This window comes from Diospyros lotus, chromosome 7 (assembly GCF_014633365.1).
Source record: "Diospyros lotus cultivar Yz01 chromosome 7, ASM1463336v1, whole genome shotgun sequence".
In the NCBI taxonomy this organism is placed as follows: Eukaryota; Viridiplantae; Streptophyta; class Magnoliopsida; order Ericales; family Ebenaceae; genus Diospyros; species Diospyros lotus.
The window spans coordinates 14,814,732-14,886,820 of record NC_068344.1 but is presented as its reverse complement, the minus strand read 5'-3'; the positions used below and the strand labels follow the sequence as shown (position 1 = coordinate 14,886,820).

Here is a 72,089-nt window from a genome sequence, read left to right as displayed (position 1 = left end):
TTTTATTAATTTATGGTGTTAATTTAAAGGAAATGTTAAATTATTTTATTCTAAAAAATGGGTAATTATTTGGAAAGAATTGGTGTATAAGTGTTATTATTAAAGTAGGGTGTAGGTGTTAAATTTTGGAAACAATGGAGTCTAGGTGTAATTTTTGAAAGTGGCTGTAGAATCTCTTTAAAATTAATTGGGTGTGTATATTAGTTGAATGAGCATGTAGGTTAGGTGGCACAGGCTTGCAAGGTTGATGCAGGAGGTCGCGCAGGTGAAGAAGAGAATGCTTGATTTTTCTAGCATAAGCCAGCTAGAAATGACGTCGTTTTGGGCTAAGACGGTGGCACCGTTGGCTGCCATGCGGCCAGTGCTCAACTGCTCAACTTTTTTGTGTGTTTAAAGCTTTAAATTCTAGTGTAATCTAGTAGCAGAAATAGAGGATAAATAGGAAGGAAACTGGGGAGAAGAAGGAGCCACGAACAAAGAGTAATAATGGGAAAATCCAAGGAAAAATTGAAGAAAAATTAGGCAATTGAAGTTTAAATTAGCTAGGTAAGCGAGAAAATATATATTAGAAATTCCTTACGATTAGATTATTTAAATGTTTAGATCGGGATATTGTTAATTTTGGTAAAAATATTATTTTGCAGCACGTGACCAGAACAATTGGAATATTTTATTAAAAGGCAAGTTTCTATTCGCTTTATGCGTTTTATTTTCTCTTTTACCCTGATTTGGTTTCGAATTTTATTGTTGTGGGTGCACTTTATCCCTTTTTAATAAATCCTTGTGGTTGACTCCTTTTATGGTGGATTTGAGATAAATATAGGATTCCTGGGGATTTTTATTCTAAACGCTTATGGGGTGTTGTATCGTCTCTATTCCCTTGGGAATGATGCTGAACCAATGTGGGACTAGATTTTTAGAGGATTGATGGGGTTTGGTTGTGGTTATGGTTCCCAGCAGGTGTGAGTTGTTGTGACATGGTGTAGGAGCTATCGATTGGTGAGGTAAAGTGTTGACCATTTGGTGATGAAGGAGTGCATTGCTGGTCAGCCCGAGGATGGCTGCTGATCGATTGCTCTTAGTCACGGATTGTCAACCCATACCTACTCATTGTCGACCGACTCTGCCATTAAGTGTCTTATTGCATGGCATTGTTGTGCATGGGACTGAGCTTGCATTATCGAGGGAAACATAAGCTATGAATGGTTGGACATGTGCATTTTAGAATAACTAGGTGCATGAGCATTGCAGTAGATGTGTATTCCTATGTGGCAGAAGCATGGCCTGATGCCTAGCTTATGGGGGCCAATGTATCACGTTGATGTTTACCACGCCATTACATCTATTATTTGTTACATTGCATGGTTCGTATGATATGGCATGGAATTGACCCTCGATAGCTATGAGTGGAGCACGACTTCGGGTAGCTATGACTCGGGAACTTTGGTGTAATATCCCAAGTCAAAAGAAATAAGTATATTGTTAATACGTGAAATACTGCATATTTTGTGATGTTAAGAAGAGTCCAAAAGACAATTTAAAGATCTTAAACGGCCGAATTAATGGAAGGGAATACTCCAGAACGTAAATGTCTAAAGAGAAAGGTATATCATTGACAAGCATCTCGAGAAAAGATTTATGACGCTAAAAAAAAAAAAATCAAATCAGAGACTATTTTCATTACAGTTGTGATGCAATCTAAAAAATCGAATCATCATAAGGGACTTCCAAAAAGGCAACAGAATCCTGAGAGGATTTAAGTTTTGCACAAGGAACAACCCTGAAGTAGTTTCGAGGTAAAACAAAAGGATTCATGATCAAAAAGACATTTTTGCATATTTTTAGGCCTAAGTGTAATTTTTGAATCTTGGCCAAAATAGGTAAAATGAAACTTAGGGGATAAAATGTGAAAGAGAAAATTCTAAGGTTCATTGTGGAATTTTCAGGAACTCAAGGGGTTGCATGGAAAATGCCTGAATGAAATCTAGAGATGAATGAAATCTAGAAATCAAAGAATTTTTAGGAACTCTAGCCACCACTACCACCATCGGCCAGGCTCCTGCCATCGTCGGGAAGGTTGTTTTAGGGTCCAGAATGGGCCTCAGGGCATGGTGGATTGATTGCGGTGTGTATGGGCCGAGTATGGCTATAATTTGATGGAGGGATGGTGGGGTATGACTGTGAGTCGTTGAAAAATTAGGAGAGGGGTGTTCGAGGCAAATCACAACAATTTGAGGTGATTAAAGGGAATATCAGAGCATTAAAGGCTCGGATTTGACAAGGAATGGCTTGACATGGCTGGAAATCGGGTATAAATAGGGGTCAAAGGTGGCTAAAAATTAAACTTGAGAATCCCAGAGTTTGAGAAAAAATTGAAGGAGAAGGATAATGGGCTTTTGTTCCCCAAGCCTAGAGGGTCATTTCTGAAGAATTTGAGAGGTTTTTGAGTTCATTTAAATAGGTTTCGAGCTTGGCCAGAATTTCAAGTGGGTTGCTAGAAATGGTTCGAAATTAGCCAAATTGAGGCAGATTCGGTGATGTTTTTAGGCCAAGGGTTGTGCCATTGAGATTGACTTGAAGAGTACTTCAAGATAGTGGGATCAGATCTTGATCGGACCTCGTCGGTGATCAAAAAAAGGTTGAAGACGACCGGAAAGTTGGGCGCATGCAATACACGCGTAGGCAAGCCACGCGTGGGTGCTTGAGGACGCGTGAGAGCTAGGTAATTTTTGATTTTTTTTATTATTTTTGGAAAAATATTTTATGATTTATGGTGGAGAAAAATTTAGGGAAATGTTTGAGAAAATATTTATTTTGGAATTATGGAGAGAAAAATAGGAGAAAATTATGGAAAATTTGGAAAATAGGATATTGAAATTCTTGAATAAATGTGATAGCCATGGATCATTAAGGTATCAAGATTTGAGGAAGAGTGTGATTATTAGGTCCCAGTACGACAATCGAGGTCAACACGTGTAACACCCTGCTTTTTCCTTACCGAGCGTGTCACTATGCTGGGTCTCAACATAAATACATAAATGCATAAATCCCTTTTTTACGGTACATATCTTAAAATCTCAAGTACTGAACTCTAAACAAAACCCTTCCCAGCATATCATTTACAATTGCGAAAGCAATAATCGAAACCTGATATGGTACATAACCGAATTCACTTCCACTATTCACTATAAATAGTAACCGTATACAGAAATAATGTGTGTACGTGAATAGTACACCAGGTAAGTTTCCAGGAAAGAGAGGTGGGTCACAAAGGGACACACTTAAATACCAAGTATTTCCTTAACCAGAACTTTCCTAGACATGCACTCCCACTACACCATACTTATATCAATAATGTAAAAATCCGTACCATAGAATCTTCAAATACAAAATACATGGAGAAACTTACCTGGGTTGATGGGAAGGTACAGACCCACCTTAGTTAGTGGGTCTGCGACATTCTCCAATGACGCTAGCTTTTGTAGTTGCACCTCTTCACGTGCTATAATTTCTCGAATGGGATGGAATCGGTGCTCAATGTGTTTAGACTTTTGGTGAGACCTAGGTTCCTTGGCTTGTACAATCACGTCGTTGTTGTCATAATATAAAGGTTTCAGTAACTCAACGGATAGAACCACTTTAAGCTTAGAAATGAATTTCCTCATCCATACAACTTCTTTTGCAGCATCACATGTAGCAACATATTCTATTTCCATGGTGGAATCCGTAGTTATATCTGGCTTGGAACTCTTTTAGCTAACTGTTCCACCATTAAAGACAGATACAAACATCAATGTAGACTTTCTATCATTAATATCAAACCAAAAGTCTAAATCTATAAACCCATCAACACGGAGATCACCTCTTCCATAGAGCATAACCATATCTTTAGTCCTTTTCAAGTACTTGAAGATATGTTTTACGGCCACCCAATGTTCCTCTCTTGGGTCAGATTAATATCTTGTAGTAACACTTACTGCATAGGTGATATTAGGCCTTGTACATAGTATAGTATATATGAGACTCCCCACTATCGAAGCATAAGGAATCATTTCCATGTGTTGTCTCTCTTCAGGAGTCTTAGGGGACATCCCTTTAAAGAGTGGAACTCCATGCTAAACTTCTTTAGTATTTTTTCTATATATAAGCTTTGGGATAGACCTATTCATCTCTTTACTCTATATTTATAGATGTGGATTCTCAAGATGTAGGTTACCTCTCCCAAAGCTTTCATGGAGAATTTATTGGATAACTAAATTTTAATTGGCATCAACATGCCAATATCATTCTTCATAAGGAGAATGTTATCCACATACAAAATAAGATAGACTCTTGCACTCCCACTTACCTTCTTGTATATACAAGGCTCATCCAGATTCTTTATGAAACAAACTCTTTGATCTTAGAATCAAAATGGATATTCCAAGAATGCAAAACCTACTTAAGACCATAAATGGATCTCTTAAACTGGCACAAGTTATTAGGATTGGCAAATTCAAATCCCTGAAGTTGATCTATGAATATATCTTCCTCAAGATAACCATTCAGGAATGCGATCTTGACATCTATCTGCCAGATCTCATAATCAAAGTGTGCGGTAATAGTTAGCATAATTCTAATGGATTTAAGGATAGAAACCGGTGAGAAGGTATCTTCATAGTCAACTCCTTGCCTCTAGCGATACCCCTTCGCCGCTAATCAAACTTTGAAGGTTTGTACCTTCCCATCAACCCCGATTTTCCTCTTATAGATCCATTTGCATCCTATAGGAACAATTCCTTTAAGCGAATCCCCAGAGTCCAATCCTAGTTAGAATACATAGATTCCATTTTTGATTGCATATCCTCATGCCATTTCTTGGAATTAATATCAAATATCGCTTCCTCATAGGTAGTAGGATCAACTAATTGATTATTATATCCATACATGAACACTTCCTACATCTCCTCCATAATAAATCCATATCTATCCAGAGGATGAGATACTCTACTCAACCTACAAGGTGCCTCGGGGATGACATTTGATGGACTGATTGGCTCAATATCCTGACTAAGCTGGATCTATTATTTGAAAGACACCTCTTCCAAATCTATTTTACTCTCGACACCACCTTCTTGAAAAAACTCTTTCTCTAGGAATACAACATATTTGCTAATCAAGACTCTTTGATTGTTAGGAATGTAGAAATAATACCCTAAACAATCTTTAAGATATCCCACAAATCTAACTTGTCTGTTTTAAACTTTTTGATAAAAGCTGGATAATCCCAAATCTTAACATGCTTAAGATTGGGTGGTTTCCCATACCGTATCTCATATGGTGTCATCACTATGGATTTAGTCAGAACCCTATTTAGGAGATCAATTGCAGTCGAAAGCATATAACCTCACAAATAAATAGGCAGATCTATATAAGTGATCATCGAGCGCACCATGTTTAACAGGGTATGATTTCTACACTTAGAAATCCCATTCAATTGCGGTGTAGCATGAGGTGTTAACTGAGAGATAATACCACAAGCCTTGATGTAGTCATTGAACTCAGTACTCAAGTATTCTCCATCCCGATCTGATCGAAGTATTATAATACTATTTCCTTTCTAGTTCTCCACTTCTGCCTTGAATTTTTCAAGGGCCTCAGACTTGTACTTCATTAAGTATACATAACCATACCTTGAATGGTCATCAGTAAAGGTTTTGAAGTAAGAGTAACCACCTCTTGCCATAATCAAGAACGGTCCACATACATTAGTTTGGATTAACCCTAGTAATTCATCAGCCCTCCCACTTTGTCCAACAAAGGGTTACTTAGCCATTTCCCAAGAAAGAAAGACTCGCAAGTTAGCTTGGGTTTAGAACCCACTAGATCAATAAATCCACATTTAGCCAACTCATTTATCCATATCTCATTAATATGACCAAGTTTGAGGTGTCATAAATGTTTGGGATTAACACCATTATGGCAAGAACGTTTCCCACCGCTAGTGGTTGTAACATTTACATTTCTTTCCCTTACTCATTTCAAAAAAAATTGATTTTTTGCGACGATTTTTTTACGGCAGTTTTGAAAACTGTTGCTAAACATGGCAAAATATATTTTTTGCTACAGTTTTTTTAACATTTTGTGGCGATTTTTCAAAACCACTACAAAATTTATTAAAACATTTAATTTGCGGCAGTTTTATTAAAACATTTTAAAATAGTTAAAACATTTTAAGAAAATACTTAAAACATTTTGCGATAATTTTCAAAGAACCGTTGCTAAATTAAGAAAAAATTAAAAAATTAAATTAAATTTCGCTGCGATTTTTGAAATCGCCGCTAAATTTAAAAATAGTTAAATAATTAAAATTAAAATAACATTTGCGGCGATTTTTCAAAACCATCGCAAAATTCGTTAAAAAATTGAATTTAGCGGCCATTTTTTAGAAACCGTCGCTAAATTCAAAAAATAATTAAGTAATTCAAAATTAAGATTAAATTAACATTTACGACAGTTTTGAAACATTGCCCACAAAATTTATTAAAAATTGAATTTAGCGGCGGTTTCTCAAAAATCGTCGCTAAATTTAAAAAATAATTAAATAATTTAAAATTAAAATTAAATTAACATTCGCTGCAAAATTTATTAAAAAATTAAATTTTTCTTAAGAGAATAATTAAAATTAAATTAATAAAAAAATATAAAATCTTAAAAAGAAAATTAAAATTTAATTTAAATTAATAGAAAAATTCATTAAAAAATTAATTTAAAAAAAGAAAAAGAAATTTATCAAAATTTTAATAATTTTTAAAAAATTTATAAAATCTTTTTTTTATTTTTTAATCAATTAATTTGTTTAATTTAACTCAATTCAAAAGTATAGCAATTCTTATAACTTACCCGGAGATCAGAAGCTTGAACGGGACGTGGTGGATTTTCATGTTTCCTTAAAAGTATTTCCTTAAAAATTTTACTAAAAGCAAAAAAAATAAAATAAAATTTTCTTTAAAAACAATTTGAGTCTACAGGAAAGTAAACTTTACTCTGATATCCACTGTGACACCCGTAACTTACTTACATGCTTAATGATAATAATATTCATATAAAAATGTCCGGAGCTTAAAATCAAAATCATACTTCCTTTAAATCAAATAAAATTCCAAGACATGCTTTATGGCATACATATAGGAAAATATCAGAGTTCAACCCTATAAAACATTGTTTCAAAAGGAAACTAAACTTAAATTCTTGAAAATCCTTTTTAAACAAGCCACCACGCTCCACGTCCATGTCCTGGTCTCCTCATTCATGCTCACCCGAGGGAGGGGGAAACATAAGGGGGGTGAGATTACGCAAATCTCAATAAGTACAAGAGAACCATCATATGTATTTAAACAAGTCATGACATAACATAACATATCGTATGGAGACACGAGAGGTTCCATCAACTTGCAGGGGTAAGAACCCTCGTGCGTAGCGCTACCGAGCTCCGGTCCCGAAACTTGCGTGAACATAACATAACATGAGGGACCACATAACATAGTTCATAGTCATGCTTAAACATCATAAATAGTTCATAATGTACTTACCTTAACTTGGTTTGATGAGATTTGAATGCTGAAGGCTTCACCTTTACAAAAAGCTCGAAGCACTCTCGTCTAGCATGAATTTATCCCAACTTAGAATGAGGAAACTCTTGGCCATGAGCCCTATTTATAGGCTTGGAAACTTGGTCACCAAGTAAGTCACAATCATTTCAAATCTTTTCTAAATCTTTCAAGATATTCCAATCATTTCAAATCTTCTAAAATATTCTCTAATCATTCCATATCTTCTAAGATATTCTGCAATCATTCTTATCAAATCTTATCCAAATAAGATCTTATCAAATCTTATCCAAATCATATCAAATCTTATCCTTAAAGTCATCATGAGGCTTAATCTTTATCTCTAAAGTCATCATGAATACTTATCTTATCTCTAAAGTCATCATGAGCCTTCATCTTATCTCTAATATCATCACGAGGCTTCATCCTTATCTCTAATATCATCATGAGGCTTCATCCTTATCTCTAAAATCATTTATAAGGCTTTTCTTGAATCTCCCAAATGCCCTTAGGAAAAATATTTCAAGAATTACACTTTGGCCCAAACTTTTCAGGTAATTGCACTTAGACCCTTTTCAACTTGGTTCCTAGGCTAATTTTTAATTGCATTTTAGTCCCCGAAGAAAGGACTAATTACTCGAATACCCCTGATTTTTAGGTAAATTACACTTTTACCCGAACCTCAATATTTACGATTTTGCCACTGGCTCAAAAACTGAACCTTTGTCTCAAGGCTTCTATAATCCCTTGAAAGGACATATTTCCTCAAGTATTAGAAGCTAAAATAAAATTCCAAGTATTACATTATATTTTAGTTTAAAAATCTTGGGCGTTACACCCACATTCTAATTTCATTTCTCGTAGTGGAATTTCCATAACAACTTTTACAAAATTAGGTTTTCCCAATATTGGCTCTATGGCCATATAAAACAATTATGAGGCTCTAATGTAAATGAACCAAATAAAATCTCATCAAATCAAGGCTTACCAAATCCCTATCTAGGATCTTCAAGTCAAGGGCGCCTTTGTACACCACTACCCTGAGGTTGTAGTCCCACTGGATTCGCCCCCAATAATCGTTTTGCCCCTACTTGGAATGGCATAAGAAGATCAAGTGAACTACAAGACTCAGCAAGTTCAAGTACAAGGAACAATTTACAAAATTGCGAAATCATAGTGACAACGAAATGGAGTGGTAGCAACTCAAATATTAAAACAGATATAAATATATATATATATTAGGGAAATCACATCTCATGATTTTATCAACCAAAATTTGTCATTCATGCCACCATGTATAATTATGCAAGTGTGCATATCCATCACGCGTGCATACATCGTAAGTGAAGATCTTACCAATCCCATAAGCTCATACCATGCAAAGTATGCAAAAATGCATCATGTGAACAAGTCAACACGTTTAACTATGAGCACTACTTGCCGGCTTATAGCCACCTCGACTAGCGCTAGGCACTCCTAGGGTACCCTCTCTCCTAGGGCAAAATAGTAGGTGCGCTAGATTTATAATAATATGATGCATCAAAACACAATCATGTGACAAATGCAAGGTTTCCGAAACTATTACCACGCACATACTACAAATATATATAGATCCACATCATTTGAACTCACATATTGGTAACAAAGTGTTACTAGCAAGCACAATCTTTATAATTGAGTCTCCATTTACTTCAGTGCTCATATTACTCAGGTTAGCCCATTAGTAGGATTATTTTGATTTGATCATAGAGTATAGGCAATGCAGCACAAGTTACTTGAATATGGCATTTGGATGTAATATATACATATATTTAAGGGGTGTGATAATCGAATGACTTAACAACGTTTGGATATGGCGTATAGATTTTCAAGAGTGGCATTTGAATGGATTCAATGGCATTTGGATATGTCATTTAGGTTTCTGATGAGATGGATTCAGATGGCCTCAATGGCATTCGTATATGACATATAAGTTGGTGAGAGATGCATTCGGATGGCTACTGCATATTCAGATATGGTAAACAAATATTGAGAGAGGCATCCGGATGGGTCGTTACACATACGAATATGGTATATTCTTTTGAGAGAGAATATCTGGATGATTCATGGAATATCCAGATGTGTCAAACAATTATTGAGAGAGGCACTCGGATGACTCATGGCATATCTGGATGGGTTAACAAATATTGGGAGAGGCATTCAGATGATCTCAATGGCATTTAGATGGGGGCTATTAGCTTCTGTAAGTGGCATTCGGATGCTATAATGCCTATCAGGATGTGCCAACAAATATTGAGAGTGACATTCGAATGGCTCATGGCCTATTCGAATGTGTCCTATAGGTTTGTGAGAGATGCATTTGAATGTGAGCTATTGGCTTTGTGTCTTATATTCGGATGCTACAATGCCTATTTGGATGTATTTAGACAAATAATGAGAGTGACATTCGGATGGCACATGGTACATTCAAATGTGTTTGAATAATAATGAGAGTGACATTTGGATGGTACAATGCCTATTCGGATGGATCCGGGTGTGGTTTGTGTCTTGCATCTGGATATCGTTTGGTGCATTCGGATGTTTATGCTATATTTGGCTATGGATAAACAACTAAGCTCAAGAAGATACAGAATGAACAAAGCTTTGTATCTACATTTAGATAAAATTCCATTCATTAAAGGAAACTTAGGGTGAAAAACAAACCGCATTTGAGACAGCAATGAGACCCCAAAGAGATACATAATATTGCACAAAACTCAACTAATGGGAGTCACAGACAACGCTAACAGAAGTTAAGCACAGTAAGCTGAAATGACGAGGACAACAACATACTACATACTCATATTAGTAGAACAAAAATATAGGCGAACTTGCCTGATGACTTTGTGATGTAGAAGAATCACCTCTCTTCTTGAAGCTCTTATTAGCTAAGATGAAGACACCAAGACGAGAAGTTTGAAGGAAGGAGAAATGTAGGAGAAAAAGTTGAAGGAAAGGATCATACGTAAAAGAGTTGTTGTAGATGGAGTACGAAGGGGGAAATGCAATCAGAGATGTAGGTCTGTGCTTGAAATTTGATGAAATGACCTGACTGCCCCTCTTCTTTAACTACGGTCAAAGGAAGACCAATGGTATTATTGACGTTGGCTGGCCATTTTAATTTATTAAGATTTTCTTTACAAAATTCAAATGTCATTCCTCAATTGGGCTCAGCCCGTGCCGTGGCCCATTTCCATGGCCCAACACACTGACCAAATAAATCTCAATTGCATCTAGGTGCATTCATAATATAAGCCCATGAACTCATTCTCACTCTTAAAATTAATACTATTAAGATTTTATCATGCTCAAAATTCAAATAGAAATACAACTTGAAACATCACATATCCTAGACCCATTAATGGGATGTTACAGATATGCAATATGTGCAATGGAATATGTTACAAACGAGTTTGGGGGTATTTTTAAAAAATCACTCTTCACAATGTTTCAATTACTATTCACAACGGTCTAACCACTATTCACTATTCACTATAGCATTTAAAAATATATATTTTTATAATTTTTTTATGCATTTTAAAATTACTTGAAAAATAATTTTAATGTAAAATAATAGTTTTGGTAAAACATATATTATGAAAAAATATTTTATAAATTAATCAAAAGTAATTCAGTACTACAATTAGTATTTTTATTCAAGATAATATTTTCGTTAATCATTAAAACTTAATTAGAAATTAAATAGAGCAAGTCAGCTTAACACTTTAGTTTTCTTCTTCTTTTTTCTCCAAGAAGTTGACCAGTTCTCATCTCCCTTTATTGATCCTAGTTGTGAGACAGCCACAAGCAACCCGAAAGGAACCTTCATAGCTCTAGTTCACCTTTATCGAGAGGGTCCTAGCACGACTCTGGTGAAAGGTTTCGAGGCGGCTCAAGTGTGGATGAAGTAGGTCCTTCTTGGTTGAGGAGGTAGTTGGTCACCCAAGCATTGCAACAATACGTAAAAGAGTTGTTGCAGATGGAGTACGAAGGGGGAAATGCAATCAGAGATGTAGGTTTGCGCTTGAAATTTGATGAAATGACCTGACTGCCCCTCTTCTTTAACAACGGTCAAAGGAAGACCAAGGATAGTATTGACATTTGCTAGCCATTTTAATTTATTAAGATTTTCTTTACAAAATTCAAATGTCATTCCTCAATTAGGCTCAGCCTATGCCGTGGCCCATTTCCATGGCCCAACACACTGACCAAATAAATCTCAATTGCATCTAGGTCCATTCATAATATAAGCCCATGAACTCATTCTCACTCTTAAAATTAATGCTATTAAGATTTTATCATGCTCAAAATTCAAATAGAAATACAACTTGAAACATCACATATCCTAGACCCATTAATGGGATGTTACAGATATGCAATATGTGCAATGGAATATGTTACAAACGAGTTTGGGGGTATTTTTAAAAAATCACTCTTCACAATGTTTCAATTACTATTCACAACGGTCTGACCACTATTCACTATTCACTATAGCATTTAAAAATATATATTTTTATAATTTTTTTATGCATTTTAAAATTACTTGAAAAATAATTTTAATGTAAAATAATAGTTTTGGTAATACATATATTATGAAAAAATATTTTATAAATTAATCAAAAGTAATTCAGTACTACAATTAGTATTTTTATTCAAAATAATATTTTTGTTAATCATTAAAACTTAATTAGAAATTAAGTAGAGCAAGTCAGCTTAACACTTTAGTTTTCTTCTTCTTTTTTCTCCAAGAAGTTGACCAGTTCTCATCTCCCTTTGTTGATCCTAGTTGTGAGACAGCCACAAGCAACCCGAAAGGAACCTTCATAGCTCTAGTTCACCTTCATCGAGAGAGTCCTAGCACGACTCTGGTGAAAGGTTTCGAGGCAGCTCAAGTGTGGATGAAGTAGGTCCTTCTCGGTTGAGGAGGTAGTTGGTCACCCGAGCATTGCAACAATACGTAAAAGAGTTGTTGCAGATGGAGTACGAAGGGGGAAATGCAATCAGAGATGTAGGTCTGCGCTTGAAATTTGATGAAATGACCTGACTGCCCCTCTTCTTTAACAACGGTCAAAGGAAGACCAAGGATAGTATTGACATTTGCTAGCCATTTTAATTTATTAAGATTTTCTTTACAAAATTCAAATGTCATTCCTCAATTGGGCTCAGCCTATGCCGTGGCCCATTTCCATGGCCCAACACACTGACCAAATAAATCTCAATTGCATCTAGGTCCATTCATAATATAAGCCCATGAACTCATTCTCACTCTTAAAATTAATGCTATTAAGATTTTATCATGCTCAAAATTCAAATAGAAATAGAACTTGAAACATCACATATCCTAGACCCATTAATAGGACGTTACAGATATGCAATATGTGCAATGGAATATGTTACAAACGAGTTTGGGGGTATTTTTAGGTATTTTTAAAAAATCACTCTTCACAATGTTTCAATTACTGTTCACAACGGTCTGACCACTGTTCACTGTTCACTATTCACTATTCACTATTCACTATAGTATTTAAAAATATATATTTTTATAATTTTTTTATGCATTTTAAAGTTACTTGAAAAATAATTTTAATGTAAAATAATAGTTTTGGTAATACATATATTATGAAAAAATATTTTATAAATTAATCAAAAGTAATTAAGTACTACAATTAGTATTTTTATTCAAAATAATATTTTTGTTAATCATTAAAACTTAATTAGAAATTAAGTAGAGCAAGTCAGCTTAACACTTTAGTTTTCTTCTTCTTTTTTCTCCAAGAAGTTGACCAGTTCTCATCTCCCTTTGTTGATCCTAGTTGTGAGACAGCCACAAGCAACCCGAAAGGAACCTTCATAGCTCTAGTTCACCTTCATCGAGAGAGTCCTAGCACGACTCTGGTGAAAGGTTTCGAGGCGGCTCAAGTGTGGATGAAGTAGGTCCTTCTCGGTTGAGGAAGTAGTTGGTCACCCGAGCATTGCAACAATAGGAGCAGATTCGGGTAGCTAAAAGCTTGAGGTGCATTAGACTGTCGGCGAAGGACATCATTCGTAGAGGTATATCCCTAAACACCCTATACATGGTTTTTCATATTGATACATATGAATGTTTAATACTGAGTCTTTGATAGAGCGCATATTTTCATATTATTTAGCCCTCATATTTAGTCTTTTTGTACGTTCATTGTGTCATTTTATTCATCTTGATTTTGTTTTATAGGAATTGAGCTTCACACTATTTTATTTTATTTTGGGCAGAAGAGAAACAAGGAGATTGGAGACAATGTGCTGACAGATTTGACCTTCTGTGCTTCTTTAAAATATTTGGCCAAGTTATAATCCCAGAACGTGAATTATGTCTTCAGAGATATTGCAGAGGACTTCTTGGAATTTCTTTAATGATATGGTTTGTCCAAATCCGAGTTCGTTTGGGCCTCCAAACATCGCTTCAAAGTCGGGACCAGATAGCTGGGTTAAATTAGGAAAGCTACACAGACACTGATTTTTTAAAAGGCCATAACTTGGGCATCCGATATCCAAATCAAGTGATTAAAAATCTAAAATTCATCTACTCTTCCTGATCTACAATTTTTATGAAGGGGCCGAAGCCCAGAACGCACGTTATCCTATTCGAAATCAGTTGTGAAGTTTCGGTAACCTAGGGTTTCCTCCCTAATCTCTATTTAAGCACATTACGAGGCCATTAGGGCGAACAATTCTTTTCTCACGTGAATAGTAGCCGATTTTCCTTTTTCTCCATTGTTCTTGTCAAGATGGAAGGCTAAGGATTTTGTAACCGGTTGCATGCCATACTCCTTACCTGGTTTGAATCTTTGGATGTTTTTTGTATATCTGTTTTCATCTTTAATCTTATGGTTTTGTTTCTTTGCTTCTTCTCAAGTGTGTATGTATTTTATGCGATCGTATGAATGCATGCATGATGCTTGGGTAGATTTGATTAATAGGCTCGATTGGGGTATTGGTTGCAAGAAATAAAATAAACTTAGTGGGCAATTGTTAATGTCGGTTTTAGATCCGTGTGCTAAAAGAAATTGAAACTTGTATATTGATCAAGAAGATCTTCTGTGATTTTTATATTAGTTTCGATTTAGTCTTCGGCGATTATCAAGCATTTTTGTTTGATCTGGGGATTAAAGATAAATAGGTTCTTTATATGGTGGATGATGATACCCGGGTAGGGAGGAAAGGTTACAACCGGTTGCATCTCGGTTTACTGTCTTCGTGTTTATTTTGTTTTCTGTTTTTTCACCAAACCCCCCCCCCCCCCGTTTAGTCTTGTTTTGACAGATCAGTTTGAGGTTCGTTGGGAGATGAATTTGGGTTGCACCCTTGCTGCAAATCAAAATCATTATTCATCTAATCTATCGGTGTTCGACAGCCCGATCAGTCTTGCAAGGTTTTTTTTTCATTTCTGCTGTGCAATTGTTTTGGTTTTGAAAATGTTTTAAAGCTAGGATCCCCTTAGATGGATCCACCAAGAGTTGGGCTTTTGGAATCAACCCCTGCATTCCCTTTCAAGATAAAATTCCACTTGCACTAATGCTAATTTACAAATAATCATTGTGTTATCGCAATGTATCTAATACCCATCTTCTTAAGATGGTGATCCACTTGTGCCTGTGTTAAAGCCTTAGTTAGTGGGTCTGCGACATTCTCCAATGACGCTAGCTTTTGTAGTTGCACGTCTTCACGTGCTATAATTTCTCGAATGGGATGGAAGCGGTGCTCAATGTGTTTGGACTTTTGGTGAGACCTAAGTTCCTTGGCTTGTACAATCACGTCGTTGTTGTCATAATATAAAGGTTTCAGTAACTCAACGGATAGAACCACTTTAAGCTTAGAAATGAATTTCCTCATCCATACAACTTCTTTTGCAGCATCACATGTAGCAACATATTCTATTTCCATGGTGGAATTTGTAGTTATATCTGGCTTGGAACTCTTTTAGCTAACTGTTCCACCATTAAAGACAGATACAAACATCAATGTAGACTTTCTATCATTAATATCAAACCAAAAGTCTAAATCTATAAACCCATCAACACGGAGATCACCTCTTCCATAGAGCATAACCATATCTTTAGTCCTTTTCAAGTACTTGAAGATATGTTTTACGGCCACCCAATGTTCCTCTCTTGGGTCAGATTAATATCTTGTAGTAACACTTACTGCATAGGTGATATTAGGCCTTGTACATAGTATAGTATATATGAGACTCCCCACTATCGAAGCATAAGGAATCATTTCCATGTGTTGTCTCTCTTCAGGAGTCTTAGGGGACATCCCTTTAAAGAGTGGAACTCCATGCTAAACTTCTTTAGTATTTTTTCTATATATAAGCTTTGGGATAGACCTATTCATCTCTTTACTCTATATTTATAGATGTGGATTCTCAAGATGTAGGTTACCTCTCCCAAAGCTTTCATGGAGAATTTATTGGATAACTAAATTTTAATTGGCATCAACATGCCAATATCATTCTTCATAAGGAGAATGTTATCCACATACAAAATAAGATAGACTCTTGCACTCCCACTTACCTTCTTGTATATACAAGGCTCATCCAGATTCTTTATGAAACAAACTCTTTGATCTTAGAATCAAAATGGATATTCCAAGAATGCAAAACCTACTTAAGACCATAAATGGATCTCTTAAACTGGCACAAGTTATTAGGATTGGCAAATTCAAATCCCTGAAGTTGATCTATGAATATATCTTCCTCAAGATAACCATTCAGGAATGCGATCTTGACATCTATCTGCCAGATCTCATAATCAAAGTGTGCGGTAATAGTTAGCATAATTCTAATGGATTTAAGGATAGAAACCGGTGAGAAGGTATCTTCATAGTCAACTCCTTGCCTCTAGCGATACCCCTTCGCCGCTAATCAAACTTTGAAGGTTTGTACCTTCCCATCAACCCCGATTTTCCTCTTATAGATCCATTTGCATCCTATAGGAACAATTCCTTTAAGCGAATCCCCAGAGTCCAATCCTAGTTAGAATACATAGATTCCATTTTTGATTGCATATCCTCATGCCATTTCTTGGAATTAATATCAAATATCGCTTCCTCATAGGTAGTAGGATCAACTAATTGATTATTATATCCATACATGAACACTTCCTACATCTCCTCCATAATAAATCCATATCTATCCAGAGGATGAGATACTCTACTCAACCTACAAGGTGCCTCGGGGATGACATTTGATGGACTGATTGGCTCAATATCCTGACTAAGCTGGATCTATTATTTGAAAGACACCTCTTCCAAATCTATTTTACTCTCGACACCACCTTCTTGGAAAAACTCTTTCTCCAAGAATACAACATATTTGCTAATCAAGACTCTTTGATTGTTAGGAATGTAGAAATAATACCCTAAATAATCTTTAAGATATCCCACAAATCTAACTTATCTGTTTTAAACTTTTTGATAAAAGCTGGACAATCCCAAATCTTAACATGCTTAAGATTGGGTGGTTTCCCATACCGTATCTCATATGGTGTCATCACTATGGATTTAGTCGGAACCCTATTTAGGAGATCAATTGCAGTCGAAAGCACATAACCTCACAAATAAATAGGCAGATCTATATAAGTGATCATCGAGCGCACCATGTTTAACAGGGTACGATTTCTACACTTATAAATCCCATTCAATTGCAGTATAGCATGAGGTGTTAACTGAGAGATAATACCACAAGCCTTGATGTAGTCATTGAACTCAGTACTCAAGTATTCTCCATCCCGATTTGATCGAAGTATTATAATACTATTTCGTTTCTAGTTCTCCACTTCTGCCTTAAATTTTTCAAGGGCCTCGGACTTGTACTTCATTAAGTATACATAACCATACCTTGAATGGTCATTAGTAAAGGTTTTGAAGTAGGAGTAACCACCTCTTGCCATAATCAAGAACGGTCCACATACATTAGTTTGGATTAACCCTAGTAATTCATCAGCCCTCCCACTTTGTCCAACAAAGGGTTACTTAGCCATTTCCCAAGAAAGAAAGACTCGCAAGTTGGCTTGGGTTTAGAACCCACTAGATCAATAAATCCACATTTGGCTAACTCATTTATCCATCTCTCATTAATATGACCAAGTCTGAGGTGTCATAAATGTTTGGGATTAACACCATTATGGCAAGAACGTTTCCCACCGCTAGTGGTTGTAACATTTACATTTCTTTCCCTCACTCATTACAAAAAAAAGTTGATTTTTTGCGACGATTTTTTTACGGCGATTTTGAAAACCGCCACTAAACATGGCAAAATATATGTTTTGCTACAGTTTTTTTAACATTTTGTGGCGATTTTTCAAAACCACTGCAAAATTTATTAAAACATTTAATTTGCGGCAGTTTTATTAAAACATTTTAAAATAGTTAAAACATTTTAAGAAAATAATTAAGAAAATACTTAAAACATTTTGCGACAGTTTTCAAAGAACCGTTGCTAAATTAAAAAAAAATTAAAAAATTAAAAAATTAAATTAAATTTCGCTGTGGTTTCTGAAATCGCCGCTAAATTTAAAAATAGTTAAATAATTAAAATTAAAATAACATTTACGACGATTTTTCAAAATCATCGCAAAATTCGTTAAAAAATTGAATTTTGGGGCGATTTTTTGGAAACCGTGGCTAAATTCAAAAAATAATTAAGTAATTCAAAATTAAAATTAAATTAACATTTGCGACAGTTTTGAAAAACTGCCACAAAATTTATTAAAAATTGAATTTAGCGGCGGTTTCTCAAAAATTATCGCTAAATTTAGAAAAAATTAAATAATTTAAAATTAAAATTAAATTAACATTTGCGGCGGTTTTGAAAAATTGTCACAAAATTTTAAAAATAATTAAATAATTTAAAATTAAAATTAAATTAACATTCGCTGCAAAATTCATTAATAAATTAAATTTTTCTTAAGAGAATAATTAAAATTACATTAATAAAAAAAATATAAAATCTTAAAAAGAAAATTAAAATTTAATTTAAATTAATAGAAAAATTCATTAAAAAAATTAATTTGAAAAAACAAAAAGAAATTTATCAAAATTTTAATAATTTTTAAAAAATTTATAAAATCTTTTTTTTTATTTTTTAATCAATTAATTTGTTTAATTTAACTCAATTCATTTATTTTTAATTTATTCCTTTATTCTTTTAAAAAATAATCAATTAATGTTTTTTAATTTATATTAAAAAATATAAAATATAATTATGAAAAATAGTTATTGGATTAGTATTTAATTTATATGCACGCATATATTACAAGGAGGCTTTGCATATTAGATGGTTCGTGCGTGCGCCCATAAGTGAGGTCCCAAGTTCGAAATTGGGGGAGGGGAATGTTGGGAATTAATTTATAGCATCACCACGTGGCGCGCAAATATGCGGTCACGTGGTGTGCAAAAGGCTAGGTGCGTGCGCGAGCCCGCGCCCACGTGTAGGCATGAGCAGGGCTAGGCCAAGGCAACCAGGCGCGCGGCTTGGCCGCCCACACTTGCGCGGGGTGCGGCATTTAAAAATTCAATTTTTTTTAATTTTTGCGGTGATTTTGAAACCATCACTAAAATTAAAATTTTTTTTTTTTTTTAATTTTTATGCATTTTTCTATGTCAGGTTCGAAATTTGGGTACAAAACATTAAATGCTATCTATGTTTGAGCATTTGTTAGATGCCACAAATTATACCCCTTGTGTGGCTACTCTCGTGCCAAAGCATAAGGAGACTGTCTTCGATGACGCATACAACCTTTTCAACGTAGATAAAAGATGAAAATAACACAACAGCCATTTTGGTATTTTTATTGATGTTACAACTTCCTTTTCAAACATTTGATCATTAATGGTATTGTCCCTTTCAGTCTAACGTGAAGTTTGACACCCATGACACAAGCTTATCATCCACCCTATCACCCAAAGACAACATACAAACATTCGGACAAGAATGAATATTTTTATAATCCAAACCCAACTCTTTTATTAATTTCTTTACTTCATAACAAGAAGATGACAAAGAAGCTGTCTTTAACTGGGGGATCTATGGCCACCATGAAGTAATCCCCTAATATCATCTTGTTCCATGACATGCTAACTAACATCAATATAACCCTGACTAATAATTAAAGAGCCCTATAGGGGAGATCAACTGCCATTGCTAATTCACCATGTAAGACCCAATTATCATAAGTTGACAAAACTTGTTCCACACTAGATGAACTTGTACTTTTTTTAGTCATATAAAAGTTTCCCCTTGCATTTGCATTTATGACATGGAAAAATTATTTTCTCGTCTAATAATGTGCTCCCAACTACAAATTTGGTGAAACTAAACACACCAATATGTAGGTTTTCGAAGTCCTTGGCTTATGAATCCAACTTTTTCCATTATCAAAGACTAGGTAGAATTGATTGTATGTTTCAAGAGACCTGACAAGTGGAATGCAATGTGATAAGGAACAACACCCATTATTAAATGCAAACCCTAATTTGTTAAAAGGTAAGCATTAATCCATAATAAATATTATACTAACATATATACAATTATGATGGTCTTGTGGTGTGCTTGGGAGTAAAAGAAGTCGGCGGAAATTGTGATGTTGTTCCACTTTTTGTGGCTAAAAGGCCAACTAAGAACAAGGCGAAAATAGTTGGTCATATATTCAGTTATTGAAGGTTTTGCTAGAAGAAAGAGGGAGAAATCTATTTTATAGCTTTAGTGAACATTATATATCCTACGACTAGGTTCTTATTTATGAACTATAACTCAAGTGGAATTCTTAACTATTTTTGTGTCTAGTCTCTAGTGTTGTTGTACTTTTTGTACATTAGTTTTAATGTTGAAAAATATATATTGGTTTAATCCCTAAGTCATGTGTCAAGTGTGTGGTTTTCAATATATATCAATTTCAATATCATGTATCACTTTGTGAAAATGAAAACCCTATTTTGACTAAGTCTGGAAGGTTAACACTTTATAAGAAGACATATAAGAAAGAGTTTTCTTTTTGGAAAACTATCTCCCGGTAATTTGATATCTAATATTCATTGGTGCTAAAATGATTTTTAATGAATTTTTCATTAAATAGAAAGTATATATTTTAGAGGTAGTTAAATCGTAAAATCGTAAGTTTGTACTAAAACCCAAAATCTACTTTCTTATTTTTTTGGATTTTGATTTTTTAGATATTTTTATTGAATCCAAATATGGGGTATTTCGTTATTTACATTTATGTATTAAAGTAAATGAACATTTACTTAAACTAAAGAAATATAAATAAGCTGTGATATATACATGTTGTGGATTGTGCTTTCAAGTATATTCTTCTGAATATCTGTCATGTTTCTATGCATGTTTCGAAACCCCTTTGAAAATGTTTTCAATGTTTTCAAGTGCATATGCTATTTCAAAACATGTATGCATTAGCATTTGTTTCAGGTTTTGAACTATGTTTCGAAACCTATATATCATGTTTCAAAACCTCATTTCCAGAGAGGTGTGTTTCGAAATCTATGATGGTATGTTTCGAAACCTCATTTCCAAATAAGTATGTTTCAAAACCTATGATAGTATGTTTCGAAACCTCTGTCTCTGTTAGCAGAGATTCGAGATGCTTTTTGCTTTGCATTTTTAATATTTATCTAAAAGCTTCTCAAAACATTTTTTAATGCATTCTCCATGGCTTGCAAAATTCAAATTCAAATTTGAAGTGGAGATCATTATTATATGTTAATGGGGAATAGATTATGTCTCCCACTCATTGCTGTCTCCTAGTACATATCTAACTGTAAAGGCTGTATGTTTCGAAACATGAGGAGTATGTTTCGAAACCTATGTGTAAAATTGTAATGTTTCGAAACCTATTATGTATGTTTCGAAACCTACTTTTCTGTCTTGTCTCTAACGGCTATAAAACGACCAGATTTCTATCTTTTGGTATAAATAGTAGGTATTTGAAGACAAGAAGAGATTGATTGAAAGACAACAAGCAAGAACAAGAGAGCACACACTAGAGACACACACTCAAGCACAAGAGGTATTAAAATGTTTGGTTAAGCTTTCAAAGAAGATCCTCACACACATCATATTCTTATGCATTGCAAGTGTGAAAAGGAGAAGCAAGCTGAAATCCAAAGTATCATCCTTCTATCTCTCCTCACCTCAACTTAAGAGGTTTGTACAACCATGTGGTAAGGCATTTATTGCTCTTTGGGTTGTAAAGATAAATTTGATTATCTTGATTGTTGTAAGGTTTGAGTTTAGCCTAAAACTCATTGTGGTGTAAAGGTTTGAGTTGAGCCTAAAACTTATTTTGTCAAAGGTTCGAGTTTAGCTTTAAAACTCACTTGGTGTAAGATTTGAGTTGAGCCTGTAAAAACTCACTTGGTGCTAGGTTTGAGTTAAGCCCGTAAAAAACTCACTTTGTAAGGTTTTAGGGTAAACCGTGGTAAAACCCTTGTTGTGGTGATCACTAGTAAAAAGTGATTGGGATTGAAAAATCCTTCAAGTGGGTAACCTTGAAGGTAGTGGACTAGGCGGGGTGCCAAACCACTATACATCTTGGGTGCAAGTGTTCTTTAGCTTTCGCTTATCATTAGTGCCTATTGCACATGCTTTCATATGCTTTGTTATCAAAGTCTAAAACAAAATTTTCATAAGCAAAAGTTTATACATATACATAGAAAACATATCTTTGATATACAAACATCTTTGGTATACTCTTAAATATATAAATTATCTTGTTCAAAGATCATTATTTTGAAATAAAAGGTAAATGATTTCAAATCAAGCAAAACAGTGAAGTGAATTTCGAAACATACATTTCATATTTTGAAACTTGTAAAACAGTGAGTTGTATTTTGAAACATATATAGTAGGTTTCGAAACCTACTTATCAAAAAGGTTTACTTCGAAACATATATCCTATATTTCGAAATATAGTGTTTTGCATTCAATCAAAGTTTTAAATTATCAAAAATTTATACAAATCCCAATTCACCCCCCATCTTGGGGATATATTTACCATCATTAGGAACCAACATCTAGTTGGTTAGACTTGAGTGCTTATGCATTTCTACTACATTCTTACTATGGGTAATTTTATGACTTTCTCTAGGATATTGTCATCTAGGCGATATTGAAGATTACTTGATTGATTTGGGTACCTAGTTGGATTTAACCTATAAGGGGCATTTTGTTAATTGTTATTGCACTACAAAAAAATAGCATTTTAGCGGCGGTTTCTTTACGGCGATTTCAAAAATCGTCGCAGAACTAGATATTTTGCGGCGGTTGAGAAACCGCCGCAAAGTGCAGTTTTTACGGCGATTTTTGTAACATTTTGTGATGGTTTCAATGAAACCGTTGTTAAATTTTAAGGATAATCAAATAATTAAAAATAAAATAAAATAAAATTTTGCGGTGGTTTCAGAATAACCGTCGCAAAATTTAAAGAAAAATTTTAAATTAATTAAAATTTAATTTTGACATATTGCGGCGGTCAGCAACTGCAGCAATATTTTTTAATTAAATAATTAAATACAAAATTTTGCGGCGATTTCGGAGAAACCATCGCAAAATTCAAAGAAAAAATTTAAAATTAATTAAAATTTAATTTTGACATATTGCGGCGGTCACCAACCGTCGCAATATTTTTTAATTAAATAATTTATGGATAAATTTTGCGACGATTTCAAAGAAACCTCTGTAAAATTTAAAGAGAATTTTTAATTTAATAAAAAATAAATTGCTGCGGTTTCAATGAAACCGCCGTAATACTTAAAGAACGATTTTAAAAATAATTGAAATTGAAATTTAATTAATATTTTTATAAATTTTTTAAAATTTAAAGAAATAATAAATTTAAATTAGTAACATATTTATTTGAATATTTTTAAATTATTAACATTTTTATAATTTTTAAAAAATTTAAATTATTTACAATAAATCAATTTAAAATAAAATTCTCATGTTGACTTTAATTCTTTCCAAATCACACATAAATTGATTGGATGATTTGTATTTGTACAAGATCAATTTGAACGTCATTTGAAGTTCAATTTTATCTCCATAATTCTATGAATATTTTATTATTTCAAATATTGAAATTCAATTATTTTAAATGAAATGAATTGGATTTTAATTTTTTTTATTTCAAAACATACTAATAAGGTTACAAAATTGATCAAAATTACTTTAATATAGTATTGTACGTAGTAACTGAAATCGAAAATTCTTTTAAATATAAAGCAATTTAGTGTTTAGATAAAAAATGAACATAGCCGAGCGTGTGTATATCATTTTATTAGCTTATTTAGCATTTATCTGTAGTAGAATAATAGTTTCAAGGTATGTTTGATTATATTTAGTTTACATGAAAAATAAAAACTACCACCTCTTGAAATCAATTTTTCATAGAAAATAGCTTAAAATATGCTTTAAATGATTGTACTATAAAATTTAATTCTATAAAAAATATAGTGTGTCAAATAAGGATAATAGAATTCACTTTTTGAATATGATATTTTTCATGAAATTTTTATACTATCAAACACACCTTTAATGTTATTGATCACTTGAAAAATATCAATAAAACGGTATATCGATCTCTTTTAATAATTTTTTAATCTTTTTTTCAGATAATGTCTAATATGAATTAAGTTTTACACATAATTAAATTTAATATTTTTATATTATTTAAAAATATAAATTAGTCAACAATATTAATTTTTGATATTAAATTATGTATATTAAATATAATTACTTTAAATCCCACAATTAAATAATTAATTAAAAAAATAAATTATTTAACTAAAAAATACCAAATTCCCTCCCCCAATTTCCCATTACCCGCTTGCGCCAAGGCACCCCCAATTTCCCAAATTCCCTCCCCCAATTTTACTCTCTCTCTCTGCGAACCCTTCTCTATCTATGTCTCTCCTTCTCCCTCGCGTCGCTAACCCTCACCCTCCCCTCGCTCGAGGTCGCCCTCGGCTGCTCGCCCGCCGTCGCTAGCCCTCGGACCCTCGCTCGCTCTCGCCTTCTCCTCGCTAGAGGTTGCCCTCGGCCGCTCGCCCACTATCCCTAGCCCTCGGCCCCTCGCTCTCTCTGGCCCTCCCCTCGCTCACCATTGCTCGTGCTCGCCCTCAGCCCCTTGCTCGCCGTCGCTCGCGCTTGCCCTCGGTCCCTCGCTCGCAATCGCTCGCGCTCGCACTCGCCCTTAGCCCCTCGTCCGCCGTTGCTTGCGTTCGCCCTCGGCCCTTCAGTCACCGTCGCTGAGTCGCTCTCGCCTCTCGCAGTTCCTTAGGTTAGTTTGATTTCAATATAAGAGAGAAGATCTCTTGGTATATTAATTGATTATCTTTTAAGAGTCCTAGTATTTGTTATTGTAAGACGTGCCTAATTTTGTCCCAGCAAAAACTAAATGAGGATGTTTAGTCAAATCATCAAATCCATCGATCTACAGATGATTAATGATAGTATAAAATAAACATGGTTTACCCTATATAAGAATTATACCAATGATTAGGTTCTCATTTAAGCTCAGTACCTCTCACTCAAGTGGCCGTCCAACTGTCTTGCTCTTGTATTTTATGTCCATTTGATGTGGACCTGGTGTTGTTTGGATATGGCCTAGAGATTATGTCCACTCATTCATACCATACCCACCCACACACACATATGTATGTTTGTCTTTTCTTAAGTTGTCATTGTTTTAGGACGTCAAATTCATTTTCAAAATGGTGTTTGTTGAATATGAAATGAAATGTGAGAAACACAGTTAAGGTAATTTGGATAAATAGCATATAGAATGGAAAGGAGAGAAAGACACATCCCTCTCAAGCCTAGAAGATTACAGAGATAGCTTTTTTATTTATGGAAAACAAATTGACCCTTTGCTTTATCCCAGTTGGTTAATGCTATTAGTGTGAGCTTCTTAGGCCCATTGGTCTATCTATCAACACGACGTGATGAACAAGTCGCGTTGTGGCTCTAACTGCCTCCTAAGACTCTTCAAGTACTTTAATAATACAAGTCTAGGTTACGAGTTACAGAGACCAAAAACTTTACGTCAAATAGTGAATTGAATTGTCATGTGACATGCAGCTACATTAAATTGATTAATGTAATTTTTAAGGTAAATAATATTACAATTTAATCTATTGATGGACCTTTTTTCTATTCAAGATAACTTCCCAAAATATTTGTGCTAATAAGTTCCTACAAATATGTTTATGTCAGTTCTCATATGTCATTTGCGTCAGACAAAGTAAAAGAAAAATAAAATAAAAAATAAAAGATCCAATGACACTTAAACACATAATTTTTACGTGAAAAACTTTAAAAGAAAAAAAATTATGGCCATCAGGATGATAGAGAAAAATATCACTATATAATAAAGTTTATAATTACAAAACTCAATATTCTCTTTCTAAATCTAAGTCCCAATTACACCCAATTTCTAGCTCTCACTAGTCTCTCACAAGTGATTTGCACACCTTAAATAACAAGCCAAATATCATATTTATAAACTAGTCTTTCTTCTTTTCTCTCTAATTTAAATGTTTGTTTCATATGCTGACAAATTTTAGCGTAATGGTCGGTGAAAGATCATAATATGTTTTGTTTTTTTGTCTTTCATCATCTCTAAAAAAAAAAAAAAAAAGCTCCTAAGTTTTACATTTAGTAACAAGAGATTATAATTATCTCTTTAATGATTAAAATTTTTGAAGACGAATTTATATACAAATATATTTATATTATATATAAATTATGTAATTATAATACATGCTTATCAAGCTAGCGGTGCATGTAAAATATAATAATTAGTAATTGACTTTAATATATATAAATAAATATAGTTGGAGTATGATGCTCCATCTTTTGAGGACTTGAACTAAATGGTGACAAAAGCACTAATTATAATCCTTTCATGGCTTTAATATTCGTCTCTTTTTAGTGTGATGTATTGAAAGTGATTCAAAAGTTGAGCGGCCCCTATTACACTTCCAATTCACTTCTCTACACATACCCATCACTTGTTATTTTCTGATCATTTATTCTAAATTTTTAAATTGAATTGCTTCATTTTTTTTAAATTCTATTCGGATATATCCATCTTGAAGATACATACACATGCACGTAAAAACAAAAAACAAAAATAATCAAATTAAGTAAAACATATGATTATTTGACAGAAACATCACTAAATTTTGGTTATTTAAGAAATTGGATTGTCTACAGGAATAATTTTATTTATTTATTTATTAAAATATGTTATACCTTTTTCCTAAACATTTTTACATTAGTTATTTTGATTAACTCCAACTAAGTTACTTTCCAACCATGAAAAAGTAACCTTACATTGAGAGCAAAACTCACCATCAAGGAAGGATTAGAAGGTCTTTTCAAATTGATTGTCACTGTTTTTTTTTTTTTTTATAAATATATTATTTCAAATTGTTTTAGTTTCATGTTTAGCTTTCTGTTGCTTTTTTCTGTTGATTCCCACTAAGTGTCATTTTTTGTTTTTCTTTTAAAAGAGGTAGAAATTAAAAATGACTACAAAATCTAATTCACCTTAAAATTTTGTTTTGTGTCTATATACTATCATGTAAGGCATGAAACCATCACATGCAATAACCAACAAACCTTGCACATTAGGTCAATACACAAAAAATGATGTATAAAGAGACAAAAGTTGAGCGTCTTATAGAGTGACAATAATTAGGGTCTCTATTGGAAAATTGTTGTAGTTTTTAAATGCCTTTTATGTATGAAGTACGCATCTTAAAACTAATATGGATGTAATGTTTTCATATTGAGGTGTAGATTAGAGAAGCAGAATACAAGCTACAAGCTTTGTTTTAGCTACATAGATAAGTCTTGGATTACAAAGCCACGAAATACACAAGAATTTCAGGAAGGGGTGCAAGGATTTTTGGAATCTGCCTTCGCCCATCGATCTGTTCAAGGCAAAATCAAATGTCCTTGTCCTGATTTTGTTTTTAGAAATTGGGAGACCAGAGCAGTGGTGTATGATCATTTGATTTGTAGAGGGTTTCCAACCACATACACTATTTGGTTTTGGCACGGGGAGTCAACTACAGGGGAAACTTCTAATAGCACACCTTCGATACAAAATCCCTTATACAGTCATGATCCAATACACAATATAATCAACGATGCTTTTGGGATATCTAGGGACCATGTGAATGTAGAAGCCTGCACCTCGCATCAACCAGAACATGAAGGTGAAGAAAGGATGCCAGAATTGAATCAAGGACCTAATGAGGAAACTAAGGCATTTTACGATCTAGTTAGGGATGGAAATCAAGCATTGTATGAAGGATGTACGAAGTACTCGAAATTATCATTCCTAGTAAAACTATATCACATCAAGTGCTTGTGCGGATTGAGTAACAAAGCAATGTCTATGATTTTAGAATTGTTAAAAGATGCCTTTGAACATGCAGAGATTCCTGATTCTTTTTATGAGGCGAAGAAATTAATTACCAAGCTTGGTCTTAATTATATTCAAATACATGCATGTCCAAATGACTGTATGTTGTATTGGGGAGAAGATGAAAGTAGGGAGACATGCAAAGTATGTAACACGTCAAGATGGAAACAAAGTAGGAAAGGTAACCCGACGAACATGTCTGGTGGGAGCAAGAAAAGAAAAAAGAAACCTGTCAAAGTTTTATGGTACTTTCCACTTAAACCACGTTTGCAAAGGTTATTTATGTCTTATAAAATTGCTGAACATATGAGGTGGCATTCTGTGGATAGTAACAAAACTGGCTTGATGAGGCACTCGAGAGACTCTGAGGCGTGGAAGAGATTCGATGAAACACAACTTGAATTCGCATCAGATCCACGGAATGTTAGGCTTGGGTTAGCTAGTGATGGCTTCAATCCTTTCGGAACTTTGAGTACCAACTATAACATTTGGCCTGTGATTCTTATACCGTACAACTTACCCCTTTGGATGTGTATGAAGCAGACTTCCTTCATCCTTTCAATGATCATTCCGGGAAAGCAAATGCCAGGGAATGATATCGATGTTTACTTACAACCCTTGATTAAAGACTTGAAGGATTTGTGGGATGGTGGTGTGGAAACATTTGACGCTTCACTCAATCAAATGTTTAATATGCGCGCTGCATTGATGTGGACAATTAGCGATTTTCCTGGGCTTGGTAATTTATCTGGGTGGAACACACACACTGGTTCAGCTTGTCCAACTTGCAATTTTGACTCTGTTGCCCATCGTCTACCTCATAGTAGAAAGTGGAGTTTTATGGGTCATCGCCGATTTTTAGAGCCAAATCACATATTCAGGTTTAACCGTGTTCACTTTGATGGTAATACAGAGTTTAGGAATCCACCAGTGGCACTATCAGGTTCAGAGATATTCAAGCAGTTGGAAAATGTTCATGTTACATTTGGGAAAGGGATAGAGGTTGAAGATAGCAGAAAAAGAACTCGCCGAAAAAATATTGTAGAAAGTGGTTGTCAACAATGGAGAAAGAAAAGTATATTTTTCCAACTTCCTTATTGGGAGTACAACTTGTTGCGCCATAACTTTGATGTTATGCACATTGAGAAGAATGTGTGTGATATGTCTTGTACACCATTCTCAATGAAAGTGGAAAAACAAAAGATAATCTCAATGCTCGAAAAGACTTGAAAGAGATGGGCGTAAGAAGTGATCTTTGGCCAAATGAAAATGGACAGTATTGACCTGCTTTATTTACAATGTCAAATGCCCAAAAAGATGTATTCCTTACAATTTTGAAGAATGTTTTAGTGCCTGATGGTTACTCAAGTAACATTGCTAGGTGTATTGATCTAAAGCATCGGAAGATATTTGGTTTGAAAAGTCATGATTCACATATTCTTATGGAGCAACTGCTACCAATATCAATTAGAAATGTGTTGCCTAACCAAGTGTCTGCCGTTTTAGTTGATTTGTGCTCAATATTTAGGCAAATATGTGGCAAGGTGTTGAATCCTCTAAACTTTGACAAGCTCCAATGTCGAGTCATTCTCACACAATGCCATATGGAAATGCTTTTTTCGCCTGGGTTCTTTACAGTCATGGTTCATTTGGTTGTGCATCTAGTGAATGAACTGAAGCTTGGAGGCCCAGTACATTATCGATGGATGTATCCTATAGAAAGGTAAATATTCTATATATCGTAATAGCTATTTGCCATTGGATTTGCAGGTATATATGTATAACACTATTTTCTAATCGTGTTTTTTACTTTAGATACTTGGGACATTTGAACTCCTATATACGTAACAGGGCACAACCAGAAGGTTCCATTGCTGAAGGTTACTTGGTTGAAGAATGTTTAACCTTTTGTTCAAGATACTTGGAGGGAATTGAGACAAGATTCACCCAGCTTGGACGTGTTGATGATCAAACGACAAACAATGAATCGTCTCAAGTTTCAATGTTTTTTACTGAAATAGGGAAATCAGTTGGGAGTACTGTAATACCTGGTATTACATGGTATTGAAAATAAATAAATTTTGGATTATTTTGAAAGGATCCCGGGTGGCCCGGGAAGCCCAAGGGTAAATTTCGAGAAATTAATTAATAAAAATTGTCGAATTGGCGGTTGGGAGTGCCTCGGGACTTGGATGTCTAGGGAAGAGAGCAAGAGGTTGGTGAGCATCTCGAGATGAGATTAAGGAGGCTGACAGCGGTTCGATCGGGAAGAATTTTTTGAATAAATTTTGTATAAGCCCGAGTGGGTGCCAATACCGAATAGTCGAAGAGGACCTCCTGGAAGCTGAGGGGACCCTAGAGGTGGTTCGGTTTTCTGAGTAAGGCAACCCTTAAGTGTTTTCGGGGCGAATAAAGGTCCTGTGCAGGCGCAGGGATGAAATCGATAATCCCGAGTAAATGTCGTCAATTAATTTTTGAGAAATCAAGTTATCGTGGGGCTTGATGGTAAATAATTTAAGGCTTGGAGGGCCCAAGTGTATTTAATAATTCTTAAGTGAAATAATTAAAGAATTGGAGGGTTTATTGTGTAATTATATATAAGTATATATATATATATATATATTTGAGGGCGCGTGAGCTTGGGGAGCAAGCTTGCTATAGTGCCTCATTTCTCTTTAATTTGAATCAATTATTTTCTCTGATGGAGGCATTTAGCAGAGAGCAAGAGCAGAGGAGAATGAGATTAGAGATGAGATTGAGAGAGAGTTGGGCCGAGGGAGCTTAACCGAGGCACCGCACGAGAGAGAGCTTGCGGGAGAGAAAGGAAGAGCTTGATGGCCGATATTGGTTATGGCGATAGCAGCCTTTTGTTGCTGTGCAGTGGCCGAAAGCCTTCACGAGGGAGAGAAACAGAGCATTGCCGAGAGAGAGGGAACCAGGTAGAGAGCGTGCACGAGAAAGGGAGATTAAGAGAGGGAGAAGGCCGGTGTTGGCCTGTTTTGCAGCAGCTGGAGGTGGAGCAAGGCCGAGCGGCCATGGCCGCGATGCTAGAGCTTAGGGCGTGGCAATGGAGGCTGAGGCAGAAGCTGCTGGTGGAAGTCGCGCAAGCAACGTCTGAGGTGGTGGCCAGCGACGAGTGAAGCAGCGGCAGTGGTGGCCTGGAGCAGCGACTCGGCCATGGCAACATTGCACGCAAGGGAGGCCGGAGCTGGCAGCTGGTTCGCGGCGGTCCTAGGCGGCGTGGTGCGATCGGCAGTGGCTGTTGGTGGCGGAGCCGGCAGCGGGAGTGACCGGTAGAGGCCGGTGGTGCGGCAGCGCGAGGGTGGCTGTGCATTGTGAGGAAGAAAAAGATCGAAGGAAGAGGGAGCAGCCGCGGGAGTGAAGAAATGAAGAAGACGATGAATAGTGAGGAGTAAAAGAAAATAAAAAAAAATAGAAATAAAGAAAATCTGGGAAAAAGGGAAAAAAATAGGAGAAAAATTCCAGAAAAATCCAGAAAAGTTCTGGAAATTATTTCGAGACCCTTGGAGCATACTGGAAGCTCGAGAATGGGATTCTGAGCGCAAGTGGCAGCTCGAGAGGCAATGCCGGTGTAGGCGGTTGGCCAATTTTCGTTTCCAAATTGTCCGAGGTAAATTAATATTTCTTCCCAAATTATTTACATTAAGCGAGTTAATGTAGAATAATTAATTATTGGATTAAATCTTGTGTTGGGGTTATTTGAAATCTTGTTGATGGATGATTTTGGCGATGTGCGGCGTAGTTGAGGGCATTGGTTAAATGCCGGATGTTAATGGAGTTGGGGTTTTGTGTGTTTTGCATCTAGGTTTGATCGGGGAGGCGGTGATCCTAGAGGAACTAGAGGTTCGGGCTAGAATTCAGGTCGAGGCAGAGATGAGGCTTCGAGCCAGGTAAAGGATGGCCCCATGTGGAGGTGGCCTTGCAAGTTGGTAAATGTGTTTGATAATGTTTTTATGTTGCATTGGCATGTAGTGGTTATATCTTGTGTGATGCAAGAACTAGTGGACCTGTGGCCATATGGAGGACTAGTGGTGGGGGCTAATAGGTTGATGCCTCAAACCTTAGTGGGTTGTGAGGATGTGTGAGCCTAGCCTCATTTGCATGCATTGGCATACATAAACATGATTATATTCATATTTACATGCATTGCACCCTTACTGAGTCTGTATGACTCATGAGGTTTTACCTCATGTGTAGATGATGCAAGTTCGGATGCAAGCAGGGATGGCGTCGGGAGGCCGTTGTGGCAACTAGCTGAGTTGCCTGAGTTATGTATTTTTAATATTGCTTGTATGTAGCCAGGGGGCGCGGTGTATGTATACCCTTGTGAGTAAATGTCTGTGTTATTGAGCTTAAATTTATTTAATTGTGTAATCATCATAGTGTGATAGATGATTGTGAGATTGCTTGTTGAATGTGGCATAGTCGGTAAAGCCAAGTTTTCGGACCGAGTCAAGATCAACAAGGTATGTTCTCATAAATCCCCAATACTCAGCGAAGTGTTTGTATGCTAGCTTTGTGCCTGGGTCACCTCTGGCTTGCTATGGGGTGAGCTGAAGAAAGGTGAAGCTCACTCGGGTTTCGGGTCTTGGTCCGTTGGATTTTTCTTATTTCAACTCCACCATTTATAACTCTCGTTACGGAGTAGCACTCCTTCAAGCGGCACAACTTTGCCTTGACCAACCATCTTTTATCCCCTTGGATCTCTTTCTCAAAATTCGCCCTGGGTAGAACGTGAGAGGTTCTCCCAAGAAAGGTCGAGCATAGGGCAACAACATTAAATGGACCTCCTAAGGCACTACCACTCTAACAGGATGCATCACCCGGGGAAAGCCAGGGTGATGGCAAGTGCCTGAGTAGGAATGTGAGTCCTACGGCATCTAGTGGAAGTGTGAGTTCCACAGGAGTAGCAGGGGTGATGTCTAGTGGGTGGAGTTAAATCAAAAATCATAGTCGATGAGTGCAAGAGTAATGCCTGGAGAAAAGTTGTGTTGGTTATGAGCCGGGAGATCCGGTTAAAGCTAATCGAGTTGATTAGATAGAAGGTGAAGGCGAATTTAAGATGTCACCAATGGGTGGCTAGAGCTCAAAGGAAGAGCTTGTGGGACGAGATTGGTTCCCAGGAATCATGTAGAAGTGATGAAATCACCTGGAAGCTATGAGTAATACAGCTAGAGGGATGCCTTGGAGTTTAGGCAATTAATGAGATTTAACCTCGTGGCTAAAGGTTAACGATTGTGAAAGGAAATCAGCTAGTGGAGCCGATTGGTGACTAGTTGAGGGTAGCTGATGGTGACCAAAGGCGCCAATTGGTGATAGCAGCAACAGCGAGTAGCGGCTGGCCATGGTCGTGTGGCATCGTGAAAGTAGTCAGTCGGTGGTGTAGGTGGCTTGGAGTCGTGATTGTGGCTCGATGTGGCGCCAAGCGATGGTAGGAGTTTGTCCTAACCGATGGTGGTGGCATTAAAAATAATGTGGTCGCTCACTGGGTGATGTGAGCCAGTTAAAGCAAAAAGGTACAAGCAGAATCCGGGAGAAACTAAAGTCTCTCAGGAAATTGGCTAGCTACTGTAAGCATAGCAAAGTGATTTGTGGAAAATGGCCTAAGGGTGGGGTCGCGTTTGTCGTGATGACCAGTAAGATTTAAGGAACAACGAGTCTTTGAGATGACGTGGTGGTGTCATCGTCGTTGTTAGAGAATTCATTATTGTCATGGTGTTGTCCTTGTCTAGTAGGACAAAGGGAACCATTATGCATGGTTTAAATTAGGTGTTTATCGCAAATTGAGAAAGAACCTGACTTTGGGATTGTCGAAAGGTTCCGTGCTTCAAGAGTAAGAGGCACTATTGAGAAATGGTGAGATTTGAAAAGTTCCCATAAAATTGAAGCTGGGCGAGTAAATTTGGCTAGAAGACCGCTACAAGAGTAGGGGTGTAACCATGTTACCTTGTCGTGGTGCGGACCAAAAGCACGAGTCATCCTACAGGTGCGAGGCAATAAGTGAATGTGCAGATGGTAATAAGCCAATCACTTGTGCCACGCACCGTAAGTGATGACGAAGGATGATTAATGGTTCCGCGACCTTAAGCGCAATGGTAGGATCCTTGACTCGCGATAGGGTTTAATAGCCAAGATAAGGCCTAGCATGGGGCATGATTGTGAAAGCTAAATCGGGTGAAGAAGTGAGGAGTGGTTGCTCAATGAAGAGTTCTTTGGTATGGGTATGAGACCCCTACTACCGTGCAATATCGGCCAGAAAGGAAGGCCAAGGTATTCTGTGTGCTTATGTGAGAAACTCCTGGTTGGGAGAAGGTTGGGGCCCGAGCATGATTAAGCTTGAGGTGAGATTATAATGGTGCGTGCATCGCCAAGCTCGAGGTGGACTCGAGTAGTGCACGTGTGGTTGAAATGTGAAATTTCCTAGCATGGTATTGGGTACGTCGATTATGCGTAATCGTATCGATAAATGAGGGTCGGCTGGTCAAAGTAGAAGACCATGTAGGAAATGGTCGAAGTTGGCAGGGTGGGCCAAATGGGTGCTTCCCATGTAGTGCTAGCGTGATAAGTTGATCGGTAATGAGAGATTGCCATGAGGATCAACTCAAGCTATGCATGTGTGTGATTAATGGCAGTACGCCATGATAATGGGTGTCTAAGTGTCTTGTGGGCACTAAAAGAAACATTGCGGCTGATGATCAGTGCTAAGACGTTGCTGGATGGATCATCGTAAAATCGTGGCCATGTGTGATTGGCAGTGGGAAACGTTGCCGTTTGTGATCGGCGTAAAATCGTGGTAGACTGATCAGTAATGCAATGTTAGTGAGAGTTGTTTCGGTTGATGTGAAAAAGGGGAGATGGGAAATAAACCTGCAAAGCGATGCTTCGAGGCAGAGAAAAAAATTCATCTGGAGATGAATGTCGTTGCAGTAAGCATGACCAGCGACCAGTGGTGCGGTTTAGCGAGAGGCCAAAGTGGTGTTTGGTTGATAAATGTCCTCGAGAGGCGGAGGATCAAATGCTTAAGTGAAGCCTTGAGATGGGAATAACCTGAGGTAAAGGCTGAGAAGTGGTTTGGCTACGAAATTCTCGAGCATGGGAATTTGGTAGGTAGCCTGAGAATGTGATTGGCTTGGGCTGAAGAGTAAGGTAAAGTGAATTTTGAGGACGAAATTCTTTAAGGAGGGTGGAATGTAATACCCGGTATTACATGGTATTGAAAATAAATAAATTTTGGATTATTTTGAAAGGATCCCAGGTGGCCCGGGAAGCCCAAGGGTAAATTTCGAGAAATTAATTAATAAAAATTGTCGAATTGGCGGTTGGGAGTGCCTCGGGACTTGGATGTCTAGGGAAGAGAACAAGAGGTTGGTGAGAGTCTCGAGATGAGATTAAGGAGGCTGACAGCGGTCCGATCGGGAAGAATTTTTGAAATAAATTCTGTATAAGCCCGAGTGGGTGCCAATACCGAATAGTCGAAGAGGACCTCCTGGAAGCTGAGGGGACCCTAGGGGTGGTTCGATTTTCTGAGTAAGGCAACCCTTAAGTGTTTTCGGGTCGAATAAAGGTCCCATGCAGGCGCAGGGATGAAATCGTTAATCCCGAGTAAATGTCGTCAATTAATTTTTGAGAAATCAAGTTATCGTGGGGCTTAATGATAAATAATTTAAGGCTTAGAGGGCCCAAGTGTATTTAATAATTCTTAAGTGAAATAATTAAGGAATTGGAGGGTTTATTGTGTAATTATATATAAGTATATATATATATATATGTATATATTTGAGGGCGCGTGAGCTTGGGGAGCAAGCTTGCTACAGTGCCTCATTTCTCTTTAATTTGAATCAATTCTTTTCTCTAATGGAGGCATTTGGCAGAGAGCAAGAGCAGAGGAGAGTGAGATCAGAGATGAGATTGAGAGAGAGTTGGGCCGAGGGAGCTTAACCGAGGCATCGCACGAGAGAGAGCTTGTGGGAGAGAAAGGAAGAGCTTGATGGCCGATATTGGCTATGGCGGTAGCAGCCTTTTGCTGCTGTGCAGTGGCCGAAAGCCTTCGCGAGGGAGAGAAAACAGAGCATTGCCAAGAGAGAGGGAACCAGGCAGAGAGCGTGCACGAGAAAGGGAGATTAAGAGAGGGAGAAGGCCGGCGTTGGTCGGTTTTGCAGCAGCTGGAGGTGGAGCAAGGCCGAGCGGCCATGGCCGCGGTGCTAGAGCTTGGGGCGTGGCAATGGAGGCTGAGGCAGAAGCTGCTGGTGGAAGTCGCGCAAGCAACGTCTGAGGCGGTGGCCAGCGACGAGTGAAGCAGCGGCAGTGGTGGCCTAGAGCAGCGACTCGGCCATGGAAGCATTGCACGCAAGGGAGGCCGGAGCTGGCAGCTGGTTCGCGGCGGTCCTAGGCGGCGTGGTGCGATCGGCAGTGGCTGTTGGTGGCAGAGTCGGCAGCGGGAGTGACAGGTAGAGGCCGGTGGTGCGGCCGCGTGAGGGTGGTTGTGCATTGTGAGGAAGAAGAAGATCGAAGGAAGAGGGAGCAGTCGCGAGAGTGAAGAAATGAAGAAGACGATGAATAGTGAGGAGAAAAAGAAAATAAAAAAAATAGAAATAAAGAAAATCTGGGAAAAAGGGAAAAAAATAGGAGAAAAATCCAGAAAAGTTCTGGAAATTATTTCGAGACTCGTGGAGCATACTGGAAGCTCAAGAATGGGATTCTGAGTGCAAGTGGCAGCTCGAGAGGCAATGCCGGTGTGGGCGGTTGGCCGATTTTCGTTTCCAAATTGTCCGAGGTAAATTAATATTTCTTCCCAAATTATTTACATTAAGCGAGTTAATGTAGAATAATTAATTATTGGATTAAACCTTGTGTTGGGGTTATTTGAAATCTTGTTGATGGATGATTTTGGCGATGTGCGGCGTAGTTGAGGGCATTGGTTAAATGCCAGATGTTAATGGAGTTGGGGTTTTGTGTGTTTTGCATCTAGGTTTGATCGGGGAGGTGGTGATCCTAGAGGAACTAGAGGTTCGGGCTGGAATTCAGGCCGAGGCAGAGATGAGGCTTCGAGCCAGGTAAGGGATGGCCCCATGTGGAGGTGGCCTTGCAAGTTGGTAAATGTGTTTGATAATATTTTTATGTTGCATTGGCATGTAGTGGGTATATCTTGTGTGATGTAAGAACTAGTGGACCTGTGGCCATATGGAGGACTAGTGGTGGGGGCTGATAGGTTGATGCCTCAAACCTTAGTGGGTTGTAAGGATGTGTGAGCCTAGCCTCATTTGCATGCATTGGCATACATAAACATGATTATATTCATATTTACATGCATTGCACCCTTACTGAGTCTGTATGACTCATGAGGTTTTACCTCATGTGTAGATGATGCAAGTTCGGATGCAAGCAGGGATGGCGCCGGGAGGCCGTTGTGGCAACTAGCTGAGTTGCCCGAGTTATGTATTTTTAATATTGCTTGTATGTAGCCAGGGGGCGCGGTGTATGTATACCCTTGTGAGTAAATGTCTGTGTTATTGAGCTTAAATTTATTTAATTGTGTAATCATCATAGTGTGATAAATGATTGTGAGATTACTTGTTGAATGTGGCATAGTCGGTAAAGCAAAGTTTTCGGACCGAGTCAAGATCAACAAGGTATGTTCTCATAAATCCCCAATACTCAGCGAAGTGTTTGTATGCTAGCTTTGTGCCTGGGTCACCTCTGGCTTGCTATGGGGTGAGCTGAAGAGAGGTGAAGCTCACTCGGGTTTCGGGTCTTGGTCCGCTGGATTTTTCTTATTTGAGTTGGGACCGATTCCTGAGTGGAGCGAAGGGAAGGACGAAGCCTAGTTCCCACCTAGGGCGTTTCCTGTTGAAAGATAGTCCAACCCTTCAGTTGTGGTTGTCGGGTGAGTAATCTGGTCGATTATTTACCGGTGGCGCCTGTAAGTGGGAGCGGGTCGTTACAAGTACTTCATATTTCAAACTTACTCATATTGAGAAACGACAAGCACACAGATATGTGTTGATGAATTCAGAACTAGTCGATCGGTTTGTGAAGTGAGTTCGTACATAAAAGATATATAATTTATCAAAATCCCTTATTTTCCTATCTTGTTGCGTTGATGACTTAATTTTATATAGGGAATTTAGAGAGATAACCAAGAGAAGGCTCAGGAATCGAACCCGATCAACTATAGAGATTAAAAGAACAGTACATCGAGAATTCATTGATTGGTTCTCTAAGCGTGGAGGTTTTCCATTGATATATTTTATTAAGAACAATATTTCAATCATGAAAAATTGTACTTATCGATTTCCTTTTGTTTCATTTTAGATTATGAATGATGAAAATAAATCCCATTCAGATGATCTCAAGTGCCTTGCACAAGGGCCATTGCAACGTGCCAGACGATTTAGTGCATATAATGTCAATGGATTCAAATTTTGAACTATGGAACGAGAACATAGCTTGAAAACTCAAAATAGTGGAGTTTTTGTGATTTCTGGAACAAGAAGTCATTCTAGAATCAGTGACAACAACCCAGTTAATGGAGATGTTAATTATTATGGAAAATTGGTAGATATAATCGAGCTTAATTACTATGGTCGATTCAGGATTATTCTATTCAAGTGTAAATAGGCCAATACCAAAACTGATAGAGGGATCAGACAAGATGCTTTGCAGTTTACTTTAGTGAATTTCTCTCGATTGATACATACTGGTGAGCGTGAAGAAGATGAACCTTATATTAAAGCTTCACAAGCGCAACAAGTGTACTATGTTAAAGATGTTGTAGAAAAGGATTGGAGTGCAGTTGTACATTTAAAACCAAGAGATTTGTATGATATGGGTGAAGACACTGAAGAGACATTCTATGAGAACGAGCCATATCAAGCACAAGACTTAGGGTTATTTTTTCCTAATGATACTGGAATTCTGTCACTTGCAAGAGCACAAATAGATGATGATCCAATGCCTAATGTTGAAAATGTTGATGATGAGGATATGTAATTCTATGGATTTAATTAATGCAAATGTAGAATATTATATTACATTTTACTTTGCTTATTATATTGTTGTTAGCCTTTTTTTATTTTGCCTTTCATTTTGTTTTTCTTTATCTATATGTGCATGTTTTTCTCATTTATAAAAAGTTGCAGCCATGATTAGGAAGAAACGTCTAAGAGGTACCAATAGAGAAGTGGTAACAACAATATAATAAGCAAACACAACATAAAGGTTTAAGATTTTCTTTTCACCATCACCTCACATGTCTTACTAGAAGGGTTTAGATTAATTAGACAATAAATACATAACCACTTAGGACACAAACAAAGTTATTTTCATGACAGTTGGTCAATGTAGACTGGGAAGAAGTAGCACATTCGAATACAAGCTAACCTAATGAAATCTTTAATGTGATGTAAAAACTACAAATACAAGCATCTATTCTCTAATTTGTTTTCGTGTTTGATCAAAATTAGATGTATCCTGACAAAAATAACAATGAAAACTCGTTTAATTAGATGTTAACACTCATGTACTATCCCACATTAGGCATGGAGTGAAAACTCGTTTAATAAATAAGAGATTATAAAACTCTTCTATGGGCCAGGAACAAGCTAGTACTTTCAAATAACGATCAAATGGGTCCCTCTTATTGAGTAGCACTTGCTCAATTAATTTGAACAAGATTGTGTGCCAGCAAACCCATCCACAAAATTACGATAACTATCGCAGGGAACAAAAACCAGACTTGATAACTGATGATAATGACTGTATATATATATTGCCAAGCAAACAGTTTTGAGTTCAAATCTTCAAGATCTTGATATATTTAAGTTGTCCATAGTCTAGAAATACCCATATAATTGATTAGGTACTATACGTCTTTGACCCAAAAAAATCAATAAGATATATGATCGTTCATCAGCACCTAACCTTCTCCAATTAAACGATTTACCAGATGACGCATATATATATATATATATATATATAAACGTTGTCGTGCTGAACATTACAAAAGTGATTCAGCACATAATCATTGATCACTTCCGCCATATGCCGCAATCTAGATAATTCAGACTTTGCTTAAGATGCACGTGCTATAAATCTATTCCAACTAGAAAATCATCATGCTTGGTAATGCACATTATAATGGTTTCTAGAATAAGAGTTGGAAAAATGAGATGTGACAGGCTAGGAAAACATAAATAAAATATACATATACACACATATATATAGTTATTAGAAATTTTAACAGAAATATATCGTCAAAATTAATTAAGTGTAGTCACCATATGTTTTAGGACATGCATGCATCGGATAATACTTCGACATACTTGGAAGAATAATTGTAACAATATATATATATGTTAATTAATTATATGGAAACCTGAACTGCTGGATAAAGAGAGCGATTTATTGGTGTTATAGATGATAATATAATTAATAAGGATTGCTGACTGTCACCCAACTGATTTCGAAATATAATGAGAAGTAGTAAAGAGAGATATATACAGAATGTTACTCATTTATTTAATTATTCTCATTAGAGTTACTCATTTATTAAGATATATAAGTGTTGAATAAATTTATGTGGCTTGTGTTTCAGGTGTCACACCTACCATTTCCTGTCAATGACTGTCACATTGTTGAATATGAAGATAAGTTCAATGTCATATCAAATGAAATGATATTGATTACGTTACGATACTTTGAGATTTTTGGAATAAATATAAAGAATATTTTTACTGAAATAGGAGTACTACCTAACAAAAGAAAGCTAAACGTGGGACTAGTTCTGCCAAATCGTTAGGTTTTTGATCTGGGTAATCAGTGATAATTTAGATTGTTGGAAAAATATATTGTGGAGTTTTTTTGATAGTTGTGGCAGTTTGGATGCATTGACATATGATTTTTGTAATTTGGAATGCCATTTGTTTTGTAATTTTTGGTTATTTATGAGATTGTTTTGATTTTGTTAAGTTCAAATTAATTATTTGACGTTTTGACCATGTTTCTTACATTCCTCAAACCATTTAAACTGCTAAGTAATGGCTTAGATAATTCAAAACACGTGATGATTTTATTATACTTTAAGAAATAGTCAAATTATGATAAGTGATTTAGTTTAAAAAAAAAACTTTTAAAATCATGTAATCATCTAACGGTCATTACACACTCTTAAATTCAACTCTTAAATGTAGAAAATTATATTGCATTTTACGTCGCTTATTATTATGTTTCTCCTTCTCCTTTATTTTATTTTTTTTGCTTTACTTTATCTATACGTGCATGTTTTTTTCATTTATAAAAAAATCCAGCCATGATTAGGAAGAAATGTCTAAGAAAGATAGGCATTACTGATTTAGGTGGAGATGCCTCACTTCCCACACATGCTTCAACATCATTGTTAGCTCCACCACAACCTATAGCATCCTCCCTAACTCCACCGCAACCTCCATTATCTGCCCATGCCCCATCACAACCTCTAGGATCTAGGCAGACTCCATCAGAATCATCCATCCCACATCTATCTCAGGATTTTCCATCGACAGCCTCGTCTACATCACGCCATTACTGGATAGTTAATGTGATAGGTATGCACAAAATATTTAAATTGCGTGTAATTATTATATACTTGCATTAATTATTAAATTAGGTATATATATTTTGATTGACAGATGAACAGGGAGTTATAAAATAAGAAAAACTACGGGTTAAGGATGTTGGCTACTTGCACATGGAAGGCGTGTCATGTTAGAGTTTAATGACACACTCCAACCCATAGGAGATGTAGCAGGACTATTTGGAGGGATTTTAGGGGAGCTAGCTTCTGATTTTGTCACTTTTCCTGTCAATTGCGAAAGCTGGCATAAAGTTCCCAACGCATATAAAGATGAAATTTACAAAAATAGAGTCATGGTAATTATCTAATATTTGTTGTTTTGATATATTTTTTTGAATATTTTGTTATAATTAACATTGTTATTTTTTGAAGGAAAAATCTAATGTTGACGAAGGATATGTGAAGAATTTCATTTGAGAAATATCGGAAAAAAATGGAAGGATAATAGATGCAAGTTATACCACGAGTACTATGATCCCACTATTGGTCGAGAGGCAAATCTTGTAAAACATCCACCAGGAATCTCACAAGACCAGTGGGCAAGTTTCATTGATTATCATGCACGCGAAAAAACTAAGGTGATGTTACTAATCTTGCTTATAAGAGTACTACTCTTTATACAACTAAATAAGTATAATTCAACTAATGATGTTCTTGTTGGATATCTAGGAGATGTGTCTACAAAATAGTGAAAATCGATCCAAATTGACAATCCCACACACTGGAGGATCAAAGAGTTTGGCAAGAAAAAAAATGAGATGGTAATACTACAAAAATTTATCCTAAGTATGAATTTTTCATTCTAACATCAACTAACATTTATGTGAAATTGTTTTAAATTATAGGAAATTGAGAGTGGTCAGCCAGTGAGTAGGGGTTTATTATACATCGCGACACATAAGAAGAAAAACAGATCTTTTGTGAATGAAGGAGCACGAACTATAAGTGTAAGTTTTGACACAAGCTTAAACTTTACTTTCAAATTTATTTGTTTTTATTGTGTTTGTTTCTAGACACCTTTTGCTTTTGTCACCTTTTGCTTTTGTTTCCCAGTTATATCGTAATTCTTAGACCTTTTGCTTGTTTTTATGTCTTTGTTTATTTGTAACACCCCCTCTCCTAGAACTGCCCGAGAAGAGGTGTTACTGGGGATAATAAAATAAACCAACTGATAACTGAATTCTGATACCAATACTGTATATATCAATAAACTGTAATAAGACTCCGAGTCAACAAAACTGAAATCATAATTGCATCTAAGGGAAATTCCCTAAACTGGAAATTAAAATGAATCTAAACTGATCAAGCACTAACTAACAACTAATAACTCCCAGACATCTTTGGTCTTGAGCGGCTCCACGTACACACACTACTGGACACTGCTGCTAGGCCCCACGTCTGGTACTCCCCCACTAGGACCTGGAATGGTGAAGAGTACAAGGTGAGCTACAAAGCTCAGCAAGTAATAAACTAGAAAGAATAACTGAAGCTGAATCGAAGAATATCGATACTGATAAAAAATACTTACTGAACTTGTACTGAGAGATATAATAATCACTAGATGGCATTATAAGATGTAATGCACATAAACTGTAAACTAAATGCAGGTATGCAACTTTGGCATGTAGGCCCACATAACTGTAATACATACCTGACTGATCTGAGTCCTACAAACATAAAAACTGTAAGGACATACTTTGGGCAATATGCCCCTAGCTCCCTGGTCGACATCAGGCGAGCAACTCATAACTGAGATATAATTGTACTGATACTAGTGGGATCCCCGCGGACAAGCCGCCTGGCGCGCATAATGCAATGCTCATATAAATGCTAGCACACGATATGTAGTGCTCCACATAAGTCATGCTCAATGCTCATACAATGTGTATGCACATAATCTCACAAAATAATGCTGACCATGTCATAATGAACTGCTAAACATGGTATATGATTTTTACTAGAAATATTTGAGATTCAAACATTCTGAAATTTCTAAGTATAGGCATGGCATATTGGATTTTATGATATCTTGGCATAAAAATTCAATATTTGAATAATTGAATATTCATACTAAATTTAAAATTTGAGTCAAGAATTTATTGGAAGCTATTTGGATGCCATTTGATACTATTTGGATGATTGAGAAAGTCTAAGGAAGCAATTTGAATGAAAAGGCAGCCATTTGAATGAAAGAAAAGGATTTCAGCAAGCTCATTCGAATAGCAGAAAACTCATTCGAATGACAGAGACTCATTCGAATGACAGAAGGCTCATTCGAATGATAGATGATATTCAAAGGCTATTCGGATCTGATCTGGGACTCATTCGAATGACTCTCAAATTCATTCGAATAAATTTTGAAAATTTCCAACATTTGAACTGGCAAAACTCGACTCATTCGAATGCAATAGTAACCTTATTCGAATCAATTTGAAGATCATTCGAATGACAAGAAGGCTCATTCGAATGCTAAGCTATACAAAGCAACAACTTACTTACATCTTCAAGGGCTCATTCGAATGACAACAAGGCTCATTCGAATGACAGTCTAAAAACCTCAAAAATTCATACGAATGATACGATATCTCATGACTCATTCGAATAACCAAGAATTCATTCGAATGACTGGAATATTATAAGGGAAAAGCTTACGATAACACTGAAACTTATTCGGATGCTTTGAAACTCATTCGAATGACACAAGACTTATTCGAATGACTGGAATCTTATAAGATATACAGCTTACGATAACAGAGATCATAACTTGAATCAAAACTTATCTTCATTACACCATTCCAAAAGAAATCTTGGGAGAATAATCCCAATTGATAAATAAACAACTTGAGAATGATTCAACAACAATATTGATGAGAATCGCTGAAAGGGATTATGCATGCCTGCTGTGAACTCACTGTACGCATGTAAATATATATATATATATATATAACATGCACTGAACTGATATAACTCACTATAACGCACATATATGAATATACATGCACTGGAACTGATCCAATTATGGAAATCTGATATCCAACTCAATCAAGACCTGTAAGAAAGGATTACAGGGGAAGGATACTTGCCTTATGATCTTCTTGATCGACTTAATGATCTCACGAGAGCCTCCTATGCAAGACTTGAACTCACTGCTCGTGCCTATATATATATATACACTGACTGTAACATAAATCTGAAACTTAAACGAAGAACTGCTGGAACTGATGATCGAATGCTAATATATGATCTTGTAAGAAAAGTTTACAGGGAGAATAACTTGCCTTACGACCTCCTTAATCGGCTCAATGATTTCCCGAGAGCCTTCTATGCAAATCCTTGAACTCACTGATTGCTTCTTGGCTCTCTGTTCTTGCGGCGTGAAGAACATATGGCTTATGGAAGTTTATATATATATATAAAGAGAAAACAACCCTAAAAAGCCTTCACAATCTCCTTATACAACTAGGAGTCTTCCAATCCGAATCCTCCTCACATCCCCCCTCGGGACTCAGCCTCCTCGCTGAGGTTTGCCCCACCACCGCGCTCAGAGGCTCGGGGGTCGGCTCTGATACCACCTGTAACATCCCGTTCGAGCGATAGGAAGGACCGGAACAATATACCCTGATGGGCCTACACGAACTTCCCAGGGGGGTCACCCATCCCTGGATTACCCCAGGTTAAGCACGCTTAACTTGGGAGTTCTTTGCCAACATTCAGCCCAAAAGATATTCAGCTAGTGTTGTTTCCTTTCTTACACTATCCTCGATATATACTAACTTCTCTGGGCTCTTGGGGTATTACAGGTCTCCTCCTGAGGGTTTGGTGGCCAGCGATTGTCGAACCGCTCCAGAATTAGAGATCTATGAATCTCTTCTCTAGTTTGCAGCAAAGTGCACCCTAGGTCATCTCTCACAAGGAGCCTCACCTTCTTCTACCAACAAAGAGAACCAATACCAATAACAGTTTGTTTAGGGGGGGGTTGTTTTGACAGAAAACTAATTGGCAAAACAGAAAGATGAAGATGGATGAAAAATCAATAAGAGGAGTGTAACCGGCTGTGTATTTGTCTCCTATGTGAAATCTTCCTTGTCCACTCTATATATCTTGGTTTGCTAGATGCTTTGATCTCCGGAAAACAAACTCAAAGCATCCCCAACAACCGTCCAAGGATTAGAATGATTGGAAATAACAAAATGAATGCAGAAATCTCTTGCAAACAAAATGCAACCATTCACTCTCTATTCAACCTATCCGGACCTATGCAAGAACAACCGTTCAAGCACACAATATTCATTTCCGAGATGTTATACCAACCGGCTATAACATTCTGTTCTCTTAAGCATTTAACAGAAAATGAAACCATGCAAGTTCACACAAACCTGCCATGAACTCCATGCATTCACAAATCTGCTCAAACTAAACCAAATAGAAATGAATAAGAAACAAACAACAAACCAGATTCTTGTAGCTCATCCGGGACTCAAATTCCACATGGATTCAAGATACACAACCGGTTACAAATGCTCTAGCCTATCATTACAGAAAGGAAAACAAAATGGAACAAAAGATGTAAAAAACAGGAAAGTGCTACAAGAACAAAAACGGGCAGAATCCTCTCTATTTTCTCCTCTCTATCTATATGATGATATTCTGAAAATTAATGCTAAGAGGCCTTAAATACATGGCCAAGAAAGGAAAGGCTAGGGAGGCTAGGGTTGGGCCTAGCCCAACAGAAAACAAGTGAGCCCAAGTCTGCTCCTTTATTGTAGGCCCAAGCTCCTTGAAAGTAGGCCCAAGCTCCTTTAGTTGGCCCAAGCTCCTTTAGTTGAGCCACTTCTCTAGCCCATCCAATATTCCCTAAAGCCTGGATCCATAGAGTAGAGGTAAGATAGAAAATAGTGTAAGGACAATTTGAAACATAATAAAATAGAAACAATCAAATATCAGCAAAAATTGCTTCAAATGGCCTAATAAGAATGAGGTGAAATGCCAAAATATGGTATAAATATGCATGCTATCATTTGGATCCTTCCGATTGCCCTTCTTCTTACTTTTTTTTTTCTAGGCGCCTAGGCCTTTCTTTCCCTCTCATGCTTTTTCCTTCTATATTTTTTTATCTTTGCTGATCTTAATTCACAAATCTTTCCATTTCTTAGTAGGCATGAGGCGAACAATGCAAGCTTCTTTCTAGAGGGTGATCGAGGGAGTGATGTGTGACAGGCCTTCTCAACCTACGTCCTCCCCCCCTGAAGGTGTTGCTGCCATCCTAGAGACTCATGCTGTTAAGGGGACAGGGGAAACTGGTGAGGTGCGACATCATCACAAAAGGAGTCAGCGTCAGCCGAGGGAGGCAGGTCCACCCACTTCCCAGCCGATCGTTGCCCCTACTCCTAAAGAAAAATCATGCCAGAATTATCACATGGCCTCTTTTTTTTTTTTTTTTTTTGCTGTACTGAACAAATTTCAATACAACAAAAATGCAACTGCCAATTAGGCTACAAAATCGAATTGTTATAGAAGACTTCCCGGAAGTCAACGGAAGCTTGAGGGGGCTTCAGTTTTTCATGAGGAACAACCCTTCAGAGGTTTCAGGAAGAAACGAGAGGGTTTGTGGCCAAAATGAAAATTCAGGTCAAAGTGTAATTTCTTAAAGTTTACCGAATCGGCCGGAGGGAGGTCGAAAGGACAATTTTTTAGAATCTTCAAAAGAGGTAATGAGGGTTTTGGAGGTCCGATTTGCACCTATAAATAGAGAAATAGTGGTCGAGGGTTTGGAGCATTTTTGAAGCTCAAATCGGGGGTGCTAGTGAACAAATTGAGGGCTGAGATCACAGGGATTTTGAAGCCCATAGCCTGAAGAAGATATCAGGAGAGTTTGGTGCGTTTTTATATGGGGTTGGTGGCTATTCGAGGGTCGTCGGAGTTTAGAAGCGGGACATGAGGCCGAGGCCTTGGCCGGTCGTTTGAGGCGCTTTCGGCCATCTTTTCGGGTAAAGAATGGGGCCACAGTGATCGACTTGGAGAGGCCTTTCTAGGGGTGTGATTGGGGTCGGATTCCGGTTCTGGCCGTTGACTAGCTCGCCGGAGAAGAAAGGTCTTGTGCGTCACACACACGGCCTTCACGTGCAAGCGAGTGGGGGATCTTGTGGCGGCGTGTGAGGGCGCGTCCGGGGGAGAAAAATTGTGCTAAAAATTCCTAAAATCTTGAAAAATTGAGATATTGAAGTGTGTGCAATTAGTTTTGGATTTGGAGTTTCTGGTGTCTCGGTTTTCACACCAAAGAGCCTCGTTTAGCGTGAAAATGCAATATACGGGTAAGTTCAGTATTTTTCCTTTGAAATCCATGGTATATTATGAATTTTTGTGAAAACAGATTTGAGGAAATGGTCCCGAGGTACTTGTTGGGATTTTTAGAACGAAAAATGAAGGAAAAAAGGAAATAAATGGAATATTGAGATATTTAGTAATAAAATATCATTTTTATGATTGAGGTAATCAAGATGATTGTAACACCCCAAATTTCTTGAGTGTGTTATAACTTAGAATTTCAGGAATATAAAAATTTTTCATATAACAATAGCTGTCATACATCACACAATATCCTAAAAATCCAAATTTACACCTTCTCAGCTTAACAAACCCAATAATCGAATAGCTAAGACAGGCGTTAAAATCTTGAATGCGGAAGATAGATCGAACTTGATATGGTTCACAACCATAATACTTTATTTATCATAAAATTGTTCAAGACGTTTACAAAATGAATTACATGGACATCATCTCTCGCAAGATATAACTGAACGTCTTAAACATATCCAAGACATACATAGGTTCGCATATAAATGAAAATATTCTAAACATGCTATAGACAGCAAATTAAACTTATTCTTCAGCTACCTCCTTTCCTTTAGAGCCGCTCGTCGAACCTGGAACGTTTGAATATTCCAGGGACATAGTCCAATTAGAAGATGAATCTTCTAGTGAGAAACTCCAAAAACAGTTTATATCGATGCATGATCAGGTATAAAATGTATGAGGAAACAACGAGAACTACTCCGAAGGCCTCGTGAACACGTTAGCCTCCTCCAACGAGAGCTTTCTCAATGGTGCACGCATAGCGCCTCTCGGGAGGTCCCTAACCATGTCACTTTGGCCCGACTTCATAGCACTCATGCAAGCACCACATCCGTTGTTCCTTAAGCTCACGGTCTTCCCCACGAGAGCTTTCTCGATGGCGCATGCATAGCGCCTCTCGGGGGATATCCGACTTTTGCCCTCGGCCAACAACAGATAGGTACAACAGTATGGCCACACAGAATTTATAAATGCAACAATTAAAAAGCCAACAACATATATTTTTAGGAAGATTTAGTTCATAAATGCAACATGATTTCACGTAAGCGAATAATAAGAGTTTACGTATAATAACTTCAAGAAACACGTCTCATGCAATAGAAGTCTCTCATAAGATAATAAAAATAGCATTTGGAGTATAGGAGTCTCACGGAGTCTCACCTTGTTGAGTTATCTCTTCGACGATATAATTTTACAGCAAACGGCCTAGGTTTCTGCAGAAAATATGTGTTTTGGTAAATCTAACCTCAAATATTTTTATATAGAGTTGAAAGGTATTAAAGTAGGGGTATAAGTGAAAAATTTCATGTAAAAAGGACCTCTCACGCACCTTCACGCGCCCCAAGAAGGATGGACACGCGCCCCCACGCGCAGCCATTATCCGGCGCGTGTAACGCACGCGCAGGCACCAGATTCCGAACAGCAACGTGTCGGTTTGGTATTTCGGTCATATCTCCCTCGTTTTAACTCCGATTCGACCCCCGTTTGAACCTACGCGACCTTCCCTTCTCCCTCTACAAGATTATCAAAAAAATGGGACTTACCTCGCTTTTTTGCTAACTGATTTTGGCGAATTCCGGCGAAGACCCGCAACTCCGACGAGGCTCGTTATCCGCCGCTTCTTCACCGCTTTCTTCCCGCCTTCTTGCCGAACCTTCTTCTCTCTCTCTAGAGTAAGCTCCTCCTCTTAGAGTGCTTCACTCTTCAAATTTGTTTGGAATGATTTGAGAGCAACTCAAGGTGCCTATTTATAGAATCCTTCAACCGATGGTGTTATGCCACTTGTCACAATCTTAGCCATGGACTCCAAAGACTCAAAGCCATAATTGAGTGGCTTTTGAAATCCAAAACTAGAATTAATCCATCTTTTGAAATCCAAGCTAAAACCCTAAACTTCTTTTAAATAACACTTTGGCCCATATTTCAAGTTTTCAACTTTAACATTTCACCACCTAAGCTCATAATTTCATCATTCTTTCATTTGGATAATTTCTCTAATTAGAATTATACCCTCAAACATCAAATTTATCGAGATACTTAAAATCCCAAAATTATTAACTCAAAATTACTCAATATATATGATTTTTCGGAAGCCCCTTACCATCATTCGGTATTTTTAGGTTATAACTTAGCTTAACCGAAAACCATTTCTGATTTGATTTCTTCCAGCGTCATACATCTCGTCTCGAGACGCTCATAAAAAATATACCTTTAACCTTAGGTATCTAAGCTCTAGGGTACTCCCTACGACTGATTCGGTCACTCATTGTCAATTTAAACATATTTTTGGTATTTTAAACTCACTTAAAATATGTGGCATCTTCACAAAAATATGGGATATTATATTCTCCCCTCCTTAAAAGAATTTCGTCCTCGGAATTTGAAATATACTCAACATTATTGAAGGTTAAATAATTATTGCATACAATTTCTGGAAGAAAATATAAAAATTTCCTACTCTATTTCCATTTCCTCGAACAAATGAGGATATTTCTTCCTAATTGTTTCCTCAAGTTCCCACGTTGCCTCGTCATCCGAGTGCTTTCCCCACTGAACCTTCACTAACGGAATCTCTTTATTTCGCAACAGTTGAGTTTGACGATCTAAAATTGCTCCAGGTGACTCCGGGTAGGTTAAGTCATCCTTTAGTTCAATTGTCTCCACTCGAACTCCGAGGGTTGGATCTGGCACATGCCTTCGAAGTTGGGAGACGTGGAACACATTATGAATCCCAGACAAGCTAGGTGGAAGCTCCAATTGATAGGCCAAAGGTCCGACTCTTTCCACAATCGGATATGGTCCTATATACCTTGGCTTCAGCTTTCCTTTACCGCTTCCACGCGTCACCAAATGCTACGGCGACACCTTGAGATACACTAGATCTCCCGCCTCGAACTCTAGATCCCTTCTTCTTTGATCTACGTAAGATTTTTGTCGGCTTTGCGCCGCTCGGATCCTCTCTTGGATTACTCGAATCTTATCAGTAGTCTGTTGCACAAGCTCGGGCCCCAACATCTGTCGTTCCCCTACTTCGGTCCAACAGATAGGCGATCGACACTTCCTTCCATATAAAGCCTCATAAGGAGCCATCCCAATGCTGCCGTGGTAACTATTGTTGTACGCGAATTCTATCAATGGCAGATGCTCCTCCCAATTCCCTCCAAAATCAAGGGCACAGGATCTCAACATATCTTCAAGCGTTTGAATTGTCCTCTCTGATTTCCCGTCAGTCTGGGGATGATAAGCCGTACTCAATTTTAGCTGAGTCCCCATGCATTCCTGCAAACTCTCCCAAAACCTCGAGGTGAACCTTGGGTCCCGATCTAAAACTATACTTACCGGTGCACCATGGAGTCGTACAATTTCCTTCACGTACTGCTCTGCAAATTTTCGTACCGGTTGATCCATCCTCATAGGCAGGAAATGGGATGACTTTGTCAACCTGTCTACCACCACCCAAATCGCATCATTTCCCCTTCGGCTCTTTGGAAATCCTGTCACGAAATCCATCGTGATATGTTCCCATTTCCACTCGGGAACTTCCAAAGGTCTCATCAACCCTGCGGGTTTCTGGTGCTCAATCTTTACCCTTTGGCATATATCGCATTGTGCCACTCTCCTTGCCACGCTGGCCTTCATCCCAGGCCACCAGTAGATTTCTCGAAGATCTCGATACATCTTCGTGGCTCCTGGATGCACGGTATACTTAGCTCTATGGGCTTCATCCAAAATTTTCTGCCTCAACTCCCGAAGGTTTGGCACGTACACTCTACCCTGAAATCTAAGAATGCCATTTCGCACCTCAAAATCTGAACTCTTGGGCTGGCCTTGCTCGTCTACCCATAGACGTATACACCGGTCACTCCCACTAGCCTCCCGTATTTCGGTCTCCAGATCCAGTTGAACCGCCAGGCCAGCTACTAGGATAGAAGATCCCTTCGGTACTACACTCACCGTCATCAGGCTAAAAGCCTCAATCAACAGCCACTCCTGGGCCATCAACCCGGCCATAACAGTAGGCACAGTCCTACTCAAAGCATCAGCTACCACATTGGCACGCCCCAGGTGATACAAGATGGTGCAGTCGTAGTCCTTCAGGAACTTCATCCAGCGTCGCTGCCTCATGTTCAACTCTTTCTGCGAGAACACATACCTTAGACTTTTGTGGTCTGTGAATACATCGAACGTCTCTCCATATAGGTAGTGCCTCCATAGCTTCAGAGCATATACCACCGCTGCCAGCTCCAAGTCATGTGTTGGGTAGTTCACTTCGTGTCTCTTCAATTGGCGTGATCCATATGCGATCACCCGACCATGCTGCATCAATACACAACCCAAACCAACCTTCGAGGCATCGGTGTATACAACATATCCACCGGGCCCACTAGGCATTGCCAAAACAGGTGCTGAGGTCAGTCTGTCTTTGAGCTCTTGAAAGCTTTCCTCGCACTTGGCAGTCCATTCAAACTTAACCTCCTTTCGTATGAGCTTCGTCATAGGTGCAGCTATCTTCGAAAACCCTTCCACGAATCTTCGATAGTAGCCTACCAATCCCAAAAAGCTTCGTACTTCGGTCACACATGTCGGCTGCTTCCATCCTTGAACAGCCTCAATCTTAGCTGGATCCACTGAGATTCCTTCGGCTGAGATCACATGCCCAAGAAATGCCACTTGGGAAAGCCAGAACTCGCACTTCGAGAACTTGGCATACAATTGGTGTTTCCTGAGGGTTCCTAGCACTATTCTCAAGTGCTCCTCGTGGTCACTTTCATTTGAAGAATACACCAATATATCATCTATGAAGACGATCACAAATCGATCCAGGTAGGGCTTGAATACCCTATTCATAAGATCTATAAATGCTGCTGGAGCGTTAGTTAATCCGAATGGCATTACAAAGTACTCAAAATGGCCATACCTTAACCGAAATGCCGTCTTCGGAACATCATCTGGTTTAATTCTCAGTTGATAATATCCGGATCTCAAATCAATCTTCGAGAACACCTTCGCTCCCTGTAGTTGATCAAACAACTCGTCTATCCTTGGAAGTGGATACTTGTTCTTTACCGTGGCCTTATTTAGCTGACGGTAGTCAATGCACATCCTTAGACTCCCGTCTTTCTTCTTTACAAATAGTACTGGTGCGCCCCATGGCGACGTGCTTGGCCTAATGAACCCCTTATCAGTCAACTCCTGTAGCTGACTCTTTAATTCTTTCATCTCCGCTGGAGCCATTCAGTATGGCGGAATTGATATCGGCTGGGTTCCTGGCACTAACTCAATTGAGAACTCAATTTCCCGAGGTGGAGGTAGTCCTGGTAACTCTTCTGGAAACACGTCATCATATTCTCGTACTACTCGCACCTCATTGAGTTTCGGTACCTCTCTTTCTTCTAACTGAGCATAAGCTATGAATCCATGAGCTCCTCGGCTCAACAACTTTGCTGCCTTCATTGCCGAAATCATCTTTATGACCTCGGGGTCGCCTTGTCCCCGAAATTTAACCCACCCTCCCTCGGGTTTTCTTATGGTCATTATCTTCCTACGACAGTCTATATTGGCGTCATACTTGGACAAGAAGTCCATCCCCAAGATTATGTCGAAGTCATATACTTCTAACAGAATCAGATCAGCCTAGAACCAAACATTACTCAGGCTAATTTCACATCCCCTCACCATTTCTGAGGACTTCATACTTTTTCCCATAGGTGTCGAAATCACCATAAGACACCCCATAGACTCGGTTTCTACTCTCAAACTCCCAGCCAAAGCATGCGATATAAAAGAATGAGTAGACCCTGGATCTATCAATGCATGCACAGGAGTATCCAAAATGAAGAGAGTACCTTGGATAACTGTAGGATTCGCCTCTACGTCCTCCTTGGTCAAGTTATAGACTCGGCCCTGTCTGGTCCCTTTTCCTTCTTCAATCTTTAGCGGCTGCTCTTTCTTCTTCGGGCAATTCCTCGAGATGTGCCCGTGCTGGTTGCAATTATAGCAGATCACGCTCACTGGTGTTGCTGCTATAGCTTTACCTTCTTGGACCATTCCCTTCGAGCAATTTCTGGAAGTATGCCCGGGTTGTCCACAGGTGTAACAGACAATACTTTGGCCATCGCACCTCTTGCCTGGGTGCCTCTTCTTGCATTTAAAGCACGCCTTACCCTTTTTTACGATCTTCCCATCCCGAGGTCCCATAGTCTAGTGGGATTTCTTTGATTGTCCTCCAGCTTGAATTGTCGTAGCCTTTAGTTCTGCCACCCGCGTCATATTCTCCTCGGCGGTCATAGCCTTGAAAACTATGTCTGCATAAGACTCCACATGGACCAGGCTCATCAGTTGTTGAAATTCAATTCGCAAGCCTTGCAAGAATTTTTGTCCCTTCTCTACATCATCCATCCCGTACAGCGGCATATACTTGATTAACTGCAAAAATTCAGCCTCGTATTGAGCCACAGACATATTTGGCCCTTGGCGTAAGTTCATGAACTCTCGAGCTCTAGCCAACTTCCAGCAAGTGGGAAAGAATTTCCTGTTGAATAATTCCTTAAATCGTTCCCATGACATCTGGGGTGCCTCCCCCAATTCTACATCTGTCGCCGACCCTTGAGATCCCATCCGGTTAGGTATCGCTCGCTGCATAGACCTCCACCATTGGGCAGCTTCCTCTTCCAGCATATGGGTCGCACACTCGACCTTGTCCTCATTCAAGATTCTCAATCTTTGTAGGATCTTCTCGGTCTGGTCCAACCAGTATTCACTGATTGCCGGGTCATCTGCTGGTTTTCCTCGAAACACTGGCGGATTTTGTCGTAGATACCTCTCCAAGGAGTCTACTCTTCTTTGCTCGGGCTGCAACTCTAAAATTTGCCCAGCCATTCCTTCAAGGATTCTTTCAATCCTATCTATCCGGCCTCCACCGAGGTCAGCTCGTGCATCTCTTTGACCTTCCACACCACCTCCTGGGTGCGGGTTGGTGTTGCTTTCTTCGCCATTGCCTCTCTCGCGCCTGTTCCTTCTTGTATTCACCATCTAGCAAGAAGACAGGGCGGTTTATTAAATCATCGCGGCACAGTTCAATTCAAATTGAATAAGCAACAAGAGTATGCCACTAAATATTTTAAAAATCCTAACCTAATTCCCAAAACTTACGGTGGCTTTACTCATCTAGCCACATGCGAACTTTTCCTTAGGTTCGCTCTGATACCAACTGTAACACCCCAAATTTCTTGAGTGTGTTATAACTTAGGATTTCAGGAATATAAAAATTTTTCATATAACAATAGCTGTCATACATCACACAATATCCTAAAAATCCAAATTTACACCTTCTCAGCTTAACAAACCCAATAATCGAATAGCTAAGACAGGCGTTAAAATCTTGAATGCGGAAGATAGATCGAACCTGATATGGTTCACAACCATAATACTTTATTTATCATAAAATTGTTTAAGACGTTTACAAAATGAATTACATGGACATCATCTCTCGCAAGATATAACTGAACGTCTTAAACATATCCAAGACATACATAGGTTCGCATATAAATGAAAATATTCTAAACATGCTATAGACAGCAAATTAAACTTATTCTTCAGCTACCTCCTTTCCTTTAGAGCCGCTCGTCGAACCTAGAACGTTTGAATATTCCAGGGATATAGTCCAATTAGAAGATGAATCTTCTAGTGAGAAACTCCAAAAACAGTTTATATCGATGCATGATCAGGTATAAAATGTATGAAGAAACAACGAGAACTACTCCGAAGTGCCTCACGAACACATTAGCCTCCTCCAACGAGAGCTTTCTCAATGGCGCACGCATAGCGCCTCTCGGGAGGTCCCTAACCATGTCACTTTCGCCCGACTTCATAGCACTCATGCAAGCACCACATCCGTTGTTCCTTAAGCTCACGGTCTTCCCCATGAGAGCTTTCTCGATGGCGCACGCATAGCGCCTCTCGGGGGATATCCGACTTTTGCCCTCGGCCAACAACAGATAGGTACAACAGTATGGCCACACGGAATTTATAAATGCAACAATTAAAAAGCCAACAACATATATTTTTAGGAAGATTTAGTTCATAAATGCAACATGATTTCACGTAAGCGAATAATAAGAGTTTACGTATAATAACTTCAAGAAACACGTCTCATGCAATAGAAGTCTCTCATAAGAGAATAAAAATAGGATTTGGAGTATAGGAGTCTCACGGAGTCTCACCTTGTTGAGTTATCTCTTTGACGATATAATTTTACAGCAAACGGCCTAGGTTTCTGCAGAAAATATGTGTTTTGGTAAATCTAACCTCAAATATGTTTACAAAGAGTTGAAGGGTATTAAAGTAGGGGTATAAGTGAAAAATTTCATGTAAAAAGGACCTCTCACGCGCCCTCATGCGCCCCAAGAAGTCTGGACATGCGCCCCCACGCGCAGGCACCAGATTCCGAACAACAACGTGTCGGTTTGGTATTTCGGTCATATCTCCCTCGTTTTAACTCTGATTCGACCCCCGTTTGAACCTACGCCACCCTCTCTTCCCCCTCTACAAGATTATCAAAAAAACGGACTTACCTCGCTTTTTTGCTGACTGATTTTGGCGAATTCCTGCGAAGACCCGCAACTCCGACGAGGCTCGTTCTCCGCCGCTTCTTCGCCGCTTTCTTCCCGCCTTCTTGCCGAACCTCCTTCTCTCTCTCTAGAGTAAGCTCCTCCTCTTAGAGTGCTTCACTCTTTAAATTTGTTTGGAATGGTTTGAGAGCAACTCAAGGTGCCTATTTATAGAATCCTTCAACCAATGGTGTTATGCCACTTGTCACAATCTTAGCCATGGACTCCAAAGACTCAAAGCCATAATTGAGTGGCTTTTGAAATCCAAAACTAGAATTAATCCATCTTTTGAAATCCAAGCTAAAACCCTAAACTTCTTTCAAATAACACTTTGGCCCATATTTCAAGTTTTCAACTTTAACATTTCACCACCTAAGCTCATAATTTCATCATTCTTTCATTTGGATAATTTCTCTAATTAGAATTATACCCTCAAACATCAAATTTATCGAGATACTTAAAATCCCAAAATTATTAACTCAAAATTACTCAATATATACGATTTTTCGGAAGCCCCTTACCATCATTCGGTATTTTTAGGTTATAACTTAGCTTAACCGAAAACCATTTCTGATTTAATTTCTTTCAGGGTCATACATCTCGCCTCGAGACGCTCATCAAAAATATACCTTTAACCTTAGGTATCTAAGCTCTAGGGTACTCCCTACGATTGATTCGGTCACTCATTGCCAATTCAAACATATTTTCGGTATTTTAAACTCACTTAAAATACGTGGCATCTTCACAAAAATATGGGGTATTATAATGATGAGATTGGTGCAACTTTTGAGAGTTGATATGAAAATCGAGGCGGGGCACACATATTGAGGTGATGCGCGCTTTTTGAGAAAATGCAAGTTTATCTCAAAAGGTGAGTTGTCCTATCCTAAGTATGATTTGGTGAGTGGTTTTCTCAGAAGAACTTATATTTATGATATGATTATTATATATGCATGCTATTTATGAATGCAATATTCATTTTGTCATGTTGCATGGAAAGTCGTGATATTTGCATGGCACGATATTATTGTCATATTGATATTTGTGCATGGGAGTGGAATGTTGCCCCTAGAGTGTAGCCGTAATTCCCCTAGGGCATTGAGGGAATAACGTTAGGCTTATCCTGCAAAGGTTCGGGATTTGCCTAAGATTCCTAGTCGGGCTGGTGGGCCTGGGAAGTTACATTAAAGGGCAAGAATGTTGTTCATGTTATTGCATCATGCATTCATATATATATGTTTTTGGACCCTCACTAGAATTTTCATCTTCTAATGGGTTATGCCCCTGGAACATTCAACGTTCCAGTTTTAGACTTGCAGTTAGGGCAAGGAGCAGGATGAGATATGATGGCACGTGATGGCGTGGTCGATGGATTCAGCAGATGGTTCCGAAAATTTATCTATCCGGATATGTTTCAGATGAGATGAGTAATGGCTATGTATTCGAGGTTTCATATGATTTGCACCTAGGGTGTTTAGATGTTATCTCGGGAAACGTGTCTTCATGTATTTCAGTATTGAGGATTGAGGATAGGATGTAATATATGGTACGGATTCTTATATTGTTTTAAATATAGTGAGTTGATTATGTACCATATCAGGTTTCGATTATCGCTTCCGCATTGTGAATGATTTGCTAGGGGGTTTCCCTTTGACATACGGCATTTGATCTATGAGAAATGTATAAGGAAAGGGATTATGTATGGATACAATGGGCCCTAGCATAGTGACACGCCCTACGATGGGGCGGGGTGTTACACGGGAGACCTAGGCGCCAGATCAACCAAGGAGTCGGGTCTAGCCAAAAAGGCATAACACTGAACTCAAACAAGGGATCCGGGTGAGTCTGCGGGCATAGGCGTTGGATTTTCTAGCAATCCCAAACCAGCTCGTGGCCATAGACACCAGGTTGCCACTAGGCGATTTTGACCTTTGGGAGCGGGTGGTGCTTGAGCCGTTGTACTTGCATTACATTCCATGACACACACATAGATTTTAGGTGGTTCGGCTTATAGTTTTGCCTATTCCACGGGAATACGAGGGGTATATTCTTTTATTCGTTTGGGGAATATTATTATAATGAAAAGTTAGAGAGAATCCCGACCCTTGGCTGGATCGGGCAATGCCTCTGGTGACAAGCTTGGTCCTGCATCTCGTGCTTTGCCTTCTTCACTGGAGTTCATGGCCAGTAAGGCCGAGAAATACCTTTTGAGGTGCATGGTGTTCCAAGTTTTGCCCATTGTCTTGCCTTGTAGCGTTTACAGTATGCACGTGTTAGGTCCTAACATTTTTCAAATTCTATAAGGTCCTTCCCAATTAGGCCTGAGTTTCCCTTCTTCTCTAAGAGCATTGGTGATGGCCATCTTTCTTAGTACCAAATCTCCTTCTTTAAGTTTATGAGGGCGAACCCTCTCATTGTAGTAGTTGGAGACTTTTCTCTGATAAGCTACCAACTGTACTGTCGCTTTTTCCCTCAATTCGTCCAATAGGTCCAAATTTTCCCGTAGACGATCCGAATTACCTTCTTCCCTGAAGGCCATGACTTGAGGTGAGCCAAGGTCTACTTCTACAGGGATGAGTGTGTCAGTTCCATATGCCAAGTTGAAAGGTGTTTCCTCGGTGGGCACCCGACTGGTTGTGCGATATGCCCACAAGATGCTCGGGAGCTCATCGGCCCATCCGGCTTTTGCCTTCTCCAATCGGGTCTTTAGGCCGTGCAGTGTGGTCTTGTTGCTTGCTTCAGCTTTTCCGTTTGCTTGGGGGTATGCCACAGATGCCATTCTTAGACTGATTCCCCATCGATGACAAAAAGCTCTGAACGCATCCGAGTCGAATTGTGTTCCATGATCTGTATTGAGTATGCGTGGCACACCGAAACGACAAATAATATCTTTCCATACCATCCCTTCCACTTTCTTTTCAATGACGGTTGCCAAAGGTTCAACTTCCACCCACTTCGTGAAGTAATCTGTAGCCATCAACAAGAATTTTTGTTGAGCAGATGCCATTGGGAATGGCCCCAGTATGTCTAGATCCCATTGCACGAACGACAGAGTTTGGAATATCGGTTGGATGGGGGTAGGAGGCTTTATTGTTAGGGGAGCATCTTTCTGGCACGTCACAGGTTCAAACTTTTATGGTAGCGTCTTGCCGTATCGTGGGCCAAAAGAAATTGGCTCAGAGAATTTTCCCGGCTAATGCGCTTCATCTGAGGTGTTCACCATAGTCCCCCTTATGCACTTCTTCCAGTGCTTGCTGTGCTTCCCTGGGGCCGAGACATTTTAACAACGGTATGGAGTACCCTCTTTTGTATAGTTTTCACCTAATTACTATGAAACAAGCCACTCTGGTTTTTAATCTCCTTGCTTCTACGGGGGTTACTGGCAGTTCTTGACCAAGCAAATATTTCAATATTGGGCTTCTCCAATCTTTGGTCTCCGTCATGCAATGCACCGCGATGTCTTCCTCTCCTATACTGGGTTGTTGGAGGACTTCCATGTGGATTAGGCGTCCGGGCGTGCCTCGGGCAGAGGCTAATTTTGACAGTGTGTCTGTGTGCTGATTGAGGGACCTATTAATCTGAATCAGTTCAAAATGCCCAAACCTATGGGCGAGCTCTTTCACCTTCTACAGGTAGCGGGCCAGCGTCGGCTCCCTCACTTCGTAAGTACCTTGAAACTGTTGTACCACCAGCTGAGAGTCACTGTGGGCTGTCAAGTTTTTCACTTCTAGTTTTTCTGCCAACGTCATTCCGGCAAGTAAGGCCTCATATTCTGCTACTTATTTGTATTAGGGAAGGTGAAGCGGAGTGAGTATTCCAAGATTTCCTGTTTCGGGGAAATCAACACTACCCCTGCCCCATTCCCTTTGGCATTTAAGGCCCCATCGACTAACAACATCCATCCGTTATTGCGAGCTTCTTTCATCGTGGCGGGTGAGTGCATTCGAGTATGAAATCTGCTAATGCTTTCCCTTTTATCGCCTTTCTAGGCTCAAAGCTAATATTGTACTCACTGAATTCAATAGCCCATTTGGTTAGCCTTCTTAAACATTTGGGCTTCTGTAGAATTTGTCTCAATGGTTGATCCGTCAATACTGCCACAGCGTGGGCCTGGAAGTAGGGTCTTAACTTCCTAGCTGCCATCACCAATGCCAAGGCTACCTTTTCAGCGTAAGGGTATCACAACTCTACTCCTTGCAATACCTTGCTCACATAATAGACTGGGTTGTCAACCTGTCCGACTTGCCTAACGAGAACTGCGCTTACCGCCTGATGGCTGACTCCCAAATATAGGTATAACTTTTCTCTGGTTTTTGGTTGGGTTAACAGGGGAATCTCCTTTAAGTACTCCTTTAACTCTTGAAATGCTTTCTCACACTCAGGGGTTCATTGGAAGTTCTTGCCCCCTTTTAAGGACTTGAAGAAGGGAAGGCTGCGTTCAACATACTTTGAGAGAAATCTGCCCAAAGCCGTTAGACGACCTGTCAGACTCTGAACCTCCTTTATTGAGGTGGGGGACTCCATGTCGATTACTGCTTGTACCTTTTATAGGTTAGCCTCTATCCTCCTGTGGGTAATCATGTATCCTAGGAATTTTTTGAACTTCACCCCAAAGGCGCATTTGTCCAGATTCAAGCGCATATTATTTTTTCTAAACACGGCAAAAACTTTCTCAAGTTGTCTGGTGTGTGACTCGCCCTACTTTCTTTTTACTATCATGTCATCCACATAAGCCTCCATTACCTCCCCCAGCAGGTCTTTGAATACTTGTTGACCATCCTTTGATACGTGGCTCCTACATTCTTTAAGCCGAAAGGCATCACCTGATAGCAGTACATCCCCTTTTCTATGATGAAGGCTGTTTTCTCAGTGTCAGGTGGATACATACTAATTTGGTGGTAACTCGAGAAGGCATCCAGGAAACTCAACACAACATATCCAGAGGTATCATCAACCATCCTGTCTATCCGAGGGAGCGGGTAGGAGTCCTTTGGGCAAGCCTTATTCAAATTGGTAAAATCGATATATACTCTCCATTTTCCATTAGCCTTAGGTACCATCATAACATTTGCTAGCCATTCAGGGTATTTGACCTCCTTAATGAATCCCACATCGAGGAGTTTGTCTACTTTTTCTTCCAAGTACCTCAATCTCTCTGGGGCGATGTGCCTTTTCTTTTACTTAACTGGCCAAGCCTCCGAACAGGCATTCAGTCGGTGAGATATGATCTCTAGACTAATTCCAGGCATGTTGCCAGGTGTCCAAGTAAATATGTTTGCATAGGACCATATACATCTAATGACCTCCTCTTTCTCCGGACCCTCTAGTTGGCTCCCCACTCGCACTTGTCTTCTGCTATCATCGGGGCTTAGAGGGATGGCTTCAAGTGTTTCTATTGGATGAGGCTTGTTAGCTTCAAGAGTTTATTCACTAATCATTAAAGTCTCTTTAGTCGTTGTTTTCTCTTTCCCCTTGGTGCCTCTTGTAGAGCTCACGTAGCACACTCTGGCTTGTTTCTGATTACCTCTTACCTGGCCTACCCCCCAGGATCACGTTGTAGGTAGGAGAAAAGGTCTTGACTACCATGAAATTAACCTGCTGAGTGATCACTTGAGGGTAGTCCTCTAGTGTAATGGGTAACTACACCGACCCGACCACTGGCACCACCTCTCCTATGAAGCTGTATAGAGACGAAGTGACTATCTTTAATCGGTTATGGGCAATATGCATCTTTTCGAAATAGTTCCAATACAACAGATTAACAAAGCTTTCGCTGTCCACCAGTATTCTTTCAATTGGGTGCTTAGCAGTGATGTCAAAGATAACCAAGGGATCATCGTGAGGGAGCAGCACATCCCCCTGGTCTTCAGGTGTGAAAATAATAGGTCTTCGTCTTCTTGAACCTTGGACACCAAGTTTACGTGCAACACCTGTCGTGCATACGCCTTTCTGGTAGAAGAAGAATCGCTTGCTAAATTTTCTCCTCTTGAGATCATGTGTATCTTTTCCATAATGGGCTCATTGTCATTTTCTCCGGCGCTTGGTCTTGTGTCTTCCCCCCTCTGATTGTTTCTTCCCCCTTTCTTCTATCGGGGCTGCTGGTTTTCCCTTCTATTTGCAGCATCATACTTAGAATGGGGGGGCCTCTTCTGATTATCCCTCCTGGACCTGTCTCCCCTATTCTGTTGATTTTTGGCTTATCCAATATAAATTGGTCAAGCTTCCCTTCCTTGATAAGCTGTTCAATCTGGTTGGGTAACTCCCGGCACTACTTTGTAGTATGCCCCGTGGACTCATGAAATTTGCAAAAAGCGTCCATGTTCTTGCTTAGAGGTTGGCTGGAATGTGGGGGAAAGTTAATGAGCCCTGTATGGGCAATGGATGAGAGGATAGCAGCTCTTGGCTCAGTGAGAGGGGTGAAACTCCAAAATTGCATCTTTGGGGGCTCCTCTCTCCTTTGTACCTTTATAGCTAAGTCTGGCCCAACGTCGTTTTGCCTCCCCTTTCTTTTTCTTCCCATGCTTCAAGAATTTCCATTTGGACGAAAAATTGCTCTACTCGAGCGAACAGTTCGGTCATTGAATCTGGCTCGAAAAACGCTAGTGATATTCTGAGCGGGGCATACGTGGTTCCGTTAAGCAAGGCCGAGGCTGCCAAATCAACTGGGAGGTCCCTTACTTCCTGTGTGGCAGCTCTGAACCACTCAGTGTACTGCTTTAGGGACTCATAGGGTCTTTGTTGCAAGCTCATTAAATACATGGCACTCTTCTTCTTCGGGACATAGGCAAAGAATACTTCTAGAAATTCCTTTTTTGGCTGTTTGAATGACTGGATATGTCCAGCCGGTAAGTCTGTGAACCATTGTTGAGCGTGTCCTGCCAGGGAGAGTGGGAAGGCTCGGCACCTAGTGACTTCGTCCCACCCATGTAACACAACCATTGCCACGAAGTGTTGTACATGCTTCACAGGATCCTCCTTTCCCAGGTACACCGAAAGCTGCGGTAGCTTGAACCCTGGTTGCACCGGTTGCTTTTGGAGTTCCTCGGATAGAGGAAAACCCTTTGTGAGGATTTCCATTGGCGTCATCACAACTTGTTTCTACTCTAGCACTTTCTCGAGGCGTTTGATGTCGGACGCTCTGAGCGTTTCTTTTTTCGTTCCGTTCCTATCGGAGACAGGACGCAAAGAGCTCTTGAGTGGGTGCTTTCTGCCATTTCTTCGTACATTGGGGCTTTCCCTAGTCTCCTGTCATGATTTTCCCTTGGGTTTGCTATTTCTAGGACTAGGTCATTAGGCCTAGGAGTCCCAATTCTTATCCCTTGTCTTGGGGTCCTCGGGGGGTTGTTTTAAGATCTCCAGTGTTCTCCCCCTGCCCCTGTTTGTCCCATACGGGGAATGTGGATGTCCGACATCAATTCATGCAAAAGGGCAGTAATCCCTTATAGTCTTTTCATGCTCTCCTCATTGTTTGTCCTTAACTCATCGTTCTGGTGCTTTAGTTCTTCAAAATTCTTCCGCAACAACTCATAATCCGACAGTGGGACCATGGGGGGGAGGGGGGTTATCCCAGACGGTTCCGGGGGCACCGAAGTCTCCGTTGGGTTCCGTCGAGGAATTGAGAACTATCCAAAGGAGTGTTGTTCTTGATTTACTGGTATTGGGGGTGGGACCTGCCTGCCTTATCTTATCGCCTGTCTCCCCCATCTGACGGCTTGTATCTCCCCCTGTTTAGAGTGCTCCAAACCCCCAAATCCGGTAGCCTGATTGCCTTCGAGCATTGGAATGTTTCTTAAGCGCACCTCATTATCTAGATGATCTTCCAAAAGTCTAGGTACTGTACGGTGTACTTGGCTGGGGTCTCCTATCCTAGTGCGAGCGCTTCTCCAGGTAGGGTTAGGCTGGTTTGCCAAACTAGTTGATCTTGTCCCTCTCGGCATCTCATGTTAAGATTGGCTTTTTGTTGCAATTTCCCACAAACGGCGCCAAATTGTTGTTTCCAAAATACAACAATTAAAATTTGTGAGGTGGGGTCCACTCAAGTTCGGTGTCGGGTGAAGTTAGGTTGCCGTAAGAGATGTCGCCTCAAGGGAGATTGTCGTTAGAATGCTCGCCACAAGGATTCGCCACTAGCTTTTGGCTCTAGCTCTCGCCACTAGCTCTTGCCACTAGTTTTTGCCATTAGCTCTTGCCACAAGCTCTCGCCACTAGCTTTTGCCACTATCTTTTGCCATAATCTCTCATCATAAGGTTTCACTACAAGCTTTTTTCTTCGCCATGAGGCCTCGTTGCAAGCTTTAGCCTTCGTCGCTAGGTCTCGCCGCAAGGATTTGACCCTGTTGATGCTCAAAAATGGGTTAGAAGGCTTGCAGGAATCTTCCCTCGTGAAGACCCTCCGATGCCAAAGTCCGTCTCGAATCCCAATGACTAATCACGAAAATAGTAAAAGTGCATTCAAAGTGTCTAGATTTTACCGAAGTTGGAAGTCCTATTTACTGTCTTCTAACTAGATATTTATAAGGCGCGATTTTCAAGGGTGGCTGGTGTTGACACGTGGCACTTTTCGAGTAGGGCTCTTGGTTTTTTCGCAGGATGCACATTGCTGCAAGGTGCTGTGAGGCCTTTGGGCTTGCTACAGGGCCGGGTTGGCCGCAAGGCCCTCCTGGTAGGTGAGCGTGGCTTTGGCTTGCTGTAAAGCTTACGCCGAGAGTTGGAGGGGTCTGGTCAGCATATTGCGGCAAGCCCACACGCTTGGGGGCTTATGGCAGTGTGCCGCAAGCCCAAGTCGGTCGGGCTTGCGAGGCACTAGGATTGCCGCGAGCCCATGCTTGGGGGCTTGCGGAGGGTGCCATGAGCTCGCGGCACAGCACACTGCTGTGAGCCCAAGCGGTCAGGCTCGCGGCACACTAGCATTTCCGCAAGCCCATGAGTTCGGGTTGCGGGGGCTTGCGGCAGTGTGCCGCGAGCTTGCAGCCCACTGCCACGAGTTTGGGCAAAAAAATTCTTTAATTTCTTCCTCTGATTTCTTTGGCACAACAAATGCTTTTATTAACCATTTAGACTTTAATGCTCTGATTGAATATGTATCTGATTAAATGAGATGAAAGAAGGTTGTTTTGTATGTATAGTTTGCATGATGAATATTGAAGACATGTGTCGAATGGCTGGCTTAGAAATGCTGTGAGTTGAATAATATTCAAACATTAGAATTGAGTTAATTGTCAGAAATCAATCACACATATTTGCTATTTGATTCGTGTTATGGTCTTGTTACAATTGTTCTAATGATGAACCATGTTCTTCTTAGCTTGGTCTTCCTTATTTAACAGGGAATGTGTCACAAGAAACGCTCTGGATTTGAGGGACCCTAAATCACCAGTCCACTAATCTTTGACAATTCCTACTTCAAGTAAGCCTATACTTCTCCATTGGTTATTATTTATGCTAAGAGATAGTATATAATTAATATTTAAATTTCTAATTGATAATTAGAAATTTAAATAAAATAATGTTTATAAGTTCAATATCAATTCTAATTGATAATTAAAAATTTGTTGGTTTTGAGGCATAATGTTTACAAGTTCTCAATGTTTTTTTTTTTTTTTTTTTTTTAAGAATTTTTGTCATTAAAATAAATCACATAATGACAGAGCTAGTTAGCAGTGTTCGGCACCGGTCAATGGTTAGTGACTAGGAGTGTCTTCCCGATGGTCCACTTCAGGGCTGTACAATAGTCTATTCCAACATCACCAAACAGCCGACCCCTGCCCCACTACTCGATAGCCCTAGCCGACTCACATCTAAGAAATTCATAAATAAACCCGTACCTCTAAGGACCTAGTCCCCAAATTGAGTTCGGCATCATTTCGAAAGGACTGGGGACGGTACAAAATACCCCGTAGGCACACAACAAATAAAACCCCAACGAGTCTCCTATTTAATTTAAATTAATTCACACTAATAAAATCCTCGATTCGTATAATTAATACGCAAAACCGAAATGAATTAAGAAAAGGCGTGGGGTTCAGAAAATGGAAGGAACTCGCAAAGGGAGAAGGGAGCTTGCCTCTTTTTAGTAGATTACAGCGTTTTTTACGCTTGCATGCTACCAAATTAATACACGCTGCAAATTAACATAAACTCCCAAAATTAATAAAATTGGACCCAAAATTAAATTCCAATGGTATAGAATGATTAATATATAATTCTCTACTCACCTGGCTAATTGAAAATCGATTAAACCTCATTTATTCTTGGATTTTTCCCCAAAATTCCCTCCATCTTCATCACTGCGCACACTGCTTCTTCTTCCTCAAATTTTCTTGCTGCTTCTGCTGCTCAAAAAGGCCCGAAATGGGCTTAAAAAGCCCAAAAAATAAGTGGCCAGAATGCAGCCATGTGGCGCAACCAGCATCCGTGCATGCTGCTACCGCCTTGGGCTGAAACAACGTCATTTCAACCCTTTCTTGGCCGAATAAAATAGGCAAAACCCTTAGCCTCGAGCGCACGCCCCCGCGAATCGAACTCGCGACCATCTGCTCCCACTCTCGAGCGCTTACCGCCAGATCCAACTGCTCCTTCAACATTAATACGCACCAATTTAATTTTAAGAAGACGCCTGGCCCTCTTTCTGAATTTGCACCAGCACCCTGAAACTTCCAAAATTCACACACACACCCCCAAACTCCAATTCCTTCTTATTTCACTTACACCCTAAATTTTCAGAAATTCACCCAATTAATTCCATCATTATTTCCATAAATATTTTTAAATAATTTAATTAATTATCCTTAATTTCCTATTTCCTCAAACCACATAAAGTATTATTTTTTCCTTAAATCTCTAAATAATTTAATATTTTTCTTTAAACTCACAAATAATCGATAGTCACCATAACTACAATAATTATTAATTACTAACCGCTCCTAATTTAAATTAATAATTATCAGTGGCTCCCAATTAAATTGATAATCATTAAGTATTCTCGAATTACCTAAATATTACAGTAATGTCATTTCAATTCATTTGATAGTGATTGTTTACTAGTAGCTTGCTTGCTATCATCGTATCTACAACCTTTGTTCTTTAATAAAGGTGTTCACTTTGTTTAAAGAAATGGGAGGTGGTGGGGTGGAGTCAAGGAGGGGATGTGTAACGCCCCGCCCCCACTTACGGGAGTTACTCGTGAACAATTACCCGAACTGTTCACCTGCCCGGTCTGAGATGAAGGGCGGACTATGTTTCAAGAAGAAACGCCCTAGGTGGGAACTAGGCTTCGTCTGGCCCTTCGCTTACCCAGGATCCATAAACACCCTAGGACCTCGCGAGTTTCTTATAAATGAAGAAATAACCCGCTACACCGCCCAAGGGCTTCAAGATGCTTCTTAACGCCGGGCTAAACTAAGGGGAAAAACTCATACTCGGAAAAATCCTCCAATTTTTCCAACATTTCATCGCTCGGGGACTCCTTCGGGGATTTTATAATTTCTTCTATAGCCCAAAATCTCCCAAAATTGGGCCCTATTATTTCCCTTTTTATTCCCCTAATTTTTGAAATTTTTCCCCCTTTTTTTTTTTCCGCGCGCGGGCCCCACGGCCGGCTGGGCCCTCCCTGGGACCGGCCACGCGCTGCCTGGGGCGGCCGCGCGCCTGCCGCGGCCGCGCGCCCGCGCGCGCCTGCGCGGCTGCGCGCCCCTGGCCGCCTGCGGCCTGCTGCTAATGCAGCAGCCCACTGCTGCCCTCCCTTTTTTTTTTTTCTCTTCTTCCTTTTTTTTTCCTCTTGGGGCTTCCAAACCCAATTTCTCTTTTTTTTTTCCAGAAATTAAAATAAATAAAATACCTCACTTTTCTTCAGATTTACCTTTATTTCTCCACAAATAAGGCTTAAACAAAATTCTTGATGCTTCCACAACACACATCAACCATTCACTAATTTGCAACAAAGCTTACACAACCCCTTGATGCTTAAATCCCCTTTTATTAAGAATGTAGCTTTACAATATATTTGCTACATCATACATCAAAAAAATAAAGGTAATTTACAACATGCTTAGGCTTCCTAAACCCAAGCTAAATTACATGAGTTCCTTAGGGTCTTCATTTCATCAAGTATGCTTAACCTTCCAAGATCCCTTCCTTCTTACACATGAGATACCTACATGGTGAGGATAAAAACCTCATGAGCTATTAAGCTCAATAAGGGTGCAATGACAATAGTATGAACATGAAAATAAATGTGATGCCAATGCATGTATGCAACATGGTTAGGGCTTCCACATCCTCACAACCACCTTGGTTTGAGGCTTTAATCTACCCTACCCCACTCAACCTCATGGCCATAGGTCCTAGCACAAACACATGCCAATGCACACATAGAAATCATGCATCATACTTACAACTTGCAAGCCACCATCCCATGGGGCTATCCCTTACCTTTTCCCATTCTTTGAAGTTTCCACATGCTTTAACTTCAAGGCCTTCATTGCTTTCAACCTTTGCTCTTTCTCAAGAAACCCCTTTGCATTCTTCATTTCCTTCTTCCTTTCTTCTCCATTCTTTCCTTTCTTCCTCTAAGCATTTGGCCAAAAAGCTTAGCCTTCTTCTCTACCTCCCTTTATATAGCCAAAATTCCCCTTTAATTCACTTATTTTATATCCATGGCAAGAATAAATCTTAGCCCTAGGATTTCACTTAAGTTGGAAGAATACATCCTAGCCTTCCATAACAAGCACAATCCATGTGCTCTTGTCTTCTTTAATCTCCACCATTAGATTTCTTTTACCTTTGAAGACTAGATCTCAACCATTAAAATCCCTTTACATGTGGCAATCCATGCCACTTCTCTTGAATCATCTCAACCATTAGATTTTTAAGACTAAATCTCCACCCTTGGATCAAGTCTTCCTTTCCATAAATAGATTTTCTTTTCTATTTATTTAATTTGAGAAATTTTCATGCCATCAACCTTGAAAGACATAATTCAAGGCTTTTCCCATTTATTAAATCCCCATATTTCAAGGCTTAATCCCAACCATTGGATCATGTCTCCAAATCCCATAAAATATCCCATTTCTCATTTATTTAATTGGGACTAATTTCACCACATTAAATATGAAAGACAATTTAGAGAGACATAATGCTTTTCTTTCCCATTTATTTTAGTCTCCCATTTTCCCCCATTAATGCTTGACTATTTTCTTTTTCTTTTGCATTTTCCTTTTTATGCAACGTAATTATGTCTCCCATTAATTGCAAGAATGACCATATTCCAATTTCTTTTGCAATTAATTTGATCTTCATTTATCTTGGACACCACTTTGCCAAGTGTCACTCCATGCCACCAACCTTGGCTTCCAAGACTAAATCTAAGCCATCCATGTGGCACCCCCATATAAATATACCAATTAATTATTTCCACTCCCATAATTAATTTCCTCCTTTTCTCATAATTAATTCCTTTATGGAATTTCTCTCCAAAATTACCAAAACACCCTTTGTGAATTTTCAATCCCATTTATTTCCACATAATGTAAAATGGGAACTAATTCACTTCCATATTCAATTCCACCTTGGAATTATCTCCAATGTACCAAATTACCCTTTATTGGACTTCGCTATCCAAATTACCAAAATGTCCCTCTCATAGGGCACCCTCAATCTCAAGGATTCAACACCTTCTCAAGAGCATTTTTGGAATTTTTCTCACTTTCTTTCCTATTCTTTTAACACCTGTAACACCGGGTGTTGCAGGATGGGTCCATTATCTTTGTATTTTACAAATTAAAATTTTTTTATACTCTTCAAATATGTAGTTTGATGTAAAATGTTTGTTTTCCCTTAATCTATATATATAACAAGACCAAACCACATGCATCTTAATTCCATAAAATAGAATTAAGGAAAAAACTGATATCACGATCAGCTGCTGGATACAAGCAAAACTCAGCATGGGGAGGCACAACCAGAAGATATCCCAACACCTAATTAAACCTAAAACGTACATGTGACAGTTTAGTTACCATCAAATCCAACAGCAGTGATACTCTTTTTAATTAGTGATACGCGCTTTAGAGCTTTGACAACAACTGATGCGAACCCGTAATGGAATGAAGCCAAAGGAACCCACAAAAGATTGAAACGAACCCCAAAAAAGCCAAAATCGGATATAAGGCAAATAATTCTCGACCCGTTGATTCACGAACCAAGAACCTAGATTATGTTAAAATCTAGACCTGTTGATATGCAAAAACAAAAACCAAGAATTGTGTTATTGAACGCCACAAAGACTGCCCAGATCTTTGATAAGTTCAGAATTTGAAGGCCACAAAGAAATCACTCATTTGATAAGTTCGAAGCAATGTTCATTGAAGAACAAGATAGAAAAGAGAAATCTCTCAAATTCAATTCATAATCTTCTTTCTTTTTTTCACAATGGAAAAGCCTTTAAATAGGTAAAAATAATTAAATCCTAATTCTACTTCAAAACTAATAAAAATCCAAATCCTAGTCATAAACTAAATCCTAAATCTAATGGGTTTTAGTTAGCCCACCCCAAATAGAAGTAGGAATAACAATAGTAACCCAATCCAACTACAAGTTGGACTAATAAAACTAAGCTAATCCAAATCCAACTATAAGTTGGAATAATAAAACTAACTCAATCCTAAACTATATAGGAAATAAGTAAATAACTTGCTAAACAAGAATCCTAGTCAAAAAGGAATTAATATTCATCTAATTCCGACACGGTTGACTCGATTGACTGATCTGATTGCATTATTGTTATTTGGCCCTCCATGATTCTCATCATTCCCTCTCTCTTCAAGACGATTCGTCCTCGAATCGTAAATTGGAATGATCAGCTTGTTGGCATAGTCATGAATCTTCCCAAGTACTTGGAATGGTTCACCAAGTTCAAAGGTCACATCCTCGAAATCTTGCAACAAAAAATTAACCAAACTTGGAACAGATTTGTTAGTTTCTCCACATATAAGGTAGGGCTCCTCGTACTCGTGTAAAATTATTTGTTGATTTTCCATGAGAGCCTTCTCAAATTTTCTTTCTTCAATAATGAGACTCCTTTTTATCTCGCCCTCGTCTTCTTCTTCAACCTCAATGGTATGAACATTCTGATCGCTACTATCATGCTCACCTTTTTCTTAACTCTCAATCTCATGTTTCTCTTTGATCTTCTCTTTTTCGAGACGTTTCACCAACACTCCCATGAACTTTAATTCTTCCTTAAATTCAGCCCAAACATCACGCCGATGTTGCCAATCATGATATTTTTGTGGTTGCCTTCTTTCCAAACCTTCAAGCATCTTTCATGATATAGGAATGAAAAAAAAAAAAGGATAGATAATACCTGATTTTAGAACCAAAGCTT

General features: G+C 38.6%; 3 long non-coding RNA genes across 3 annotated transcripts; 2 read left to right on the top strand and 1 right to left on the bottom strand.

Moving 5' to 3' along the window:
- Positions 1-35,948: 35,948 nt before the first annotated feature.
- On the top strand, positions 35,949-39,112 carry LOC127806584 (uncharacterized). Its single transcript, XR_008024446.1, has 3 exons — positions 35,949-36,911; positions 37,107-37,191; positions 37,499-39,112. It is a non-coding gene; the product is annotated as an uncharacterized LOC127806584 (long non-coding RNA).
- Positions 39,113-41,535: 2,423 nt separating this feature from the next.
- LOC127806875 (uncharacterized) lies at positions 41,536-42,694 on the top strand. Its single transcript, XR_008024525.1, has 4 exons — positions 41,536-42,043; positions 42,120-42,325; positions 42,417-42,508; positions 42,593-42,694. It is a non-coding gene; the product is annotated as an uncharacterized LOC127806875 (long non-coding RNA).
- A 5,750-nt stretch (positions 42,695-48,444) lies between these two features.
- On the bottom strand, positions 48,445-49,799 carry LOC127806687 (uncharacterized). The gene is made up of 3 exons (XR_008024469.1): positions 49,429-49,799; positions 49,260-49,312; positions 48,445-48,670 (listed from the first exon to the last, which is right to left on the bottom strand). It is a non-coding gene; the product is annotated as an uncharacterized LOC127806687 (long non-coding RNA).
- Between the last annotated feature and the right edge of the window lie 22,290 nt (positions 49,800-72,089).